General features: G+C 45.1%; 2 protein-coding genes across 2 annotated transcripts; both read left to right on the top strand.

Annotated features, from left to right (window-relative positions):
- Positions 1-22,617: 22,617 nt before the first annotated feature.
- On the top strand, positions 22,618-41,031 carry LOC102452037 (keratin, type I cytoskeletal 20). Its single transcript, XM_006114289.5, has 8 exons — positions 22,618-23,467; positions 31,479-31,561; positions 32,001-32,157; positions 36,586-36,747; positions 36,857-36,982; positions 37,100-37,320; positions 38,019-38,062; positions 39,513-41,031. The coding sequence occupies exons 1-8, from the start codon at positions 23,033-23,035 to the stop codon at positions 39,608-39,610; spliced, it is 1,326 nt and encodes a 441-aa protein (XP_006114351.3). The 5' UTR covers positions 22,618-23,032; the 3' UTR covers positions 39,611-41,031.
- An 8,464-nt stretch (positions 41,032-49,495) lies between these two features.
- LOC102451791 (keratin, type I cytoskeletal 12) lies at positions 49,496-57,590 on the top strand. Its single transcript, XM_006114288.5, has 8 exons — positions 49,496-50,042; positions 50,606-50,688; positions 50,908-51,064; positions 53,433-53,594; positions 53,696-53,821; positions 54,889-55,106; positions 55,836-55,927; positions 56,897-57,590. The coding sequence occupies exons 1-8, from the start codon at positions 49,551-49,553 to the stop codon at positions 56,992-56,994; spliced, it is 1,428 nt and encodes a 475-aa protein (XP_006114350.3). The 5' UTR covers positions 49,496-49,550; the 3' UTR covers positions 56,995-57,590.
- The last annotated feature ends 3,018 nt before the right edge of the window (positions 57,591-60,608 follow it).

Genomic DNA, 60,608 nt, shown 5'->3' with positions numbered 1-60,608 from the left:
TCCATCAGTGTTTCCTCTAAGGTGTGTGCTTGTAGGTGTGTCAAGAATTTGAGGCCCGCCCACCTCCTCAGAAGAGCCGCGCAGTGGCTGCTCAGCTGTTCCGGGCTGAGGCCACGTGGTGGGTGGCAGCCACCACTCAGCCCTAGCTCTAGCTTCAGCCCCTTTCCCAAGGCTGGAGCTGCGGGCAGCTCTGGCTGGGGCCAGAGCTGGAGCCGCATTGTGGGTGGCTGTCGGCTACTCCAGTGGCCCTGGCCAGGGTCAGAGCTGGAGCCACGTCGTGAGTGGGCAGCTCACAGCTGCTCCGGTGGCCCCAACCAGGGCCAGAGCTGAAGCTGCATTACAGGCAGCCAGCAGCTGTTCCAGTGGCCCTAGTCGGGGCCAAAGCCAGAGCTGCGTGGCGAGTGGCTGGCAGCTGCTCCAGTGGCTGGGACCACGTGGTGGCAGGGGAGGGAGGGTTGAGGTTGCACCAGTGGCTGGGGCCAGCTGCAGCCACATGGTGGAAGGGCCGGGGCTGCATGGTGGGGGTAGGGGGCAGGGCTGCTCTAGCAGATGGTGCAGGCTGGGGCCACGTGGCAGGGACACTACTTGGGAGAGTCTCTTGGGGACCAGTGCCACTGGTGGGTGCCCCAGTGGCACACTTCCGGACAAGCACACATGACCTCATTGTTGATGCACAAGACAAAACTCACTCCACTCACAGATGGCAAACCTTAGAGGGAACACTTGTTTCCACCAAAAAGTTCAGTAGAAACTTGATGTCTAACATAGGGAACATCAGTGAAAATGAAGTAGGGACCTGAGACTAAAACAGAGAAAGAACAAATTAAAAACTACTGGCAAATTAGATGTCTTCAAGTCACCAGGTCTGATGAAATATGTCCTAGAAGCTGACTAAAGAGATATCTGAGCCATTAGCAAATATCTTTGAAAAAACATGGAAGACATGAAAGATTCCAGAGAGCTGTAAGAAGGCAAATATAGTGCCAATCTATAAAATGGAGAATAAGGACCACCTGGTGAACTACAGCTTAACTTCAGCCCGTTTTATCATGGAATGTATGGGGAAATATGAAAATGGAACTACTTGTGTGAGTAAAGTCACAAGGAAAATAATGAAAACAGCTATGCAAAAAATGCCTGATTTTTACAGATACTGACTAAAGAAAACCATTATATCTGGTTGAGATAAGTTTATTTACTGTTCTCTTTCTATAAAGTAATTCTGATATTGTAGTCTATGTGAGATGGAAAATGATTATTTCAACCACCTGCAGAATATAAAAGAGGTGATTTTCAAAAGCTACCATCCATCATCACTTAAGTTATCTTAAATCCCTGAGAGGCTTTTGAAAAACATCCCATCAGATCCTTCTTCTAATATGGAAAACAAGTTGGCACAAGAAACTTGAATGCACTGGCTGATGCTACACCTCAAGAGCCATCAGAAAGATGGAAACTGCCACTTACGTTAGCTGCCGGAGGCAGAGAAGAGCAAACAGGAAAATATAATCACTTAGACTTTGAAACTGAAGATTCAAAATAGTCCATAACTTCCTGTAAACAAAATTCTTCATAATTAGCTCAGACTTCCTGCCACTCAGAATAGTCTAAATACAATTAATAAAGACATGAAACCTTTGTAACATTAGGAAATGGGCACTATTACTAAAATAGAACTGGAACACTGAAACTCAGTGCTGTCCACACCCTCAATATACAAAACTCCCTGAAAGTTGGTTGGGAGATGCCCATTCCTGTGAATGAATCATCTGGAAAAGGGAAGGATCTGTCAACAGGAAAACAAGAAGAGGAATTAAAATGGGAAACCTGTACATCCCTAGCACTTGTACTTTCCAAATTATACAGAGGAACCATTTTAATGATTGGCTTCATTTGTAAGCTTGGCTTTTATCCAAAATAATTTAGGATCTGACCTGTTTTTTGCTGCTTACTAACATTTCCTTACTCAATGTAAAATTTAGCAAATGTTTAAAAATTTATTGCGAAATTGGCATGATTTACATATACAAGCTATGCTGCTCTCTCCAGGCTAATTATTATTTGTAAAATGCCACATCAGATGCCAGTATTAATGGATTTATAATTGAGAATGAGGTTCCTTTTAACAGAAAACCAGTGCATAGTTGACAACGTAATACGATAGGGTATGCACTTGCTTTTTATACATGTCCCCATGGGTGATCCACTCTAGGTACTGGTGTGTCCTCACGCCGGTGATCGGAGATCTTTTCTAGCAGTGCCCTGCCGTGCCACGCATGCACAATATTGTGTCCATTAGTTGCACATGTGGCACAGTGCCTCCATTCCTTCTCTACCCTGGATATGCCCCGAAAAAGCTCCAAAGTATGGGAAGAAGGAGAGCAGTGGAATGTGAATTTATCCTTGCTGAAAATTGTGTACCGGAGATCTGCCATCCCCCTTTTTGTCTGGAAATGGGTGACAGGAGCAGGATTACCTGTTGTGTTCCTTCCCTCTAGAAGGCATTGGCCACTGTCGGCAGACAGGATACTGAGCTAGATGGACCACTGGTCTGACCCAGTATGGCAATTCTTATGGTCATCAAAACTGCTGCTCCACCTACACGTTTGCTGGAAGTGATGGCTACAAGAAAGGGTACTTGAATTGATAGATGCAGACACGAACATGTGGTGAGTGGTTCAAAGGGCAGTTTGTGAGACACTTAAGGATGTAGTTGAGGTCACACAAGGGAGTAGGTGGTCTTAATGTGGAGAACGTGTTTTTCAAGCCCTCTAAGAAATGTTTAGTCATAGGATGTGAAAAGAGAGAGTCCCCATCCACCGGTTCATGAAACGCTGCAATTGTCGCTGTGTGGACTTTTATTGAACTAAAAGAGAGACCTGGCTAATGCAATTCAAGGAGGTATTCCAGTATGATTGGTGGGGGAGTTGTGTGTGGTAGGGGAATGTTATGTTTTTCCCGTATCCAAGTAGAGAATCTCTTCCATTTATAGGTATAGGTTTGCCTGGTAGAATTTAATTGACTATTAGGTTATGTCTACACTACAGCGCTAATTCAAACTAACTTAGTTCGAATTAGTTAATTTGAACTAAGGTAATTCGAACTAGCGCATCTAGAACTAAGAACTAGTTCGAATTAGCGTTTTGCTAATTCGAACTAGTGCGTCCACACTGATTGGACGCAGGGGCGCATTTAAGGGTGGCTGAAACCGGTTCCGGCAGGGCATCAGGTCAGTTGTTGCTTTGTGTGGCTGCTGTCTGAGGCTATCTGAGGCTCGTGCTTAAAGGGACCGCCCTGGACAGCCGGTTCTCAGTTTTTCCGCTTGCTTGCCTACCTCGCTGAGGGACAGCAAAGCATTTTTCTCTGCGCCCGTCTGTGTTGGTGCTTCCCTTCGGGGACACCGCCGCAGGTGGCAACATGGAGCCAGAGCTCGCCCTGCACTTTCTGGTGCAGTTTATGGACTTGCTGCTGCAAGCCTGCCAGCAATGGCTGGAGGCTGCCTGGTTCCACCTGGTGCATGTCAGCCCCCTGCCTCTCCGCCTGGCCACCCTGGGGGCCGTGGAGCAGCTGCGGCAGCGCCCGGGTGCCGGCGTGCCCCGCCGCATCTGGCATCTGGACACTAGCAGCGACTGGTGGGACCGCATCGTCCTGGAGCGGTGGGGAGACCAACAGTGGACCCAGAACTCCAGGATGAAGAGGGACAACTTCCTGGAGCTCTGCGAGTGGCTCGCCCCTGCTCTGCGCAGAAGGGACACTTGCATGAGGCCCGCCATCCCCCTCTAGAAGCTCTCCACACCGGACAGCTACCGATCCGTTGGGAACCAGTTCGGCGTGGGGAGATCCACCATCGGAGCAGTGCTCATGCAGGTACGGCACTCGCCGGCCACTGGGCCGGGGGCGAGGGGGGCTGCAAGGAGGGGATGGGCCGCCCCAGGGAAAACAGGGGGTCGGGGGGGAGGAGGCAAAAGTGCCCTGCACTGGAGGGGCCGGTCTCTCCCAGCCGTACTACACGACGCCCGGGAGGGTCGCTCCCGGGAGTGGGGCACAGGGCACTGCCAGGGCACGAGCACTCCCAGCCACCCGGGCGCCCCACTGATTCACGCTTTGCTGTGTCTCTCTCCGCAGGTGGTCAAGGCCATCAACCGGGTGCTGCTCTGCAGGGTGGTCCGCCTCGCCGATCCGGACGCCATCATCTGGGGATTCGGCGCCCTCGGCTTCCCCAACTGCGGGGGGGCCATCAACGGGACGCACATCCCCATCCGTGCCCCGGAACACCAGGCCCCCCAGTACATGACCCACAAGAGGTACTTCTCCGTGATCCTGCAGGCTGTGTGTGACCACTGGGGACAGTTCACGGACATTAATGTGGGCTGGTCCGGCAAGGCACACGATGCCAGGGTGTACCAGAACTCCTCCATGAGCCAGAGGCTGCAGGCCGGGACCTTCTTCCCCGACCGCCACATCAGGGTTGGGGACGTGGACATACCCATCTGCCTGGTGGGGGATGTGGCCTACCCCCTACAGCCCTGGCTCATGAAGCTCTACACGGGGCACCTCAACCCCTCCCGCCAGGCCTTCAATGCGAGGCTGACCAGGGCCTGCATCATCATTGAGGGAGCCTTTGGGTGACTGAAAGCCCGATTTAGGTGCCTCCCCACCCGCCTCGACCTCGCCGAGCACAACATCCCTCCCATGGTGGCAGCATGTTCTGTGCTACACAATTTGTGTGAGTGAAAGGGGGAGGCTTTCCTGCCAGCCTGGATGGCTGAGGCTGACCGCATGGCTGGCCAGTACGCTCAGCTCCGCACCGCCGCCGTCCAGGAAGCCCAGCGGGGGGCCCTCCGGATCCAGGAAGCCCTGCGGGAGAGCTTCCAGGTGGAAGAGGAGGACTGAACTCTCCCTGCATGCCCCACTGGGGCCTTCTTCCACCCTCTCCCCCTTCCCCTTTCCCCTCCCTAACCCCCGCTCCTAAGTAATGTAAAATAAAGATACCTGTTTTGGCAAACAAAACCTCTTTTTAATGTACATAACTGGGGAGGGAGGAGTGAGGGTGGAAGAGGGGAGGGAGAAACCTGGGATGGGGGAGCTGGAAGGGGGTGGAAGGGGAGGAAGGGAAGGGAAAGCTCAGGCTTGGGGGTCCGGCTGGCTCTCCTGTCTCACAACACTGCGGGTGCGGGGACCTCGGGGGGGAGCAGGTGTGGAGGTTGGGGCAGGAGGGACAGGGAGGTGGAGGAAGCGGGAGAGGGAGCAGGAGTGGGAGGGGGAGCAGGGGCAGGGAGAGCAGGGGCAGCAGGGGTGGGAGGAGGAGCGAGAGCTAGGGCAGCTGCAGGAGCTGGAGCAGGAGGAGGCAGGAACCTGTCGACCAGGGTCTGGAGGTGGCCTCTGAGGGCACGGCTCTGCTCCTCCAGCACCTCCAAACTCCGCTGGCACAGCCGAAGGTCCTCCCGGACCCAGTGCTCCTGACTGCGGAGCAGCCACTCCAGGAACCAGAGGTGCTGCCGCTGGTAGTCCTCCTGTTTCCTGGCTCTCCTGCTGGCCTGGGCACGGGTGGCTGTTGCAGGCGGGGTGGTGCGCCCTGCATCCCAGGTGCTGCGGCTGTGGTGAAACAAGAGCAGCGGTCAATTATCCCTAGGCCCAGGTGGGTGAAACCCAGCCCCCCTCTGCAAGACCAGGGCCCCTGCATGGCACCCAGCTGCTGCTCCGAGGTGGGCAAGGCCCAGGCGCACGGTCCCTGGGCTCCCTCTCCCCCCCACCCCCCAATACATATAAGGGGAGCATGATGGTACTCACAGGTGGAGGTCTCCCCAGCCTCGGACGACACAGGAGACATGCTCAGTGGGGTGCCTCGGGGGTCCTGGGTCCTGGGCAGGCTCCTGGCTCTCAGCATCCTCCGGCTCCTCCTCCTCCGGGTCCAGGAGTGGTCCCTCTGCCCCGGGGTCAATCACCACCCGGGGGGCATGGACGGCGTGAGCCCCCAGGATGCGGTCCAGGGCCTGAAAGTGGGGGCATGCCTCCAGGTCGGCCCCTGGCTGGCAGGCCCGGGAGTAGGACTGCCGCAGGTCCTTAATTTTGCAGCGGACCTGCTCCTGGCTGCGCTGGTGGCCTCTGGCGGCCAGGCTGGCAGCCATGCGGCTGTAGATGGCCGCGTTCCTGTGGCTAGTGCGGAGATCGTGGACATTGGAGGCTTCCCCCAAACCTGGATGAGGTCCACGATCTCCACACTTGACCAAGCGGGCACCCGCATCTTGCGTCCCCGGGCAGGCTCCTGGGAGCCACCAGGCTGGTCCTGGGGAGCAGTGGAGGGCTGGGTGGCATCGGGTGGCTGGCTCATTTTGTGGCAGGTGTAGGCTCTGCTGGCTGGGTGCTGGCAGGCTTGCAACTGGCACAAACAGTGTAGCCAGCCCGTGGCCCTTTAAGGGCTCCGGGGCTGGGAGGGGGGCAGTAGAGTTTGCCTGGTGTTGGCCAGAGTGGCCACCAGGGCAAGCTGGGAAGGGCTAGCCTCCCACTAGTTTGAATTAAGTGGCTACACAGCCCTTAATTTGAACTAGCTAATTCGAACTAGGCGTTAGTCCTCGTAAAATGAGGTTTACATAGTTCGAATTAAGCGCTCCGCTAGTTCAAATTAACTTTGTAGTGTAGACATACCCTCAATTAGTATCTGTTTTACCCTGTCAGAGCAGTATGTTTTAGTATCATGGAGCCATGAAGGAGCCAGGCCTTGAGGTGAAGCATGACGGGATCCAGATGGAGGGTCCTGCCATGATGCTGGGATAGAAGTTTGTGGTGTGGTGGAAACGCATGGGGAGCAGAGATCACAAATTTTTTTAGTTATGGAAACCAGGTCTGTCTGGACCACAATCCTGCTACTAATATGACGCGTGCTAGGTCCTGACTGATTTTCATGATTACTCGATATAGCAAGAGAAACAATGGGAACACGTACAGGAGTGGGGCCTCCCATTTGAGGAGAAATGCATCTCCTAGAGATCCCTTTCCCAGGGCTGCCCTGGAGCAAAACTAGTGACATATGTGGCGCTGGTTGGATCAAGTCACAAAAAGGTCTATGTTGGGTTTACATCATTTGGGAACTCTTCTTGGAGGGCTGTTGTGTCCAGTTCCCACCTATGTTGGTCTGAGAACAGGCAGCTAAGATTGTCCACTGTATCATTGCGAGCCCCCAGTAGGTAGGTTGCTGTAGAAGTAATCTAATGCCTTATGCACCAGTTTCAAAGTTTAATCACCTTGGTACAAACGGAGTTGGACTCTTCTCCCTGGCAATTGATATAATACATACATGATGTGTTGTCTATTAGGATGAGCAGGGCTCACCGAACCGCGGCGAGCCCTGCTCGCCAGCTGCGCTGTCCAGCGATCTGCACATGCGCAGATCACACCCAGCTCTTCTGGGTTGCAATCTACTCGCCCCGGGAGAGTACAACATTTTATTTGAGCGGGAGGAATGTTATTCACATCTACCCAATGGTTGTTTCTATAATCAGTGTCCAGATCTTATTTTCTCAATTTTGCACTAAGGAGAAAAATTTACAACAATCTTTCAGATGCATGATTTTAAGTCCCATAAACTGCACAGTACAATACTGGGATGAGGGTTGGTGCGCTGTTGGAGATGCCCTTAAATAAGGTGTTAACAAAGGTCTCTTCTGTTGATCCCTAGTGGTTTTGCTATGTGGAAGTTAAAGGCTACCGTGGCACTTATTAAAAAGCGTAAAGAATGCTAATCCACTAGTAAACATTCATGTTTTCAGAAATTCAACTTCTACCATACACAGTAATATGTAAGCAAAGGTGAAAGTAAAGTGATGGACCCCAGCGCACTGCTCGGTAAGAGCCGGCTGGGGCACGCTACTGCAGATGGAGGCGCCCAGTGCAGCTTGTGGTGCACTCTCTCAGCTGGGCTCCCACCAACTCCCTGAGGGTATGTCTATACTACAAGAGCATTTTGAAATAAGTTGTTTCAGAATAATAACTCCTGAAATAACTTTTTCGAAGTAGCACATCCACGCTACAGGGAAGGCCTGGAAATTAGTCCGAGGCAGGCTGCCGTAATGTGGATGCGTTACCTCAACTCAGAGTCCCAGGAAGCACTGGAGAGTAAATACTTTGAATAGCTCTGGGGAGGAGCTATTTCAAAATAGGTGTTATTCCTCATGAGGGTTTATTATTCCAGTATAAGAAGCTGGTTATTTCAAAATAATTTCAAAATAACGGGCATGCTGTGGGGATGCTCACCTTGTTATTTCGAAAGAACAGATTGACGCATAGTCAATCTGTGGAACTCCTTGCCTGAGGAGGTTGTGAAAGCTAAGACTATAACAGGGTTTAAAAGAGAACTAGATAAATTCATGGAGGTTAAGTCCATCAATAGCTATTAGCCAGGCTGGGTAAGGAATGGTGTCCCTAGCCTCTGTTTTTCAGATGATGGAGATGGATGGCAGGAGAGAGATCATTTGACCATTACCTGTTCAATTCACTCCCTCTGGGACACCTGGCACTGGCCACTGTGGGCAGACAGGGTACTGGGCTGGATGGAACTTTGGTCTGACCCAGTCTGGCCATTCTTATGTTCTTACGTTCTTATGTAACGTGAATTATTTTGAAATATCACTTTAGTGTACACGTGCCCAGGGTTCCTGCTCCAGCCTGCCACTGGCAACCCCATGTGCCATAGTAAGTGGCAGGCAGCTGGGTGAGGTCGGCAGGTTAAAGAGGCTGGCTGAAGGTGCACTGTAGGAGGGGTACATGTTCCCAGCCGGGCTCCTGGTGTGTCTGTGTCTGTCCTACTGCTCCTCTCTTGCTGGATTCTGGGTAGTGCATGTGCAGTTCCTGGCATGCACTGTTGCTGGCGGTCCCTGGGAAGAAGCCAGGGAAAGGGAGCAGCAGGCCAGGGGGGTTTGTTCCACCACTGCTGCTGCCCATTTGCCTGCAGCAATATACCCACACAGCCGGCCCACAGCTCCCTTGGCAGCAAACAGGAGGAGCAGGGATACATTCACCAGTCAGATAAGATAACCCAATCCCAGCCCCCTCCCACGCACACTCCCCCTAAACACACGCTTCCAGGCCCCTGTCCTGAGCCTCCACCCACACACACCCAGACCTCTGCCCTGACTTCTGCATACCCCCAGACCTTCAGCCTTCTGCCTTGAGCCCTGCACAGCAGCTCCCTGCCCTAACTCCTGCATCTCCCCGCACACCCCTAGCGTCCCACCTTGAGGCACCCATTCCACACTTAAATGCCTTATAGGTACTGTTGTATCGTGACCCTCACACTCCGAACTCCCTGGCCTGAGTTATAGTATCTGTGAGAAATGTGAGTTACTTTCACCTCTGAGCATAAGAAATTGCACGCTGCATCATAGCTGATCCTGTTGCTTACAAAAATCAGTGCAATATATTTGTACTTTAAACTCCAGGGCTGCGTCTAGACTGGCATGATCTAGCGGAAATACTTTTAATGGAAAAGTTTTTCCGTTAAAAGTATTTCTGCAAAAGAGTGTCTAGATTGGCACGGATGCTTTTGCACAAAAAGTGCTTTTGCACAAAAGCATCCGTGTCCAGTATAGACGCACTTTTGCGCAAGAAAGCTCCGATGGCCATTTTAGCCATTGGGCTTTCTTGCGCAAAAAAATTAAGGTGCCTCTCTACACTGGCCCTTCTTGCGCAAGAGGGCTTATCCCTGAGTGGGAGCGTCAAAGTATTTGTGCAAAAAGCACTGAATTCTTATATTAGAACATCAGTGCTCTTGCGCAAATTCAAGCGGCCAGTGTAGACAGCTGGCAAGTTTTTGCACAAAAGCGGCCACTTTTGCACAAAATCTTGCCAGTCTAGATGCGCCCTACATGTTTATGTAATATTTGAGATTATGATGGTAAATCCTCGCAGCATTTTAAGTATTTAGATATGAGTCCTTAATCCTTTTGCCTACTAGATAGTGCAAACAGATGTTTAATATGTAAAAAATGTGAGTAATATATATATATATATATATATATATATATATATATAAAAGACTGCTGTGATGAAATACATTTGCTTCAGCTGGAAGCAGCTGCTTTGTTAGCCATGCTCAATTTCCAGCGTGGATTTTTTCCTATGAAATAATATCCTAGTTACACCACAAGTGGCTGATTTAACAAGGCATATGGTGCCCTCTACTGCTGAATATATATATATATATAAAACAAGTGGGTTAGAATGCTTTGTACAAGAAATGCTAAAGGGAAACTATTTGGCTTTAATACCCACCCCTCAAATGTGGCATGGAGAAAACATAGTTCTTGAAAACAACAACAACAACAAAAACCTAATTAAAATGCTTGTGAAGTAGGGATGTAAAATAGCATTTCACGTTTCCTCTCTAATTGCCTACTAATGGTTTTTATCTGCCTCTTTTGACTATCCAGTCTTTAGGTGCTTATAAACTATTTGTTTTTCCTGTTACATTACAGCTCTGCTTTTCCCTTGATATTTTTATATCCACTGACTCTTCTTGTCTGCCCTCCCCCCCCCCCATTTTTTTCTCTCTTCTCCCATATTTATTTTAATTCTGGACATCCAACACTCTCGTCATCTGAAGAAGTGGGCTGTGCCCACGAAAGCTCATGATCCCATCTACATGTTTTGTTAGTCTTCAAAGCGCTACCAGACTACTTGTTGTTTTTTAAGTTTATCCTGTACAGACTAACTCGGGTACCCCCTGAAACTTTTGAGCATTTAACATGTTATCCAGTTAAACGATATATTTAACCCGCTGCAGTTAAACTATGTGTTTGACCCTGTTTACATCCCTATTGTGAACCTCCTTCATTCCCTGACTCAGTCCAGGAATCCTTTCCTTCTAGCTTCATAATCTATATATTTTAGAAATGTGCATCTGTCTGTCCATCTGTCTGTGAGTCCATTTATTCAAGAACTCCTCCTAAATGGCAAGAGCTAGGACCACCAAATTTGGCCCTTGGCTGCAGCACTACAGCAGAGGGAGAGGGATAGAGGGCAGAGCCCACCAGACTGGGGAGAAGGCAGGAAAGCCTGCCCTCTCCCCCATCACTGGTGGGGATGGCCTATACGGCCCACCCCTTATCTCCCAGGACAGGCCCAGAGAGCAGGCCCTGAGTCCTTCCTCAGCCTCCCACCCTGACTCCTGCATCCCCCATACTCCTGTTCTCCTGCCCTGAACCCCCCACAATCCCAAGGCTCTACTCTGACTCCTGCACCTTCTACATGACCAGCCTCCTGCCCTGAAGGTCTCATCTTCTAGTCTTTTAGAAAGAAAAAGCACTGCTTGATATTCCTTTAGAATGGTATTAAATATGATGTTCACTGCTCTTTTTGGAGGAAAAAGAGAAAAGGTTAATTAAGATGGCCTAAGCTGTTACTTGTCACGGAAGTCCAATCCTGTCTCAAAAGAATAGCAAAGTAGAAAATGCAGCCTCTTCTGTCTCTGGTACAGACTTTGGTCTCTGTATCTGGTGATTTCAACCACAAATATTTCCTCCCATTTCTACAATATTTCAGCTCATTGTTATGCCAGTCCATGCCTTTACCCCTTATCACAGTTCTTTTAACTTAAACATTCCATGTATGTTAATCTTTGTCTTTGTCTTTGTCATTCCATTTATGCTAAACGTCTGCTTACTTTTACAAACGAGTAATTTCTTACGATTGAGTTGGACTTTTGTTACCTTGGATAATATAAAGTGCAGAACTCAGGACAACAAATCCAAGTCTATATGTTCAGAAGAAGAGCTGCTCCTACAAACCATTGTTTCCTGCAGTTGTCGCTGAACAGGGGACTTGCTTTTTTCTTAATTTACTTCAACACATGGTACCTCTTGGTCACGTCTCGCAAGAGAAATAATCATTCTGAGCATTAAATACAGACAGTGGCATTTTGAGGATGCGCCATTTGGACTAAACATAGGAAGTGGGAGATGGAGAAGTGTCCCAAACTCTCTTCTCCCCTTGCCTCACAGAACAAATATTTTATTTAAAGCAGATGAAAATCATATGAATTGGTGAGGATTAGAATTGATCATTATCCTTATATTACATTCTAGTCTGCTGTAAAATATATAGGCAATTGCTACACAGCTGGCATTGTTATAGATCTCAGCTGCTCCATTCCATACCATGTCACAGTCTAAAACATCATTATTATTCTTAGAATAATATTAACCAAGTTTCATGTGTCGGGGAACCATGGTATGTCACACCACAGTGTTACAGCAAAAAGCAGATAAAAAAAGATAAAATGGAGCATAAGAAATATCCATTTTCTTGTTATCAGCTATGCTCCATATGAGACACAAATACTAGTTGATATGAAACACATGGTGTTTGATTTCCAATTCAGAGGAAAAACAAATAGCCACTGTGACGTAGTGGGGGTACTTGCTGGGCTGTGGTGACCCCTGCTGTCTGGAGCAAGACCCAGCAGGGAAAACCTCGCTAGGCAGAGGTAATGCCAAACTTGTTGAACCAGTGGCCAGACACCCCCCATGGAGAGGAACAAAGGAAGGTGGAATGCTGCCCTGACTGGGGGGCAGGGCTGCAAGGGAATTTAGTTAGTTACTGTGGGTCTGTGAGGATGGAGGAGACAGCCTAGGGAGAGGAGCTGGAGTTTAGGGGCCCAGTCTCCCCCCAACTCAAGGGGGCCTGAGGCAGCCTAGCCCAGCTCTGGGACCAGATTCCATCTGTGCTATGCTGTATCCTGGAGAGGCAATAAACTTCCTCTATTCCACCGGCTGGTGCAGTCTGTTTGTGCCATTTCGGGATGCAGGAGACGGGGAACCCCCAACGCGCCGTCACACTGGTGTCAGGAGCGGGATGCACTGCACCCCGTGGATGAAGCTCCCAGCGGCAAGCGACAAGGCGCAGTAGAAGCAAGAGCCCTGGAGCCAGGCGTGCTGGAGACAGAGCGAAGCGGTTCCTGGGAATCATGGGGCGCTGCAGCACTAGACTGGTGAGTCTGCACCAAGGGGACCAGCGGGCAGATGGCCTACGCCCGACTCTTGAAGGCAGAGCTGGTGGGGCTGTGCAGAGAGAGGGGCTTGCCTGTGCGGAAAGCAACCAAGGCCCAGCTGATTACCCAGCTGGAAGAGAATGACCGGCGGGGCACCGGCTGCGCCAAGTGCGGATGAGCCCCAAGGTCCCAGGACTGCCAGACGCTTGGAGAGGCTCGTGGTGGCCCAATTGAAGAACATGGGTGACATAGACGGGTTCCTCAGTGCCTTTGAGAGGGCCTGTGGACTGCAACGGGTCCCCCCGGCTGACTGGCTGCAGGAGCTCATCCCCGCACTGAACCAGGAGGCGGCCGGAGTGCTCAGTCAGCTGGAGAACCTACAGCCAGGGGATTGCAACCGAGTCAAGGAGGCCCTGCTGCACAAGTTCGGGCTGACCCCCGAGATGTACAGGAAGAAGTTCCGGGGGGTACAGAAAGGGCCACGGGAGACCTATGTGGATCTGGCCTCCCGCCTGGCGCAATACTGCCGCAAGTGGGTGTCTGGAGTCGGAGCCCAGACCGCAGAGGAGCTGCTCAAGCTGGTCATGATGGAGCAGTTCTATGAAGTGTGCCCACCCAAACTGAGGCTGTGGCTCAAGGACCGGAGACCAGAGAGTCCCCAGGAGGCCGGGAGACTGGCGGACGAGTTCACGGAGAGCCGGTCCGGGTGTGAACGGGAGTCCCGGAGAGAAAGGGAACCGCGCAGAGACCGGATCTCGGCTGAGCGACGGAGGGAGTCAACTACGGGGCGAGACCAAGGAACAGGTCGTCTGCGCCCCAGAGAACCAGCCAGGGCCTGGACAGAGACAGCCCAAAGCCTAACTTGCCAGCGCTGTGGGCAAAAAGGCCACAAGAGGGCTCAGTGCACCAGGTCCCAGGACCGGGGACTTTCCAGGGTTAACTGGCTGGGGCGGGAGGAAGGGCAGGCTGCCCCAGAGGCAGGGGCTGGCAGGCAAACCTCAGCTCAGAGAGAGGGGAAGGATGCTCAGTGCACCTCCCCTGGGAGGTCTGATTCTCAGGAGGCGGATTTCTCCGTGTACCGGGTGGGGGCAGGACGGCCCCTGCGGAGCAAGTGCCTCATACCCCTGGAGGTGGATGGTAGGAAGGTGACGGGCTTCTGGGACACGGGGGCGGAGGTGACTCTGGCCCGATCCGACATAGTGGCCCAGGAGCGGATACTACCCCACGCGCAGCTGACCCTGAAGGGCATAGACGGGTCCCCGTTTAAGGTGCCTGTAGCCAGGGTGCATCTGAAATGGGGGGCGAAGGAAGGCCTCAAGGAAGTGGGGGTGCACCCGCACTTGCCCACCGAGGTGCTGATGGGGAATGACCTAGAGGAGTGGCCCCATGAATCCCAGCGGGCTCTAGTCACTACCCGGAGCCAGAGCCAGCGGGGGGCTGACAAAGTGGGTCCAGGGAAGGACTCCTGGCAGCGTCCTCAGGGTCCCATCCCAGTGGACACGGGGTCCAGCCAGGCTGGGACTCCGGACCTAGGCAGAGGTGGGGGACAGGTCCCGATCCCTGCCTCAGCAGCTGAATTCCAGGCTGAGGTGCAGGCAGACCCCTCCTTGCAGAGGCTGAGGGACCAGGCTGGCCTCCATGCAGCTCAGCCCCGGGGGAGAGGTGGCCAGGAGAGATTCCTGCGGGAGCGTGGGCTCCTGTTCCGTGAGTGGCTCCCCCCCAGGAAGGCGAGGGCATGGGGGGTCCAGCGGCAGCTGGTCGTCCCCCGAAAGTATCGCCTCAAGCTGCTGTATTTGGCCCACGATGTCCCCGTTGGGGGCCACCGGGGGATCCGGAGCACCCGGCTGAAGCTGCTCCAGCACTTCTATTGGCCGGGAATCTTTACAGCCGTGCAGCGGTACTGCCGGTCCTGTGACTCCTGCCAGAGGGGCGGGAAGGCCCAAGACAGGAGGAAAGCGGCTTGGGGGTCTCTACCCCAGATAGACCCTCTGGGCTTGCTGAGAGAGTTATGGGAGGGGAAGACCTCCCTGGATGGAGCTTCGGGGGTGGAAGCCGCCCTGGTTGTCCAGAGAAGGCTCACTGGGCTCATGGCCCCGGCCCGAGAGACCCTGGCCAGAGATCAAGGCCAGCGGAAGGGTGGGTGTGACCCCCGAGGACAGGCCTGCGCCAGTCGCCCTGGAGCGGGGCGGCGAGTGGACAGAGGGAAGCCAGCTCATGTGGGGCCTTGCCACGGCCGGCCTGAGTCAAGGGGAGCACCCAGGTCCCCGGGGCGGGTTCCCACGCAGAGGACCCGAACTTCCCTAGGTCACGAGCGGAGTGACCCTGCTCAGTTCGCTCTCGGAGGGGGGAGAACTGTGACGTAGTGGGGGTACTTGCTGGGCTGTGGTGACCCCTGCTGTCTGGAGCAAGACCCAGCAGGGAAAACCTCGCTAGGCAGAGGTAATGCCAAACTTGTTGAACCAGTGGCCAGACACCCCCCATGGAGAGGAACAAAGGAAGGTGGAATGCTGCCCTGACTGGGGGGCAGGGCTGCAAGGGAATTTAGTTAGTTACTGTGGGTCTGTGAGGATGGAGGAGACAGCCTAGGGAGAGGAGCTGGAGTTTAGGGGCCCAGTCTCCCCCCAACTCAAGGGGGCCTGAGGCAGCCTAGCCCAGCTCTGGGACCAGATTCCATCTGTGCTATGCTGTATCCTGGAGAGGCAATAAACTTCCTCTATTCCACCGGCTGGTGCAGTCTGTTTGTGCCATTTCGGGGTGCAGGATACGGGGAACCCCCAACGCGCCGTCACAGCCACTATGTTGCTATTTCTGCTCAAAGTTTCCTACCCATATTTATGATTTCATCTTCATCATCATTGTCCTTCACACCCATTTGCGTACAGGGCAGCAACAAAGATCCTCCACTTCTGACTGTCTCTGGCCAGCCTCTCAACAGTGCCCCAAGTGTACTTCATGCTCTTCATTTCTATTTCAATGGTCTGGCGCCATGTTGTCTTGGGTCGTCCTCGTTTCTGCTTCCCTTCAGGGGTCCAGCACACAGCAATCTTTATTATGGAGCTTCCAGCTTTCCTGAGCATGTGCCCAATCCATCTCCAGCGTTTCATACATGGTATGTACATTCCAGGATCCAATTTTGGTCTTAATCTTGGAGCTCAGGACTTCCATCTTCATGTCAATAGCTTCATTTCTGCTTTCACCACTGGCAGCCATACAAGTCACTGTAAGTGACTCTGGAAGGCCATCACACACAGTTGAGAAGGAATTCTTTGTTGCTGTTTCTGTAACAAAAGCTTTTTCTAGGTCAGGGTTGTTAGCCCTGAGCCAAACCCCCAATCCGGGAGGACCGGTGTGTATGCGCAGTCTGGCTCCTTTCCCCTTGACCTTTCCAGCTTGGTTGAACCTACCAGGAGCACTAAGCTCCTGCCGGCATAGCTCCTGGGATCATAAGAACATGCAAGCTGCCCCGCCCTGACAAGGCGCATGCACAAGGGGCAGAATTCATTTTAATGGCTCTATAAATAGCCTCTTTTGTTCCACATCATTTCTTATGTGCAAAAACCACCCTAGTAGACAATTAGGCTACGTCTACATTGCAGTTTTTGCTCAAAAACTCTCAAAGTGTCCACACTACAAGTGCGTTTTTGCACAAGAAAAAGTACAGTAGTTCGTCAGAAGACAGGGCTTTTTGCACAAGAGTTATTCCTCTTTCTACAAAGAATAAGCCTTTTTGTGCAAGAACTCTTGCACAAAAAGGTGTGTGTAGACGGACAAGAAAAAAAGCACAAATGGTATGAGAAAAAAGCACAAATGCTTTGATGGCCATTCTGTGAATGGCCATCATAGCTTTCTTGCGCAAGAGCGTCCATGGCAGTGTGGATGCTCTCTTGTGCAAAAGCACATCTCTTGCGCAAAAGCACATGGCTGTGTGGACGCACTCTTGCACAAGAACTTTTTGCGGAAGATTTCTTCCGCAAAAAGTTCCTGCGCAAGAAGCCTGCAGTGTAGACGTAGCACCCAAGAGAGAAATCCTTCTTCCACACTGAGATTTAGGAAGGTGGAAGGCAAATTCTGAAGAAGTATGTTGCAACATTGGAAAAAAGAACCCCTTTTCCCTCAAATGCACATTTACACTGGGGCTATGTCTACACTGCAGGCTTTTTACGCAAGAACAGTTTTGCGGAAGAGTTATTGTGCAAAAAATCTTCCACAAGAGAGCATCCACACTGCCATGTGCTTTGCGCAAGAGATGTGCTTTTGCGCAAGAGCATCCATGGTGGTGTGGACTCTCTCTTGTGCAAGAAAGCTCTGATGGCCATTTTAACCATAAGGGCTTCTTATGCAAGAGATTCATGTTGCCTGTCTACACTGCCCTCTTGTGGAAGAGCTCTTGCACAAGAGGGCTTATTCCTCGTGGGGAGAGGAATAACTCTTCTGGAAGAAGCCCTGTTTTCCAATGCTATACTGTAAATTTACTTGCGCACGAACACACATGCAGTGTAGACAGCCGGCAAGTATTGCGCAAGTAGTGTGTAATGTAGACACAGCCCAGGAGTTTATTCAAGACTGCACCAGTGAAGTTCTTCAGTACTCTACTTATCAAGTCCAACCTAAGACCTGGACTGAGATGAGCAACTCATTTCACACTGACAGGAAGCACAGACCCATAACTTTTGTACACTCTCAACCTGGGCAGCAATCGAAGGCTCAGATGAAAGGTTCTATATTCCATTAGCAATTCCTAAAGTCATTCAGTTTTTGTTTTATCTCTTTTAGATAAAAGCATAGTTTAAACACAAAGATTTGCATGAATACTGAACCGATGAGAGGCGTGTCCCCTTTCTTGCACTTCAGTGTTGGTTAATAAATAGCTGAGTAATACTCGATGGCATGCATGTGTTAGCACGCGCCTGCATGAATCATCCTCATTTGCCTTCTAACGTATATTTAACTTCAGTTACGCAAGTAAAACTTCTGGATATTAAATAATCTGAATGTTTTTTGAGAGCACCTTATTTCTCTAAACACAAACCACTCAGCCTGTGCAGCTCATTTCTCTGAAAGTAGTTGCTGTACATGAATCTGTAACCTGTTTCTTACAGAACATTCAGGAATGACTCTTATTGGGAGGAGAAGAATCTTACTAGTGATTCAAAGGGGCCCAGGGTTTCTAGCCACTGCTGCTGATACTACAGCAGAGGCCGGAGCCCCAGACCCCTTTGAATTGCTGACTAAGGCTACATCTACACTGCAAGCTTCTTGAGCAAGAAGCCTTCTGTACAAGAGTTTTTGCACAGAAACTTCTTGCTCAAGAGCACGTCCACACCTCAAAGCGCATCGCAAAAGCGATGTGCTTTTGTGCAAGAAAGCGTCCACACTGCATGGATGCTTTTGCGCAAGAAAGCTCTGATGGCCATTCACAGGTGCACAGAATGGCCATCAGAGCCCCTGTGCTTTTTCCCATAGGGGTTTCTTGCACAAGAAACCTCTCTGGAGCGTCCACACTTGCCTTTTTGCACGATAGCTGTAGCGCAAAAGGGAGTTATGCCTCGTAGAAGGAGGTTTACATACACCGGCAAAAGCCCTCTGTTCTGCCGTTTTACTGCTGATTTATTTGAGCAAAAGCGCATTTGAGGTGTGGCTGCTCCTCAGGCTTTTGCGCAAAAACCTTGCTGTGTAGACGTAGCCAGAGTGTGGCTTCGAGAGCTGTGAGGAGCATTGCTATGGGTGGCGCCAAGGGCTGATGGCTATAACCCTGCCCCTTCCACCTGAGACGCCACTCCTTCAATGGCTGTTTGAGTCTATAGTGGGCATGGAAGTGGAGGAAGCCTGTGCCACTGTTTCATCAAGGAAAGAGAATGAAAAGGCCCTAGGCACCAGGTCCTCCTGGCCCTCTGGTTCCCACATGCCCCATCCTCGTTGGAGTACCGGCTGAGAGTCTGTGAGCTGCATGCATTCTGCTTGGGGCATAGATGTGGGTCCTGTAACCACTAGAACCATTCCCAAGCCTGCAGTGGTGTCTCGTCTAGTGTGGATGCTGTCACTATATGTGATGCCAAGGCAGCGGAAGGAGGACCTTGAGGCATTGATGCTACTGAAGCAGCCCAAGAGCCCTTCTCTGTAGCGGGGTGATAAGCCCAAGGAGTCCAAAAGAGCCACTGTGAAACCGCTTGCTATTGCGATGGCCAAGCTGGCAGGCCCTGCGAGTCATGGCATTGTGCATGATACTGAGAATAGTGCCGGGAACAGGATCCGTCGCTGCTCATGCCCGATGTGGATGACTCCCCCATGGATGCAGACCAGGGTGGTGCAGAGTCTACTGGTGCTGGGTATCGATGACGGTGACCATCGCAACATTGATAGTTGCTTCCTTCAGTGCTGGACTGGAGGTGCTGTTGTGGGGTGGTGCCAATGGGGTGCCTGCTTTTGCCATATTTACCACTGGCATTGGTGCCAAAACCAATTCCGAAGCTGGTACCGAGGGCTGCGCTATTAGCTCCGCCTGCACCAGCACAGTATCTCTGCACGTGGGGATTGCATGGTCAGCTCAATGCGGTCACGCAGGGCCTCAAATGTGTCATAAGAACATAAGAATGGCCATACTGGGTCAGACCAAAGGTCCATCTAGCCCAGTATCCTGTCTGCCAACAGTGGCCAATGCCAGGTGCCCCAGAGGGGGTGGACCGAAGACAATGATCAAGTGATTTGTCTCCTGCCATCTCTCTCCAGCCTTCGACAAACAGAGGCCAGGGGCACCATGGCTATTAGCCTTTTATGGACCTAACCTCCATGAAATTATCTAGCTCTTTTTTAAACTCTGTTATAGTCTTAGCCTTCACAGCCTCCTCTGGCAAGGAGTTCCACAGGTCGATTGTGCGCTGTGTGAAGAACTTTCTTTTATTAGTTTTAAACCTCCTACCCATTAATTTCATTTGGTATCCTCTAGTTCTTATATTATGGGAACAAGTAAATAACTTTTCCTTATTCACCCTCTCCACACCACTCGTGATTTTATAGACCTCTATCATATCCCCCCTCAGTCTCCTCTTTTCTATACTGAAAAGTCCCAGTCTCTTTAGCTTCTCCTCATATGGGACCCGTTCCAACCCCTAATCATTTTAGTTGCCCTTTTCTGAACCTTTTCTAATGCCAAAATATTTTTTTTGAGGTGAGGAGACTTTTTTGAGATGTCCAGTGTGGAGGGGTTGATGCCCTTCTCCCAAACACTTCAAACAGGAATCATGTGGATTACTTCTGGGCAGAGACTTTCTATAAATATTCATCATTCGTTTACATGTATCGGCCACACCCACAGAGGACTGAAGTCCAAAGACAATTCACATTGATGAGGGTAGGGCATCAATAAAAAGTTAACATGAGATAACATTTTAAAGGTTGTTCAGATTGGTTTGGAAAACTTTCATACTTTGAAAATTGCACTTTATGTGATTTTCAGGAAGTGTGAAGGAAGTGCAAATTCTCAAAATATACCTAAACTGTTTAAATCTATGGCCAATCTGTGTTGTGCCAAATTGGAAGGAAGCCATCAGAAACCTAGGGTATTGCTTCCAGATTCTCTGCCTCACTCTACATCATAGAATTACAGAATATTAGAGTTGAAAGGAATCTCAGGAGTCCTACTCCCTGCTCAAAACATGACCAATCCTAATGAAATCATTCTAAAAAACAACAAATAGTCTAGCGGTGTGGGAGCCAGGCTCTGGACAGAAGACACTTACCCGGGTGACTCCAGGCCAGCAGCCCAGCAGGTTCCCTGCCTTCCCTGCCTTGGCAGGCCACTCAGAACAGCCGTCTGTAGGGCCATGTGCACCTGTGAGCTGTGAGCCCAAGGGGAAGGGTACTTCGTGCACTGCCTGTTCTTCAAACAGGCAGCTCTCATTGGCTGGAAACCAGCCAATGGGAGCTACAAGATTGTGCTGCAGGTGGGGACAGTGCATGAAGCTTTTCCTCTCTTCCCCAGGCCTTGCAGCTGTTTAAAGACAAGTAGGGCACCACAGGCAGCTTTCCTGAGTGCAACGCAGGGGTGGGGCAGGCAGGAAGGCTGACTGAGGTGCCTGCTGTGCCCACATGACAGATTCAGTGTTTGTCCAGCCCTGATATAATATCTGCTCTCTGCTGTGAAACTGATTTATCATGACCGGGGCCTTAGATGTCCCCACATCACCCTGCCCCTACCCAGTGGCAGCATAAAGAGTGGAACAAGTACAACCATCCCTCTGTTCCTTCACCAATACAGAATCCCAGAGGAGTAGGTCTCTGCTGAAGCAGGGAAGGAGTGCAAGTTGTGGAATCCTTGTGGACAACACATGTCAAAGACGCAGTTACTGTACAGTAAATGTTCTCTCTCATAAGTATTTGTTGCACTGTCGTTAGCATATTCTCTGCCCGAGGCTTTTTGCGCAAGGGGTTTTTGTGCAAAAACAAGCAGCATAGACAGATCTGTTTCGTGCAAAAACTCCCTTTTGCGCAAGATCCGTATACCTCCTTTTTTGACAGTGCAAAAAATGCTAATGAGTGCTTCATTAGCATACTCCCTGCCCTCAAGTGTAGACGTAGCCTCATGGACACACAACCTATTCTGTTTATCAGATATCTGTAACAAAGAAAATGAAAGAGTGCATATGATGCCAGACTCCTAAGTAATTTGTGAACTCTAACCTACCTTTTTATTGCTCCTGAATGACTCAGAGATATATCTTTCTTCAAGGTTAATTGTTTCTTTGAGTTATAACAATTCTGTGTAGAAGGGAAATGTGATATCACTGACATTTGGAAAGGAAACTATTCTGTGAAATGTCAGGGGTCCAGTGTGCGTGTGTGTGTGTGCGTGTGCATGGGTGAACTAGAGCAAAGAAATGTCTATGTTTTTTAAGAAATTATTTTGAAAATGTTTTTGAATAAAGGAAACACGTGCACTGGAACAGCTGAATGGTTTTGACTACATATCTGCTTAATGTTAATCATTAACACACAGAGTACAACCTATTGTAGTTGCCAAAATGCAGCTCAAATTAATACATCTATTTTTATCTTATGAGGGTATATAACATGAAAAGAATATTTAATGAAAGGTTATTGGTTTCACTTTAACTTCAGCCACACAAGAGTACTCAAGACAAACTAAATTGGGTAGGTAAGTATATTTACAGAGAAATTAAGTTGGCTAAATGTAATGCCTGGTTTAGCGCCATTGATTCAGTTGCTGCTGTGGAAATGGAGATGAGCAATGAGATTTCAAATGCTCTTGCCCATTATGTTGCATTTACATATATCTTATGACAAAGTAATATTTGTTTTATTTTCAAGTGTACTAAAGTTTTTTTATTTTAAATTATAGTACTGATTTCTTGTTTAAAACCAGAATTGTGTTTATATGTAAAATGCCTGACCATTGCTAATGTTACAAATGCTTAATGTCTGTTTTAAATATGGATGCTTTTGTGCATTTATTATCAAATAAATGAACATGGTAAACACAAATGTAATTTTTCTAATCATTGACCTAATTAGATTTTTCCCCTCAAACATACTAACCATCTCTCAGGCAGTGACTTTATTATCTGTAGTAATACATTATTGACTCTAACCAAGTTTTATGTCACTGATAACATCTCTCTTCTTTTTATACAATAATCTACAAATAGAGAGTAAATGTACCTCCTTTGTTATTTTTTCAGAAGGGATATAGAGACTGTGGTAATAGGTATAATGCAATAAATCTTGTTATAGCTTAAATGTGTTTTATCTTTTATATAAAAAAAATCACAAAGAGGGCCCCCGCTACCTAGGGGCACAGTGGAACACCACAAACAGATTAACGTTTTGTTACTTCACCCAGGTAATGTGAGCAAGATGCTGAGAGTTGGTGACATTGACCCCAATATAACTGTGTGTCAGCAGAGGTGGAGTTTACATCTGTCATGCCTCTTTTTCAGATAAAGTATAAAGGTTCAAGAAGCAGACAGTCCTCTCCATTCTAGCTGCTCTAAGGCTTGTGGTGCTTTAACTATTAAATTAAAACAAATACCACCAATGGAATTCTCTAGTCAAAGCTACCGTACCAGTACAAGCTCCAATTTCCAGCCTACTGCACCCAGCATAGGTGGTTCAACCTACAAGAAAGCAATTATACGAAAATATCAGGCACCAAGTGTCTATGGGGGAGCTGGTGGCTATGGCACCCGCATTTCCACCGGCACTAACTATGCAGGAGGCTTGGGTAGCGGCTTTGGCAGTGGATTTAAGCTTAGAACCAGCGGTAGTGACATCCTGCTTGCTGGAAATGGGAAACTGACCATGCAAAATTTGAATGAACGTTTGGCTTCCTATCTGGAGAAAGTACATTTTCTAGAAAAGACTAACATCGAGCTTGAAAAGAAGATCAGGGAGTGGTATGCGAATAGCTCCTCAGTTATAAGGCATGACCACAGTCCATATTTTAAAACCATTAAAGACCTCCAAAACCAGGTAAGAAATAAAAAATTATCCATTATTTTGCAACTTGATATGCTTCTGTACTCCAATTATTACTGAATGAGGACAGTCAGCTAGCTATAGAACATATATTTTTCAATTCTCTGCAGTCTAACTGTAGATACATTCGACAAGGAGTCCTGTAGCAACCTCATAGACTAACAGATGTATTGGAGCATAAGCTTTCGTGGGCAAAGACCCACTTCGTCAGATGCATGTCAATGTAGGTACATTGACCATTCAAACCTTAGCAAACTGCAGGTTAAACTGTGATGTGACAAACTGACTTTGCATATTTTATATTGCTATACCAGTTCAAAATCCATCATAAAGATTGAATTAATTCTTCTATAATTACATAATATAGAGTCTTTCAGCTATAGATTTCAAAGTAGGGCTTTCCAGAGAAGACATAATTATCCCTATTTTACAGCTGAGGAAACTGAGGTCACTGGCCAAGGTCGTAAAACTGATAGAGGATAGAACTCATGTCTCATGCCTATCATTATAGTGCCCTATTTAATTAATCACACTCACAAGTGGAGTGTGGGAATATAAAACTTTAATTCTTTCCTCAGTGTTGTTACAAGTCAGACACTAAGTTAAACCACTTACCTTCATCTTAATGTAAATTATTTCCAAAATTCTAAGTATACATTCCCAGAGAAGGCTTTAAAGGTTTTGAAAATACTATTACAGTTTGTCATAATGTGCATATCATTGACAAGTACTATCTCAATATTATTAAATCAAAAAAGTTCAGGATAAAGTGAAATTATGGATCAGTTTTACACCTACAAAGGGAGGAAATGTAGTGTAAATGGTAACATTCCTTTCTTAGCTCATCTTTATTTGACTCTTTAAAAGATCTCCCAGTATCCATCAATTTTATTTATTTACTACGGGGAGTCTTAAGATAGCATTTTGGTTTTCTTAATGGATTGACTTGTATTTGTGGGCTTTGTGTCAGACTTTCAGACTGTTTAACTTTCTGTGTGTGTGCGTGTGCGTGTGTGTGTGCGTGCATGCACAGGTGTGGGTGCTTAATCTAATCTCTTCTCTTATACCTGGACAACAGTAAATAAACAGACTCTTGTTACCTGGGAGGGGCTGTTTTTTGAGGAAATCTAAAAATCCAAAGTACTCCTTGCTGTCTCATAATTCACCAAAATTCCCAAGTAATTTCAGTAACCATTTTTATGTAAATATTTTGTTTTAAGTATTAATTTTTGCATAAATAGCTATCTTTTCAACTGGCAAAGCAGCAGTAAAGGAAAATGACTCATAATTTCACATATTGGCCCCCATGTTGCTAGCATTACAAATCTTACATTGCCAAGAGATGGTCTCTAAAATCGAGATGTTCAGCAATGTGGATTAAGGTGTTGAACCTGATTTGAAAATCCAGTTCATTGTAGATATAGAAGGAATTCACTTTCTGACTGCTGAGCAAACTAAGTGCAGCTTTTTCATTTACTGTAAACTAGTCATTAAGCTATGTTCTCCATATGACAGTGTTATCTTATTCTCTTATCTATCTGTTATATAGAAACTCAAATTTGCCTCTCTCACGGTCAAACAAAAGGTATTACATCACCCAACTTGTCTCTCCTACATAGGCAAGCACAGCACATTTCATTAGGGTGATATGGAATTTTTTTTAAGGCGAACATTTATTGAATACTCAATCATAAAGGACATTATTTTTATTCATCAAACAAACTAAAGAAACTAAAACTTAACTAAACTTAATTTTTTAAAAATTAACTACTAAACTTTACTTAAAAGAGCTTCTCATGCGATTAAATTAAAACGCAAAGCCTTTTTTTTTTTGAGACATTAGGGTGTGCTTGGGCACACCCAGCACACCCCCCGCGCACACCTATGCTCTCCTATATTTGACCTATAGCAGTGGCAGGTAATCTGTGGACTCTGGGCAAGGCCCATTGGGGTTCTATGCGTGGCCTGTGACACATTTTGTTTACCATTGCCCGTATGCAGGATTGCCAGATTCCGCTGGTTCCCATCCACATCATTTTTTCCCGACTGGTATTACTAAAGTGACACGCACATAAAGCAAGGCCACGTGAAGTGATGGGCGTGCTGATTGCACACAACATTGACTCCCTCTGCATCCAGTCAAAGTGCTATGGTGACCCCAGAACGCCCCACAAATTCTATGTATGCAAATGCAGTTAGCAAAACTACTGGATCCCAGGAGACCATCTCGGATACGACAATCTTGCAGCCCACTGTGATGAAGGAGGGCCACACATGCCGTCCACTCACTAGCCTACATTGCCCATCGCTGATCAATAGGTATTCTTCATGAGGTTCCATTTGTACACCTGCCAAAGATCTCCCATGTCAAAATATCATAAGAACATAAGAATGGCCATCAGACCAAAGGTCCATCTTGCCCAGTAGCCTGTCTACCGACAGTGGCCAGCACCAGGTGCCCCAGAGGGGGTGGACCGAAGACAATGATCAAGCGATTTGTCTCGTGCCATCCATCTCCAGCTTCTGACAAACAGAGGCTAGGGACACCATTAACAGAAAGCATATCACCATTAACAGAAAGCATGCTATTAAGGTTATGACATGAGGGAGGAAAATATGGAAAGAATCAATTACATATATTACACTACACTTAATTTGCATCATGGCTTTTTATATTCCTGAAGCTTTAAAAAAAAATTCAAAAAGTGGCATTAAACTCTCTTCTTAATTTTAATAAAATGGCTCTCTATTCCATTTCATTTTTTTCTGTTGCAAATATGAACCTTGAGATTTTGATAAGCCTCTCCTCAACATTGCCCATGGTTTGTATTTTAATTTTTGGTGGACTTGTGATTTTTCTTTTTTTACAGCTGAGTGATATCTTTTGGCCAGCTTACAAGTTACATTTTATAATTTTTCCTAAATTCTTTGTGGCACAGTCCAAGATATTCTGTTCCAGGAATTTTTACAAAAAAGATCTGCTCTATTTTGTACCAGACCTGGTGCAATCTGATGTATCCCAAAGGAGGTGAAAAAAGAATCGATCTTCAGATGTAGCTAAGAATAAAAATAAACCATGTCAGGAATGCTTTAGCTAAAGATGGAAATGAAATCTACCAGAAACAGGGGAATGTGTGCACCTGCTCACACAAATGGAAACACAATGTATGTTTGGGTACATGCACTAACATTACTTACATTTTCCTTCTTAATTCTCCTCCCTAATGTAACATTATTTACATTTTCCTTTGTCTTAATTTTCTTCCTTGGTCTTTCAAAGTCTGTAGGTTTTTTCTTGTTTTGGAAATGATAAGCTTGAAATAATGGCAAAATGTCAACAATATCACTTATCTTTTTTTTGTAGAAACAGGATTAAAGTTTGTAATAACATAAATCAATCTTTAAGTTAATACTGGGACATAAATAAAAAAAACTAGAAGTACAGTGTTTAGGATATCTCTTTTTTCACAATTTTATCTGTATTTCAGTGTGGTTTCCTTTTATTTTCATTTGCTTTGTATTCTTTATGAAAATGTCAACAATAAGAAAGTTATACTTCATGGAAAATATATAGACAGAGCTGAATGAAATAGAGCAGTGTTTCTTAAACTTTTTAAGACCGAGGAACACCAAACAATAATTATTTTTATGAGGAACACCAAGGATTTTTTGTTAAGGAAAAAAAGGTTGGGTGGAGGGGGGGGAAGGGTCAGGGGAAAGTTATTGAGAAAAAAAAGGGTTGGGGGAAGTTATTGAGGAAAAAAAAAGGTTGCCTGCCCTTTAAGGGCAGCCATTTTGAATTCTGTTGTTCTCCATGGCACATGGCACACCTCTGATTGCCTCGCGGCACACGGGTATACCAAGGAGCACAATTTAAGAAATACTGAAATAGAGCTTTGTCAGTGCTCACTGGACTCCTCCTGCTCTATGAATATTAAGGAACACCTGAATTTTTGGTTTCAGAGCAGGCACAAAGATCCTATGATCACATTACAAAGACTTTATTTATGTTATATGAAAAGGCTGATATTAAATTGGCATCAGATTTTCAAAAATGCACTTGAAGAAATGTGTATGTCAGAGCTATTTAACACATGGCCCACGGGCTGCCTTTGCAGCCTGCGGTGCAGTTTGGGTTTACACGGGGCTCAACACGTGGCCCGCAGGTGGGATCCTTTGAACATGGCCTCCACTGGGAAAATGCTCCACAATAGTGAGGCATCTCCCAGGCGGGTTGAGCACTGAAAGATGCAAGCGGACAGGCTGGCTAGAATATAGGGTGTCGGCATTTCTAGCCCCCAGGGAGGAGATGCCAGAAGCACCGGGGCATTGTGGGAAGTGCTGGCTGCTTAGCCTAGTGGGCAGAACCTGAGAGGTGCTGACTGGTTCACACCTCCCACGTTTGGGTCTGGTGCCGTGGCTTAATCTTTGTATTCTGCCCGTCAGTGTGAAAGAAGCTATTTGCATATATTTGTATATATATTTGCATGTCTATGCAACCACACTTAATTTGGGGCCCTCAGCATATGCAATGAATATCATTGTGGCCCCCGGGGCTTCCAAAGTTGAAGAGTCCTGGTGTATACGTATTCTTGAATTGAGTGAACAGAATTCCACTGACCACCCAAATACTAATTTGCATGCATGCACAGCTACTGCAGGTGTGCAGTGGTATCAAGCTTGTGAAGGTGCAGAAGAGATTAAGCTTGTGTAGGTCAGGCTTGCACTAATGTTTATTGGGTTTTTTAAGCAGTCAAAGCATTCTTCCCTCCATCTGGCATCTGTTCATGTTATACAGTACCTAGTTTTCACTGCCAATTCTGACTTGCCTGCATTCTTAATCAGCGTTTTGATCCACACTAGCTGTGGTTAGGATTGCCAGATAGTTTCACAAAAAATACCGAACATGGTGGGAAAAAATGGTTGAGCAAAAAAACCCATGGGGACCAAAGTTGTTGAGGAAAAAAACTCCAGTGCACAAAAAAAAAAGGTCATGGCAGGGGCAGGGGAAAAATGTCCCAAGTGGCCTTCCATCCGAGAAAAACAGAAAATACCAGACATTTTACATGTCTGTTATTTTCTATGTTTTTTTATAGGACAAAAGCCGCAATTACCGGGCTGTCCAAGCAACCCTAGATGTGGTCCATATACGCTTCAGGTCTTTTGTGAAAATGCCTTGCCTCAAGGGCACCATTTATGAAATGTTTTGTGCAGGGGTCAGTAGCCCACCCCCCTAAAATTTGAACCCCTGGATTGGATTTCATTGGATTAAGTCTGTTTAAAGCACATGTTCTAACTCCAGAGGCAGCTCTTAGCTGCAACAGATTTTGTGTTGCTCCTAACTATGCCTTTGGAGCAGGGAGTGCAGAGTGATTAAGATAACAAAAGGCTTGTCATTCAAATAATTGAAGGATAGTTAGATCATCATGAAAACATTGCCAAGTACAGGCAGTCCCCGAGTTACGCGGATCCGACTTATGTCGGATCCGCAGTTACGAACGGGGCCATTCCTCTCCCTGGTCTCCAGCAGACCAGGGAGAGGAAGCAAAGCGGCGGAACACGTGGGCAGCGGACAGGGCTGTCCGCTGCCCACGCGCTCCGAGGCTTGGCTCTGCTTTGGCCCCCCCCCCCCCGCCCGTCCCCCTGGTCTGCAGACCAGGGGGACCGGGGGGGGGCAAAGCAGAGCCAAGCCACGGAGCGCCCGGCCAGCTGACAGCCCAGACGCGTCTGGGCTGTCAGCTGGCCGGGCGCTCCGTGGCTTGGCTCTGCTTTGCCCCCCCCCCCGGTCCCCCTGGTCTGCAGACCAGGGGGACGGGCGGGGGACGGGGGGAGCAAAGCAGAGCCAAGCAGAGCCAAGCCGTGGAGCGCGCGGTCAGTTGGCAGCGCGCTCCGCGGCTTGGCTCTGCTTTGCCCCCTCCCTCCCCCTGGTCTGCAGACCAGGGGGACGGAGGGGACGGGGGGGGCAAAGCAGAGCCAAGCCGCGGAGCGCGCGGTCAGCTGACAGCTGGCCGCGGCCTCCGCAGCTTGGCTCTGCTTTGGCCCCCCCCATCCCCATGGTCTGCAGACCAGGGGGACGGGGGGGCAAAGCAGAGCAAAGCGGCAGAGCACGCGGGCAGCGGACAGCCCAGACGCGTCTGGGCTGTCCGCTGCCCGCGTGTTCCGCCGCTTTGCTCCCCGTCCCCCTGGTCTGCAGACCAGGGGGACGGGGAGCAAAGCAGAGCAAAGCCACGGAGCCCGAGGGCAGCAGGACAGCCACGGCGCGTCTGGGCTGTCCCGCTGCCCCCGTGCGCCGTGGCTTTGCTCCGGACACCTGTGGTACAGCAGCTGGGGCGCTGCCAGTTGGTCCCGTAGCGCCGCTCTGGGCGCTACTGGACCAACCGGGCAGCACCCCAGCTGTTCTGCCCCAGGCGTCCTGATTCAGCCACTGCTGGTCAGATTCAGCAGCGGCTGAATCAGGACGCCTGGGGCAGAGCAGCTTGGGTGCTGCTGGGTTGGTCCAGTAGCGCCGAGGAGCGGCGGCGCTACTGGACCAACCCAGCAGCACCCCAGCTGCTCTGCCCCAGGCGTCCCCAAGTCAGCCGCTGCTGAAACTGACCAGTGGCTGACTACAGGAAGCCCCTGCCCCGGGCTTCCTGGAATCAGCCGCTGATCAGTTTCAGTAGCAGCTGACTTGGGGATGCCTGGGGTTCTTAAGTTGAATCTGTATGTAAGTCAGAACTGGCGTCCAGATTCAGCCGCTGTTGAAACTGATCAGTTTCAGCAGCGGCTGAATCTGGACGCCAGTTCCGACTTACATACAGATTCAACTTAAGAACAAACCTACAGTCCCTATCTTGTACGTAACCCGGGGACTGCCTGTACAGTACTCTGCTTGAAAGATCTGCATTTGGAACACTACTCATCTGTGGAAGTGGGTTTTCCCCATGAAAGCTCATGAATGATTATTTGTTGCTTGAAAAAGGCATAAACAATGAGGTAGCAACATTTGTAGATGATACAAAATTACTCAAAATAGTTAAGACCAAATCTCACAAAACTGGATGAATGGGCAATACAAGGGCAGATGGAATTCAGTGTTGATACATGCAAAGTAATGCACATGGAAAAATATAATCCCAGCTATACATATATAAAAATGATGGGGTCTAAAATAGCTGTTACCACTCAAGAAAGAGCTCTTGGAATCATTGTGAAAAGTTCTCTGAAAACATCTGTTCAATGTGCAGTAGCAGTCTAACAAGCTAACAGAATATTGGGAGTCATTAGCAAAGGAATAGATCATAAGACACAAAATATCATATTGCCTCTATGTAAAGTCATGGTATGCCTACATCTTGAATACTGCATGCAGACCTGGGCACCCCATCTAAAAAAAGATACACTGGATTTGGAAAAGGTACGGAAAGGGCAACAAATATTATTACAGGTAAGGAACAAAGTTTACATATGAGGAGAGATTAACAAGATTGGGACTTTTCAGCGTGGAAAAGAAAGGATACCTGGAGCTGTCTCTGTCTCAGACATGAGTCCATGACAGGCTCATGTTAGGGGGAGCACAGGCAGAGGCTGCTCCAACTGGATTGGAAGAGCCTAGGCAGGGGTGGGGGAGAGAGGAGACAGGAGAGGCTGCCGTGGGGGGTCCCAACATCCTGTGGACAGGAGCTACTGCTGGAGAAGCCTATGTCTGTGGCCATCCCAGGCTACCTCAGTCAGAGGCTGCTTCAGGGCAGCCTCCCACCCCATCCCCACTGCAGCAGCCTTTGTCTGGAGGGAGCTCAGACCCCCCCATGGATGGTCTCAGAGTAAAAGGTCTCTGAAGTGTACAGGTAACTGTAGATTGGCTTCCCTAACACCATAAGTTTAGAGAGGAATGTATACGCCTCTATATCAAAACAATCTGATTTCATATTCTAAAATGTCACCCAAAGCTATTTTCATAATATTTACATATTGGTTTGGTGTGTGAACTCCAGATCACTTGATAATCTATCATCCTCTTTTCTAGATCGGTACTGCACATCAGGAAAATGCCCGGCTCATCCTGGAGATTGATAATACCAGGCTGGCATGTGATGACTTTAAAATAAAGTAAGTTTTACGATCAATTAATATGATCTCTTCCCCACTGATACTCAGGTGATCTCTTTGAATGCCAGTGGGTCTTCTGGCAATTGTGTGTTTTAGGAGGGAACTGAATCTGTTCAGACCACTAAAATTGAACAGTAATACAAAATGGACACATTAGTAAAAACCCATCTGCCATATTCCCATTGAGAAACCCTACATATACACTTGTATATCTTGTCTTGATAATAAAGTTAGAGGAGTTAAAATTGAGAATCAAATTGTTCGTCTCTAGAGTTAGTAAAAAGGCAACCTGCAGACTGAGTCTCTAGTTTGTAATAGTGATTCTCTGAGATAGGCCTGCAGTCCCACCTTATTACAATAAAGCATATCAGTAATTACATATTAATTGTGCATTAGCAATTACATACTAATGATGCTGTAATGAATACTTCTTTTCCAGGTATGAGAATGAGCTAGCAATCAAGCAAAATGTGGAAAATGACCTTGCTGGACTACTTAGAGTCCTTGACGACATGACCTTGTCAAGGGCAGATTTAGAGCTACAGATTGAAGGTGTGAATGAAGAGCTGGCTTTCCTCAAGAAAAACCACGAAGAGGTGAGAGCAGGGGTAGCCAACCCATGGCTTGTGAGCCACATGTGGCTCTTCACTGCAGAAAGTGTGGCTTGTGGCGCCGTTCCTGTGCCCCCTGTGCTCACCGAATGCAGGGGAGCCGTCTGGCGCGGCAAGGCAAAATGGCACGGCATCTTTTTTTTTTCAAAAAAATTTTCCCCTCAGCTCTTTGTGCTATGTCCACCACTATTTTGGCTCTTTGCCTGTAATGGGGTGGCCATCCGTGGGTGAGAGATTCAGAGAAACTCGTTCAGAATTCCCACAGAATTCCCTTACTGCAGAAAGTTTAACAGGTAGTTCGAACTAGGTCTTTATTTCAAATGCCCGTTTCGCTGCCGCATGTAGACACGGGCAGTTAGTCCGGGCTTGTAAATTTCAAAAATGGTGACCGTCCGGGAAAATGCAAATCAAGCACGGTATATTTAAATCCTGGGCTTGATTTGTGATTCTGAATGCCTACATTAGCCTCCCTAGTTCGAACTAGGGGGCTAGTGTAGACATAACCCATGATCTTGAGGAACTCATTTAACTTAATCATAGAATCCCAGAATTGGAAGGGACTTCAAAAGGTCATCAAGTCCAGTCCCCTGCCCTCATGGCAGGACCAAGCACCATCTAGATCAGGGTGGGCAATAATTTTTGACGGGGGCCACTCCAAGATTTTGGAAAGTGGTCAAGGGCCGCACTCCTCCAGGATATTAATGGAGGAATTCGAGTCTGGGATGGAGGTTGGGTGCAGAAGGGGTCTTGGGAAAAGGGACTGGGGTGCAGGAGGGAGAATGGGGTCTGGGAGGGAGTTTGGGTGAAGGAGGCAGTTGTGACCTATGTCAGGGGACTAGTATGCAGGATTTTGGGATGTGACCTGGGGTAGGAGGGGATTGGGATCTGGGGCAGGGAATTGGGGTGCCAGATTTGGGAGGGGGTCTGGGTGTAGGAGGAGGCAGAGGGTATGGGTATGTAGAGGGGGGCAGAAGGTTGGAGAAGGGAGAGGCTGGGATGCTGGAGGCAGGCTCTGGCTGGGAGGCGCTTACCAGCAGAAACCTGAGGCAGCTGCTCGCTCCACATGGCTCCACTCCAGGCATGAGAGGGAGGGGGAAGGGGTCAAGGAGGAAGGGAGAAGGCTTCCTACACTGCTCCTGCTGCCAGGAAAAATTCTCAGCTCCTACTGGACAGAAACTGAGAGATTAGCCAATGGGAACTAAGGGTATGTCTACACTACCCCGCTAGTTTGAACTAGGGGGGTAATGTAGGCATACCACACTTGCAAATGAAGCCCGGGATTTGAATTTCCCGGGCTTCATTTGCATAAGCGGGGAGCCGCCATTTTTAAAACCCCGCTGGTTCGAACCCCGTGCAGCGCGGCTACACGGGGCTCGAACTAGGTAGTTCGGACTAGGCTTCCTATTCCAAACTACCGGTACACCTAACCTGCTCTTAAATATCTCTAATGATGGAGATTCCACAACCTCCCTAGGCAGTTTATTCCAGTGCTTAACCACCCAGACAGGAAGTTTTTCCTAATGTCTAACCTAAACTTCTCATGCTGCAATTTAAGTCCATTGCTTCTTGTCCTATTCTCAGAGGCCAAGGAGAACAGTTATTCCCCCTCCTCCTTGTAACTTCCTTTTAGATACTTGAAAACCGCTATCATGTTCCCCCATCAGTCTTCTCCTTTCCAATCTAAACAAATCCAGTTCTTTCAGTCTTTCGTCATAGATCATGTTTTCTAGCCCTTTAAATCATTGTTGCTGTTCTCTGTATCTTCTCAAATTTCTCAACATCTTTCAAAAAATGTGGTGCCCAGAACTGGACACAATTCTCCAGATGAGGACTAATCAGGGCAGAGTAGAGCAGAAGAATTACTTCTCATGTCTTGCTCACAATAGTCCTGTTAATGCAACAGAGTGTGTCTAGACTACACGGATTTGTCGACAAAGTGGACTTTTGTCAACAAAACTATACCTGCGTCTACACTACCGCCGAGTTCTGTCAACATAACATCGACAGAACGCGGCAGTTTTGTTGACGGCAGTAAACCTCATTCTACAAGAAATAATGCCTTCTATTGACAGAGTTCTGTCGACAGAAGGCGTTATTGCATCTACACTGTCCTTTGTGTCTACACTGTCATGTCAACAAAGCGGCTTGCTTTGTTGACAGAACTGGATGCAGTATAGATGCTCTTTGTCGACAGAGGCTTTGTCAACAGTATCTGACAAAAGCCTGTAGTCTAGACGTACACAGAATGATGTTTGGTTTTTTTGCAACAGTGTCACACTGTTGACTCATTTTTAGCTTGTGGTCCACTAAGATCCCTTTCTGTAGTATTCCTTCCTAGACAGTCGCTTCCCATTTTGTATGCGTGGAGTACTCTGCGTTTATCCTTACTGAACTTCATCCTGTTTATATCATCCAATTTCTCATTTGTCCAGATCATTTTAAATTCTAATCCTATCCTCCAAAGTACTTGTAACCCCTTTCAGCTTGGCATCATCCACAAACTTTACAAGTGTACTCTCTATGCCATTATCTAAATTGTTGATGAAGATATTGAACAGACCTGGTCCCAAAACTGATCCCTGCATGATCCTATTTATTATGCCCTTCCCACATGACTGTAGACCAGTGATCCCCAACACGGTGCCCGCAAGCGCCATGGCACCCGCGGGGCCATTTGTGTGTGCCTGCCAAGTGCTCGGGGCTGGCCTGGCCCCGGGCACGTGGTGCATGCATCGTGCCGGAGCCGGCCCAGGCGCATGGTAAGCGCCGGCCCCCGGGAGCGCCGCAAATTGGCCGCTCGTGCCCATGGCGCGCGGCGCTTGGGGAGGAGGGGCGCTGGCCCCAGGTGCACGGCGCTTAGGAGGCGCGCCAGCCTGGGCGCGCAGCGCTTGAGGGAGGTGGGGGCGCCGGCCTCGGGCGCGTGGCATTTGGAGGGGGCAGCGGCCCCCGGCGCGCGGCGCTTGCAGGCGGGGACTGGCTTTATAATGTCTTTGTTAAGCCCAGGGAAACAGAGTCAAATCTGTAGATGAATACCAATTTGTAGATGTCAAGTATCAGAGGGGTAGCTGTGTTAGTCTGAATCTTGCAAAAGCGGTGAGGAGTCCTGTGGCACCTTATAGACTAACAGAAGTGTTGGAGCATAAGCTTTCGTGGGCAAAGACCCACTTCGTCATCTGACATGCATCTGACGAAGTGGGTCTTTGCCCACGAAAGCTTATGCTCCAACACTTCGGTTAGTCTATAAGGTGCCACAGAACTCCTCGTCAAATTTGTAGATGAATACTAATTGCACAATATCACTCTGTATTTGGCTGGTGACATTCCTTTGTAGAATGGCTACTTTTAAGCCCATGATGGAGTGATCAAACAGGTTAAAATGTTCCCCTACAGGTTTATGTGTGTTACCATTTCTGATGTCTGAGTTGTGTTCATTTATTCTTTGTCATAGAGACTGTCCAGTTTGGCCAATATACATGGCATTGGGGCATTGCTGGCACGTAATGGCATATGGTTATCCAACCAATTATGCACCCACCTTATAATAGCCCCATCCAGGTTGTATTTCCCTAGTTTATCTATAAGGCAGTGTCTAAACTACATGCCTCTGTCGGCAGAGGCATATAGATTAGACACATAGGCAAAGGCAAATGAAGCCGCGATTTAAATGATCACGGCTTCATTTACTTTTACATGGCTGCCGCACTGAGCCGACAAACAGCTGATCAGCTGTTTGTCGGCTCACTCGCTAGTCTGGACGCTCCCCTGCCCACATCAAAGCCCTTTGTCGGCAGCCCCGTTATTCCTTGTGGAATGAGGTTTACCGGGGCTGCCGACAAAGGGCTTTGATGTCGACAGGGGGAACGTCCAGACTAGCGCGCAAGCCGACAAACAGCTGATCAGCTGTTTGTTGGCTCAGCATGGCAGCCATGTAAATGTAAATGAAGCCGCAATCATTTAAATCGCGGCTTCATTTGCCTTTGCCAAAACAACAAATCTACATGGCTCCGTTGATGGAGCCATGTAGTCTAGACGTACCCTAAGAGGGCCATGTGAGACTGTATCAAATGTTTTACTAAAGTTTTACTCCTAAGGCTTGTTATCCTATCAAAGAAAGCTATCAGGTTGGTTTGACATAATTTTGTTCTTTACAAATCAGTCCTGACTGTTATTTATCACCTTATTATCACCTTATTATTTCTCCTCTGTGTATCTCAGTTTTCCTTGCCATAAAATGGGGAAAACAGTGCACCAGAGGAGTGTTGTGAGGCTTTAATTATATTTGAAAAGTGACTGAGATTCTCGGAAGATAGCTCTGCTATTGCTATGCATTTTGAATGTGTTTCTCTTCCTATTTAAAAGCTTCACTGCTGTTCATAAATACAGATCTATAATTATATAATTAATGGTTTGTAGGAAGTCGGTCAACTGCGTAAACTGCTAGGTGGCACAGTTAATGTAGAAGTGGATGCTGCTCCAAGAATTGATCTTGCCAAGATTATGGACAACATGAGAGAGCAATATGAAAGCATGGCAGAAAAGAATCGTCAAGAGGCCAAAGACCGCTTTGATAAACTGGTAAAGTCTCACAGATCACATAGCAGCAGCACCTCACAAGGAATTCAGGGAAGATTGAAAATTGAGCTTCACTTCCTATACACCTTCTTTTTCATTCTGTATATTTCAGACAGAAGAAGTGAACCAGGAAGTCGCTATTAACATTGAACAAGTGCAAAACCAAAAAACGGAGATCACAGATCTGAGACGCAACTTCCAAGGCCTGGAGATAGAACTTCAGTCCCAGCTTAGTATGGTAAAGCATATATAAAATGTAACATTGAGAACATCTTTACCAGGCAATTCTTTAGATTAGCACAGAGACTTGAATAATACAAATCCATAAAGTCCTCTATTATTTCACCTTCTGCAGAAAAAGGCTTTAGAAGACACCCTGGCTCAAACTGAAGAACTTTATGGTTCACGACTTGCCCAAATACAGGCTTCCATTGGCAATGCTGAGGCACAGCTGATGCAGCTTCGAGCTGATATGGAAAGCCAGAGTAGTGAGTACAATATTCTCCTGGACATAAAGACCCGGCTGGAAACGGAGATTGCCACATACCGACGCTTACTGGAGGGAGATGATAGTGGGTAAGGAATTGAGTATCAGTGAAGGTCGTTATTTAGTTGTTTTATATCAAGTCAGAAATCATTGTAATTACTCTTTATAAAGGCTGGCTATGGGTAAAAAGAGGACAGATGTTGAATTACACTTGCATTTAATAAAAGGAAGAAATAAAGGATCCTTCTGCATATTAAAATCTTCCTGACAATGTTCCTGACAATGCTGGATACTCTCCTGGTGGTGTTTAGTCTGGCCAACACTAGACAAACAAGCAAACTGAGAAGGAAATAATGCTCTAAAATCTTAACCACTCTTCCTTCTACTTCCTTTACTCCTCATGAAATGAGGGTTAACAGGAGTTGGAGTAAGAAGTCTGCCATCTCGAAATTATTTCATAATAACAGCTTGCTATGTAGATGTGCACTTTGTTATTTAGAAATAACACCAGTTATTCCGAAATAACACTGCTGTGTAGACGTACGCATAGTTACCTGACACAAAGCTCACTTGCTTAGGCTTTGTTCCATTCCGCCCTTGGAAATAACTTCTTTTAGAACCGAGTGAGATTAATCCAAGGAATTTAACAAGAAAAATAGTGTTTAGCACATGTTAAGTACCCTGCTGTACTGGGGTTTATGTGAACAAATTAAATGTACCAAGATCAGTGATCTCTATATTCCTTGATACTTAATTATAAAGTATGTTTTATTCATATATTTAACAGACATTCCCAAACAGAGATATCTGAGATAGAAGAGACCCAGAGAGGTATGTAACTTAAATTTTTGTTTCCATATTTTTATATTTGGTTGCTACTAATTTGGCTGAATTAAAATTAATTAAACTGATATACAATATTGAGGCACTATACGTTTTTCAGATATAAATACATATTAAATCAGTGAATTCTTATGGCAAAATTGCCAATATATTTGTCTGAGTATAAAATTTTCAATTAAATGTTTCTATTACAAGCATCTTAGAACGATACAATTTGCAGAAAACTCAAGCATCAAAATATGCTCAGGAGGAATAAAGGACTCATTCAGAACAAGGCTCTGTAAAAGTTCAGGGTGACGTTCAGGACATGCAGTAGGTAGGGAAACCGTATTCTGTACACCAAGAAAGAAAGTTTCCTATAAAAAAATGTCTGCTAGTACTGGCGCCTCCTTGTGTTAAACAGTATATTCTTCAAGCGATCACTTGCATTATTCTTGATACTTCCTTTTCACATAGATATTTTCCACACCTTCGCCCTTGATCTGGCTCAGCCCATACCTGAATTGGACCTGCCTGGTGTGGCAACCTCAGGACCTGACCAGTCCCAAATGAGAGAATTTGCTGCACCAGGGAAGGTCCCCTGCATCAACCCTCCATCTGCTGCTGGCTTGCTACTGCTCCAGCAGGCACTCTGCCTCTGACATTCTCCTCCTCCTTCCCCTGCTAGCCTGGCCAGGCTGCTCACACAGATGCTGCTCCAGCCCTAGCCCCAGCACTGGCAAGGGCTGCCGTGGGGCTTCAGCCCTGGCTCTGCTTGCCACGGGGGTGCCATAGGGTTCTGGTCCCAGCCTCACTTGCTGAGGGCTGTTGTGGAGCTCTGACTCTGCCCCCAGCTGGTCTGCCAGCCCTGCTGCCCCTAGCCCCAGTTGGCCCTCCAGTCATTAGGCTCCAAGCTTCTCTGTCATAGGATCATCTGTGGTCCTGATGGATCATAGATTTTGCCAGACCAGAAAGGGCTGGTTTTCGGAGCTGTGACCTGTACTTTGTTTATTCTTTTCCGTAATGAGGAATTTTGTCCAACACCTGGACATGAATCTTTCCATTTCTCCCGGCTATGACCAGAAGGTTCTCTACTAATATGACACTTGATTACTTAGAATTTTTATTTCAGACTGAAATTAGCATGCCATTTACACTGCAGAAGAAGCTCAGTATCTATTTTACAATAAATTGAACATTCATTCATAAAGCCCCTTTTAATTTGGAAAGCAAAATCATACATACTCAGTAATTTAACTTTTCTTTTTCATATTGATTCCAATTTTCTGTGTGCCACTTGATTATGCTAATGGGGCATTAAGCGACTCCTTCCAAATGTGTTTGCTCAGCAAGCTCAAAAACAAAAAGTATAGCACTGTTTACTAAAGTAAGCATAAAAATGCATTCCACTTTTAATATAAATGTTCTTAATTAAAACTCTTTGTCAATTTACTTCCAGAAATAAATAAAATTAGGAAGATCAAGACAGTTGTTGAGGAGGTGGTTGATGGCAAAGTTGTCTCTTCCGAAATCAAAGAGATTGAAGAGAAAATATGAGCAGCGTCAGCAAGGAGATGCCTCAAAGCTTTTTATGTTGGTGGAAAAAAGTACTTGATTAAACTTCAACAGGAGTTGGATTGGACTGTTTGTGGCTATGTCTACACTGCAGAGTTTTATCACCAAATGTTATACTGCTGTAATTAAACCTCTGTTGCATGTTCACAGTATGCTCCTCGTGTCAGCAGAGTAAATCCATACTAGATAGCCATTCCATTGTGCAAATGAGCATAGGGCGTTTTGGAAAGGATTTGCAATGCCTCGTGAGGTAGGTACATACATTGTTGCAGGTTTCTCGATTCCATCGATCCATGGGCATCCTACTAGATTTTGCTAGCTGCTTTTCAACTAAAGTGTTGGTTGGAGTAGGGACAACATGTGACAAAAAGGGTATGTAGGTGAGGGAGAGCGAGAGACAGAGCGTGTTGCGGGATTGTACGTGTTAAGGGAGAGCGAGTGTGTTAGCCAGCTGTCTCTAAGTTCAGAAAGCAATAAGGCCTGGAGCAGGGGAGGGGGGACATGCCTGACATCAGCCTCTGCCTCCCGCCCTGGCTCTGCACGGCACAGAAATCTCTCAAGCACATGCACATCCAGCTCTGCCTGCCTGCCTCTATTTTCCTAATGCTGTCAGGACATCCCCAGAGCTGTAAAAGGGGAGGGATGCATGTCTGAAGGGCTGCTGAGTTCCAAATGGTGAATAGTGGTCCAGGCAGGCATTATGGGATACTGGAGTCAATATGGCAATATAGCAATCTTCATCTTCTACATTGATGTACTGTTGCATTAAGTTTGCCACAAAAAGATTTATGCCTCTCATCAAGGTGGTTTCATTTTGCTGCCAAAACTGAAAAGTTTTGTCAGCAAAAATGGAATTTTAATGTATGCACCTCCACAGTTTCATTACCAAAAGCTGCCTTTTTGGCACCAAAACTCTATATTGTAGAAACCTCCACATAAGTCCAATGGTAGACTTTCTATTTACTTCAATGGTACTTGAATCAAGCTGAAAGATAATCTGGGAGTTTTCGACTGGGAAACAACGTGCTTTATCCTCATTTTTGACCATTAATCAAAATTGCTTTGCATCATTAAATTACAAGACACAAATATCTTTAAAAGCTCTTTACTTACATGGTGGGTTGATTACAAAATGAGGGCCATTCAGTGAGAGAATATTGTATGTAGACAAAGTGAATGCCGTTCTATTATAAATCCATAATTATTTCTATATATCTTAACTATGGTACCTATAATTATAGCAATTACTATGGATTTCCTAAGAATAATTAAAAAATAATGTTCAGTAATATGCAATTACGATGTAGTTCTAAGTTTATGAAAAAGCTTAATTATGGTGATCATACAAGTAAGTACAAAAGATTTAGCATGATATCTGTGCCGTGTACTTTAATGTTATTGAAACTTAAATTATCAATATTACTTCCATTGTACTTCTGGTAATAAACTTTACATGTAACATATGGTATCTGTGCATCTGGTGTTACAGTAGACAGCCTACTGGTGTCTGCTTTTCTTGAGTGTGAAGATTAATGTGGTCCTAGTAATTCCAACAATTTGCCAAACTTTTCTCAAAATATGTTAATCCTAGGGTTGCCAGAGTGTTTCGACAAAAATACCGGAGGAGGTTGGGGGAAGCAGGGCTGGTGGGGTAGATGGGGGGAACCAGCCGGTGTGGAGCAGGGCTGGTCGGAAGGATGTTGGTGGGGAGTGGGACTGGCCAGGGGACATCCGGGGGGGGGGAGGAACCAAACCAGCCAGTGGGGAACAGGGCTGGCTGGGAGGAGGTCAGAGGGAGTGGGGCTGGTGGGAGAGATTGGGGGGAACTGGCTGGTGAGGAGCAGGGCTTGTCAGGAAGAGGTTGGGGGGAGCGGGGTTGGCCAGAGGAGATCGGGGGGGAAACGGCCGGCAGGGAGCAGGGCTGGCCAGGAAGAGGTCGGGGGGTGGGGAGCTGGACAGGAGGGAGTCAGGGGGAGCAGGGCTGGCTGGGGAAGTAGAGCGGGGGGTGAGGGGAAACCAGCCAGCAGGGAGCATGGCTGGCCCTGGCGCATGCACATCCCAGGGCATTGCCCATCCCACGCATGGTCCCAGAAGAGCTCACGGGTGAGAGTCTAGCCCTAGGGTTTCTATCCCACTTCCCCTCCCCCCCTACTGCATAGTTGCGTACTGCCTGGCTGGCATAACCATTCATGCTGCGTGAGCGTGTCTTCCAGCCAGGAAGTATGCAACTATGTATTGATACTCATGATAATAATAAAACTTATTTAATTAGAAAATACTGGACATTTATATGTCCGGTATTTTCTCAATTTGTTTCCCGGACAGAAAGCTCAAATACTGAACTATCTGGTTCAAAATCGGACACCTGGTAACCCTAGTTAATCCAAGTTGAAAAGGTTAATTTTCACCTTTAATTAACCTTCTCTGCATAAAATGCATGACACCTATGTTTATCCCTCAAATATTCTCAACAATACTCAAATGTACACATAAAATAATAGACACACAGACAGGTCAAACATTTTATCGAAATCTGGACTGACCAGGACAGAGTTTTCTTTACCTCGTTGAAATCTGTCTGACAAGTTGTCATCTACATTGTTTGCTGAGTTGTCTTTTTGCACACCTCTGGTATAAGCAGACACAATGTCACTGAAACCATTTACAAATCAGCAATAATAGTTAGCCAAGCTTATGAAAGATTGGTTTTGCTTTTTAGTCTTGGCTATTGGTCAGTTAACATTGGAGGGGTAAGGTGCAGGAGTGGAGAGCCTTGAGGGGAAGGAGGATGCAGGAGTAGGCTGGGAGTGTGGAGTCTGGATGGGGAGGGGGAATCTGGGAAGGGGCAGAGATTTGGGGTGCCTACCTCAGGGGGGTCACAGGTGGCTCCATGCCACCCTACACTCGCAGGCAATGCCCTCTTCCCCACTGCTCCTATTGGCCACGATTCCTGGCCAATGGGAGTGATGGGGATGGAGCCTACATGTGAACTCAGGAACAGAGCTTCCCTGAACTAGCTTTTCTGTGCTACCCCTTCCCCAGCTGGGAGTGGAGGGGGAGTGGCAGCATACAAAGCCACTCCCTCCCCTTGCCAGGCAGAGCCCACGAGCCAGATGAAGCCGGCAGCTTGCTTTGATCTGGCCAGCAAGGCTCCAGGCACCCACCTACCTGCAGCAGGGAGCCAGCACTGATGCTCCAGCCAAGTGGGGTGGTACTGAGGCCCAGAGGCATGCCATGGGGCTGAAGCACCCCTGCCAACTCACCCCATTGCAGAGAAGGGGAGGAAGCCTAAGCCTCATGCTAAATGCACCATGCAGACAATAGGTTCCCCATCCCTGAATTAACCAGAAAAGTAACACTTTGAACTAAAAAAGTCCTAAATAAGTAATGAAAGTGGCTTTTGTCTGTGCGTTGCTGTCCAATGGGATTTACCAATAAATACCCTTTGTTAGTTCTAGAGAGCTTATTGTCATTGACTGGAACACAGAGGTGGCCTGATCTAGCAGTGAGAGCAGCAGTTGGGAGGCAGGAAGCAAGCCAGATCTGGATACGCGTGGACCAGAATTTCAGATAGGTCAAATGGCAGAGCAAGAATCAAGTTCACAGGATAGCAGAGTTCCAAGATGAGCCAGAAGGCAGACCAAGCCAAATGTCAGGAAGACTTGGGTTGTCAGAGTCTGGGACAGGGCAGATCAGGAGTCAGGGTCAAGAAGAGAGGCAAAGTGACAATACCAGGAAGTCAGTCAGGCAGCAGGAACAAGATTACAAATCACTCAATATTTGAATGCAGGAGCAATGAAATGGAATCCTCTATAAGCCAAGTACAAGTAAAAGGAAGCAGAACTGTACTTACTTAACATGCCCTGACTAAAGGAGTCACCCAAACTGAACCTCACTTGCTAGGCAAGAGGTAGGAATGCCAAATCCCCGTGAAGATGAGGCTGGGTGGGGACAGTTTTTCCCAGTGGTGTTGTGACTGCTGCCTAGTTCTAGACACCATTTAGCCTACCTTCCTCAGCTGCATGACAGAGCTGATTAGACTCAATTAAGAGTTCTGTTTCTAGCTGGTGAGTCCAAGAGCTACTCTGGTTGCTGAGCAAGTCTAAGGGGTAAGCCTAAGAATATGTCCTCATTTTATCATGGGTGCAGCAGCGCTGCCACTCAGCACTATGACATTGGCAATGTAGTCATGTTTTATTGCCAGGGAAGAGCTCTCCCAGCAACTAAAAAACATCCCTAATGAGGAGTGGTAGTTAGACGGCTAGGAGCATGGCTCCTGGTGATAAAGCAGCATTTCTTAAACTGTTCCGTGGCACACCGGTATGCCGCGAAGCAGTTGGAGGTGTGCCGGGGAGAACAACAGAATTCAAAATGGCCACCCTTAAAGGGGCAGGCAACATTTTTTTTTTTTTTTTTTGCTTAACAAAAAATGCTTGGTGTTCCTCGGTCTTCAAAAGTTTAAGAAACACTGTGATAAAGAGTTGTCTATACTGCGACTCTTTAGCACTAAAACTTTTGCTGCTCAGGAAAGTGCTTTCACACGCCTGGATGATTAAAGTTTTACTGCTAAAGTAGCTGTGTAGACACAGCCTTAGATTTTGTGTAGTAACAGACAAAGGTAACCCAGAAACTGCCCTAGCAGTGCGATTCCTCACTATCTGCTGATATCTCTGAGAGCTGCATAAATGATAGAACTTCAGAATGTGATGACAGAGCAGAAAGAGGCAGCGGGATAGCAGCCTGTGGTGGCAGAGGGCCAGCAGCAGCAGAGGTGTTGCCCAAGGCTATCCGTCCTGCCCATGAACACACTTCTGAACTTTTGCTAACCAAAGACTCCCGATGGTGAGTAGGGTGCCATTTAGGGAAAAGGGAAAGTGTGTTAAGGGACATTTGTTTTTGTACTTTCATGCTGCTAGATGAAAAATAGAGGCAAGTGCTTACTTATGGTCATGTGCTTTTGAATTATGGTTTCAATGTTTTCCCAAATTAATGTTGGGTCCCCTTTTTGCTTTTAATAAGTTTGATTTTGTTGTAGGCTGAGGCTATATCTACACTGCAGAACTTTTCCGGGATACCTGAGGTATCCCAGAAAAGTTATGCTGTATCTAAGGAATGCATCTGCTTTTTCGGAACAGTTTCTGAAAAAGCGGACATGTTCTTTCAGCATCCCTGTATTCCTCATTGTATGAGGAAGAAGGGATGTTCCAAAAGAGGAGTAGATGGGCCAAATTTAGGAAAAGCCTCTTCCAAAAAAAAGCAGAAAAAGATACGCAAATTGCATTCACAATTTGTGTATCTTTTTTCGACGTTTCTTTGCAGTCTAGACAGAGCCTAACTCTGCATATGTCTAAACTACATGGCTCTGTAGATGGAGCCATGTAGTTTAGATGTACCCAGAGTTAGGCTATGTGTAGACTGCAAAGAAACTTAGTGCAGTGGTGTGCAACCTTTTTTGATATGCGACCCCCGCGCTGCGGAGGCCTCCAACTGCTGGGCCCAGGCCCCAGCTGGCCAGATCTAAGCACCGCACCATGGGGGCCACCAACTGCCGGGCCCAGCAACCAGCCAGCTGGAGCTAAGCCCCGCGCCCCCCTGGGAAGACATCCACGACCCCCTTTGGGGTCGCAACCCACTGGTTGCACACCACTGAGGTAGTGCATCGCTCTATTCTACTGGGTATCCGTAAGTCATGTGTGGCTGCATCTGCTCCATACCAGTGCACAATATGCAGCTACTAAATATACTAGATGTTCATGACACTGATGCACTCCAAGTTGCATCTGCAAGTTTCTAGGCTGCATTGGCTCTTATTTTTATCATTGCAAGTAGAAAAAAGCAAATAACTGATAGGGTAATATTACATGCCTGTCACTTAACCTCTTGGTTACATACATTCTCAGCATAAATATTAGAGTTCCATTGAGCACTTCAACTAAATGGTTTGTCTCTGAGTGATATGGGGCAGATGTTTTACCCCACACATCTACCATAATTCACCATAACTGGGACATGAAATTTGACACTCACTCTGAGAAGATCTCTGGAAAATCTACTTAGCTGAATACAGTGAACAGAGCCCTAGCCAGTGTTTTAGTCTCTGTATTAGAATAGGCAACGGCCTCAGAGTAACTAATGGTATAGTCTGCTACTACCAATATGCATCTCTTTCCTGTTTGGTTGGCCATGACACTATAACCTGCTTATTTGAGTATTCAATCAGAATGTGAAAGACCCACATGCCAGTCCCCCTGCTTGAATGAGTTTTTAATTATTTATATTATCTGCACTGCCACGGCCTCCATAGGAGAGACTGAAGCATCTGCCACATTAGAACATGCCATGTACCAATGGTTACATAGAGATGGCAGATTATTGTTTAAATCCCTTTTCACATCACATCGAGAGAGGACTTGAACTGGGTGTCACTAACATCCTAGGAGAGTATCTGAATCACTGGGCTAAAAGTTATTAAGAAAAATTGTACAAACACCTTTTTCAAGCAGTAAATGCAAACTGCATATCGTCTTTCACACAGAGTATTAGTTTAGTAAGTACACATTATCCTCTTGACAAAACAAACACAAAAAATCTTTTTCCTTTTGAAAAGTCACCTGCTCATTCTATTATGAGCTGTATTACACTCAGCTGTCAAAGATTATACTTTTTATCTTTCACAACCATGAATCAGACACCATCCGGCTGGTTCTTTTCTAAACAAAAAATGCTTTTAATGAAACCTGACTTTTCCTTTGTTCTCTGGCACTAATACAACTGAGACCAAAATTCTGTCAAATACATACCCATGCTGCAGGATGTGGATAAATTAAAAAGTTAGAAACTCACAGTGACACAAGTATATAATCAAGTTATGACAAAGAAAGTTTTCTGCTTACTGAAAATATGTCTTGACTTAAAGCATTCCCATATTTAAACCTATAACTTATATTTGATCTTTAGATACAAGTCAGAAAATAATATTGCACTATCAGCTTTCAGTCCAATAGCTATTTTTAAAGATCTACACACATCTACACCTGAAAATGAGATTTTTATAGCCAAGAAATTTGTGTAAGGATTTTAACTTAATTGTTCGCCCAATAAATGTATAAGATTGTCTCCCCTTTCCCTTTTTCCTTGAGGATTATTACAGATGAAATCATTTTGCCTGCCCCATGTTATATATGCCTCCCATGATTCAAATTAGTGTTGACATAAAGCATCCTGCTAGCTAGCATAGCACAGTGCAGTGCTGGCAGTGTAGTGCAAGGTGTTTTCAGACTCTGCTTCCTGCTCTTCCACCTCAAAAAACCACACTCACAGGAGAGCACAAATTCCACATTCCACAGTTTAATCTAATATATAAAGGAGAACGTTTGTCTGTTTGTGTTCTAATAACTTGGACACTATAAGAACTACCGCAACCAAACTTTGCATGGGATAACCTTTCCTCCAGGAGAAGGTTTTAAGGGACTGCAGGAGGGAAGAGATGAGAGACTGATGCCTTTCCCCAGGACTGCATGGAGCTTGTCAGTGCGGGAAGAAGCGGCTTCCCGGGGGAAGCGGCAGGGACAGTCATTCACTAGACCAGAGAAGGAACAAGGAAGCGGAGGGCGGGCTCGGGCGCCGGCAGCAGGCACACGGCTCCCTTCTCACTCCCTCCCCTCAGGCTCCTCACCTCAGTTATATCAACTTTCCCGAACAATGCCAGATAACTCCAGCTAGTAAGGAATAAATAATATGGTGATGAGCACTACTATGAGAACCTACTTATAAATAAAATTGCCATTTTCTGAGTCTCCTGAACAGTAGTACAATTCACACCTAAAGATGATACAGTTTTTGATACTGGGAAAAAAGAAAAGAAATATGTAATGGTAGGAGATTATAAATCATCTTGTAAAACACTGTAGTATTTCACACAAAAAACTGTGTTAAAAGCCCATTAAGGTTGCATGGTTAAAAACCCAAACATCAAAAATTGCCAAAGATGCATGGGCAATCTACCAGTTTGTGTATTGTCATATGATACAATTTTACTTAAGATTCTCCAGTGAACTTTACGAGTTGTGTAGCAGGGAAAGAGATATTTTTCAGATAACCCACTAAACTTTCTGATTTTCACAATTAATCTCATATGGAACAGGAATGGCTAGAAAAGAGAGAGCACTATCTAATAATTGCCCACATTGCAAATGGGCTGATAAGTCATTATTAATTAAAAATCTAAAGGTACTAAAGTCCCCAAACAACTGTACCTAGGAGGTTATCCCTCTCTTCTTGAGTCAACTATCGTAAGTACAGCTGGGAAAATAATGAATTTTGCTTCAGTGGCAATAAAAATATTATATGGATTATTAATTAGTATTAATTAGCATTGTTGCTATTATTTCAGGACAAACCAAGAAGTAAGTTTGCTGACATTTTCAGTTAACTATTTTTATTTTTTTGACATTTTTGATGGAAACAATTAGGCAAAATTAATGTTAATTCACAAAATGTTTAGGTGTCTCTCAATCTTCATTTCTCATCAAAAAGTTTCAGTCTAAAAGTTTCACTACGCTCTAGTCATAACAGAAGACAACCATCATCCACCCAAGAGACTAGTACCCCTACTTTGGGATATTAGCAAATTATATAAAAAACAATGGTGACTTCAGTTTGACAATAAAAAGTCTTTGTGTATTTTATGTATATTACCTCTTATTGAACTTTCTATATGATTTTTATATATAATTTTTTCCTAACTTTAAAAGTTGGTTAGAGAAGGGTACAATCCTTTAGTCCAGATTTACATGTGTAACAGAAACTTTCCAAGAACTAAATTCCTTTGAAAACATAAAATTGATATGGTAGCACATTATATATCCAATTACAAATATATTAAAAAGTTTCAGGTGTACCAACTCAACTCCCTCCCTTTCCCTTTTTCTTCCCATCACTACACAATTTTACTACATAAGTTGTCTGTGAAGGAAACACAGTTCAAAGGAACACAAAACAAAATGGATATGCCAGTCTATGGACAGTCTGAGTTCAATAGGGAAAATAGTATTAATATAGCTGAATAATAAAATTAGTGCTCAGAAAAAGTGACTCTTGGACCTAATATTTCCTTCTTTACTCATAGATACATAACTTTGGGATGGTAGTGCAAGGGAGACTCAAATACAAATCCTGGTAGATATCCATGTTTTATTTATGCTGTAAACCCCCTTCTCATTGGGACAAAGTACAAAGACAGTACAGTCTTGAATCATTTCAAACAAATTAGAGAAACATGGCAAAACCTTTAAAAAGTCCAATATAAAATGGCTGTATGATATGTCAGAAATAAATCTCTGTAAACTCTTCTCCATACATACTCATTATTTGCATCAAAGTGCTGGTATGGCTTTCTGCTCAATCTTTAGTGATTTTCTCTAGAAAATATTTTTTTTTTCCTTCTCTTACATGATAACTGAAAGAAAATATAATGAGATTAAAGGAATCTTTCCACAAGGTTCTCTCACTCCTCTAGGAACAGTCACAAATAATAAATAAGATAAATATTAAAATGGGAAAAATAATGTACGAGCAATTGAAAAGATGACTTTTTTGTGCTGAGTTGCACATGATTAAACATGATAATGAAAGCTTAGTTCTACCTCCACCCATATCCCCTATTAGTAGAACAAATATCTGGAGGGTGATGTATTTTCACATGAATGGACAATAAAGATTTGCACATATCATTTAGTCTGATCAGGAGATGTTGATCTGACAAATAAAAAAAAAGAAAAGAAAGTGACTGAAGTGTTTTGTTTGAGGAGGTGTGGACTATAGAGCTGAAACACCCATTTCTTTCTGTATATAAAACTGCTTTCTGAGCTACCCTATTCTATTTCATCTACTTGTTACACTAGATCAGAGCAAACAGAACACCATGGCTTTTTCTATTCGTACAGGGGGAGGATCACGGCAATTTTCATCCCGGAGTGGTCTTAGTGGGGGATCTGTAAGAGTATCTAGTTCCAGTGGTGGAGGAAGCTTTGGTGGGGGATCTGGTGGAGGCTTTGGTGTTGCTTCTCTGCTTGGTTCTAGTTCTGGATTTGGTGGAGGTCTTGGCAACAGCATGGGGGGAGGCTTTGGAGGTGGCTTTGGTAGCAGCTTAGGAGCTGGTTTTGGAGGTGGCTTTGGTGCTGGTAGTGGTGGTGATGGTGGCCTTCTTTCTGGCACGGAAAAGGAAACCATGCAAAACCTGAATGACCGTCTGGCTGTCTACTTGAACAAAGTACATTCTCTGGAGGAGGCCAATACTGAACTAGAGTGTAAAATCCGTGAATGGTATGAAAAAAATGGTCCTGGTGCTAGTGGCCCTGGAGCTGGCCATGATTATGGTAAATATTACCTAATAATTGAAGACCTCAGGAATAAGGTAAAAAAATCACCGAACTGTTCCATTTTTTTACAATCTAAACTCACCGAATATTGTCCTAGGCAAAAATTACAATAGTTTTGAGAAACTAAAAGCAAATTTTCTCTAAGATACTGTTATTTGTAACGGTCTTCTATCACATGAATATTTTTGTTGTAATGCAGATGAAACAAATGTATTGAAATTGTGTAGCTATTAATGATGTGAACTCACCTGACCTCATTTGAATTAAAGAGAAGGTAGAGATAAAATTAACTAATGTTAACTTAGATAATTATTTTTCTTCAAAAAAATTTTTAAAAGGTTTTCGTGTTCATACTGCTTGCACCTCAATTCAATTTCTGCAATAAAGAGATTAACTGAAATTCTAATGCTAATTTATATTCACTGATATAAACTGGTGTTGCTTACTTACAATAACAGAGAGTCTGGTCCTAAATATTTTAGTTATATATTGTACAAGAGTCTAATGAATGTCTCTTACATTATTATATTACTAATGTTGAACAGTAAGGCCATCAGGTTACAGAATCACTATCCGGGCATCCTGCTTGTCTTTCCAGATAATTAATGCCACTATTGACAATGCCAGGATCGTTTTGCAGATTGATAATGCCAGACTGGCTGCTGATGACTTCAGACTGAAGTAGGTAGCAAGTACTATTATGCAATCTATTATGAATCCTATTACTAAGCTTTTATTTAAAAATGCCAAATAAATCCAGAACATTTTAGATATTTTTCTTAGAAAATGTATATGAAGTATAACTGTTCAACTGAATAGCAGTCATAGTCATAATACATTGTTTTTGAATTAGTAGTACATGATGCAACTGTTTAAAAGCCGGTATATGATTTTCTAAAGGTATGAGAATGAAGCAGCTCTTCGGCAGAGTGTGGAGGCTGATATCAATGGTCTCCGTAGAGTTCTGGATGAGCTGACTTTGACCAGAACTGATCTAGAGATGCAAATAGAAGGCCTGAATGAGGAACTGGCTTACCTCAAGAAGAACCATGAGGAGGTAGACAGAGTGTTTGCTTCTGGACTGCAGTGTTTTCATAAAAAGACTCATAGTAAAACACAATATATACTACAAAAAAAGATGAGATGTGCAATGTCAGTCATTTTTCTGATTTTTTCAGCATGGTAATGAGTCCTTTTTGCTGTTGGGTTTGTTTTCAGTTTAATCAAGGAATTGGGGGATAAAGGGACACAGAAAAAATCAAAAATACAAGCTGTTTGCTCTTAATGGTGCTAGTATTACAGGATTTCTCAGATTCACAGCAATTGTCCCAAGAATATATGCTTTGTGTAAGGCCCCTGTGGGAAGGTACAATAGAAAGGCCAAGATGGGTGTGGTGAAGAAACAACAGACTACTTTATTGAAAAAGGATTAAATAGGCTTGGATCTGCCAATGTAATAATGGGGGAAACTTCAGACTTCACCTTTTAAAGCAAGAGAGCGTTAAGATACACTAGCATGTTACATTCTGTTCAGGTTTTGGTTTTGCAAAGTTCAATTATTAACCTTTAGACTTTGGGTAAGCAGCAACATGTTTTCTTTCTAGCTGCTTGAGAATTTCTGGGTTTGTTCTGAAAATGTACAGGGCTCTGAATTGTCAGCATATTTGCTTTTGTTAGCGTGCAGTACATTTTAAACTCTTGCTATCACTTCATCACAACAGCTCTTAGTTTTTTGTCAGTCTATTCAGTGATGAATGAAATGAAACTGGGTCGCAAGACCTTTTCATAGGTTTTTTTTTCAAAATATCATGAAAATCAACCAAATGTGTTATTCTGATGCAATTGATGTTTACATGTATTTTCAACAGATGTAGCAAAACTGGATAACTTAGATAGGGCCACAATAAGGTGGGTGCATAATTGGCTGGATAACCGTAGTCAGAGAGTTGTTGTTAACGGTTCTAAATCCTGCTGGAAAGGGATAACAAGTGGAGTTCCTCAAGGGTCTGTTTTGGGACCCGTACTGTTCAATATCTTCATCAATGATGTAGATATTGGGACAGAGAGTACGCTTATTAAGTTTGCAGATGATACCAAACTGGGTGGGGTTGCAACTTCTTTGGAGGATAGGGACATAATTCAAAATGACCTTAGCAAGTTAGAGAAATGGTCAGAGGTAAACAGGATGAGGTTTAACAAAGAGAAATGCAAAGTGCTCCACTTAGGAAGGAACAATCAGTTCCATACATACAAGATGGGAAGCGACTGTCTAGGAAGGAGCATGGCGGAAAGGGATCTAGGGGTCATAGTGGACCACAAGTTGAATATGAGTCAACAGTGTGATGCTGTTGCAAAAAAAGCAAATATGATTCTAGGTTGTATCAACAGGTGTGTTGTAAGCAAAACTTGTGAAGTCATTCTGCCGCTCTACTCTGCACTAGTTAGGACTCAGCTGGAGTACTGTGTCCAGTTCTGGGCGCCACATTTCAAGAAAGATGTGGAGAAATTGGAAAGGGTACAGAGAAGAGCGACAAGAATGATTAAAGGTTTAGAGAACATGACCTATGAAGCCAAGCTTCATGAACTGGGCTTGTTTAGTTTGGAAAAAAGAAGATTAAGGGGGGACATGATAGCGGTTTTCAAATATCTAAAAGGGTGTCACAAGGAGGAAGGAGAAAATTTGTTCCTCTTGGTTTCTGAGGACAGGACAAGGAGTAATGGGCTTAAAGTGCAGCAGGGGAGGTTTAGATTGGACATTAGGAAAAAATTCCTGTCAGGGTGGTCAAATATTGGAATAAATTGCCAAGGGAGGTGGTGGAATCTCCCTCTCTGGAGATATTTAAGAACAGGTTAGATAGACATCTGTCAGGGATGGTGTAGACGGAGCTTGGTCCTGCCTTGAGGGCGGGGGGCTGGACTCGATGACCTCTTGAGGTCCCTTCCAGTCCTATTATTCTATGACTCTATGGATCAAATATTTTAAAATGTATGACAAATATTTTTCTACTAAGGATAAATTTTCTCTCAAGTTGAAAGCTAATACAGAAATGAACCAGAGGAACCTGTGAAGTCAATGAAACCAGTACTCTATATTTCTTTCCCTTTAATGATTTTTTTTCCTAATAGCCTAGGGCACTGGGTGGGGAAGAAATGACTTCTGAGTATTTCTGATCTATCTAAAGTGTTGCAAAAACTGAAATGGCAAGATTGTTGATATGCATTGCATGGGTTGCTGTGATACAACGAAAAGATATTCATATTTAAAACAGGGTAAATGTAACAGTACAGATAGTAGCAGATAGGATTGCACTAGGAAGATTTAATATTGAAGGGACCTTGAATTATACACTTTTCTTTATAATAATTTAGAGCTAATCATTTTGTTCATTATTATACTGAAATACCTTTACTTCCGTTTATTCTAGGAGCTTCAAAGTTTCCAAGGTAATGCCACCGGCCAAGTTAGTGTTGAAATGGATGCTGCTCCAGGAATTGATCTGACCAAGATTCTGAATGATATGAGAGGACAGTATGAAGTCATTGCTGAACAGAACCGTAAAGAGGCTGAAGCATGGTTCAGTGAAAAAGTAAACATCTTCAAGATAATCAATTCAGCCAAACACATTTAAATATAGGAAAAAATATTTGTTGTCGCTGATTTACATTTTATTTTTCCTTGACATTTCAGAGCATGGAACTCAAAAGGGAAATTTCCACCAACACTGAACAGCTTCAGTCAGGTAAAAGTGAAATCACAGATTTAAGACGCATTCTCCAGGGCCTGGAAATTGAACTACAGTCTCAACTTTCCATGGTATGCTGATAGAATAACAATCATAAACTACACAGTACCTTTTCCAATTTCAGATATACTACTGTTTAAAATTAACATTTAATTATTCCAGGTATTCTTTTTAGTCCATAAACTGCAATAATAGCTGGAATACCTGCATGGCAAATACATCGTTATGATTGGGAACTGCAAAAAACAGGATTATATCTACTATATATTTTGAAGAGTTTGTGTATTTGTTTGTACAAAATAAATTCATACTTCGTGATTACCTACAAATAACAATATTTGCATAAACCTGCCACTTAAATTAGCTGAATGCACTACTTTTTCACTGGAATATTCTGGGTGAAAGGTTTAAAACAGTGTTTCTCAAACTGTGAACTGCAGCCAGTGAAAGCTACGAGGTTCCATGGCTGCAAAGCCTGTAAGTAAACAAACCAGAGCATCCAGTAGCAGCTTTCTCAGAGTGGGTCCACGGACCACTTTGAGAAACACTGGTTTAAATATTTATTTTTGTTTTTCATTGGAAAAAAGTCATGACTATTATAATTAGAGTTCATAAAATATTTACTAACAAAATTAAAACAGGATCACCTATTCAACTGTCATTTTAGTGCAAAGAACATTTTTACTATTACAAATCACAAAATAATTCAAATTAGTTACAGAAAGAATAAATGAAGTTTCTGATTCAAATGTACTATGTATGGTAATTATTCAGCTAAATGAATAATGTTTGAAGTTGAAATCCTACACATTTAAAACTGCTGTTTTACTTCCCTTTTGCAAGCACATTAATAAAAAATTCTATTACATATATTTAATTTTTTAAACTTTCCTATAAGTGTAATCTATGCAAAATGGTTTTGCCTGGAAAATGATGGGCCTCAGCTGATAATATTTAATACGAAACAAAAGGCAAGAATTTCATTATAAGAAGAAATTTTTAAATGTGTTGTTACATATATAGAGAAATAGTACCACTTCTTTCCAACATTTTAGCCCACTTTTTTCTTAATTCATTAATGGGTTTCTTCTCTCTAGTCATAGATTGTATTTACTTAATAATATATCTTTTTATGTAGAAAAAATCCCTTGAAGACACACTGGCAGAAACAGAAGCAAGTTACTGTGCTCAACTCTCCCAAATTCAACTTCAGATTGGGAATTTGGAGAGCCAACTTTTCCAGGTCAGGGCTGATATGGAGCGCCAGAATGCAGAGTATCAGCAGCTCTTGAACATCAAGACACGGCTGGAAATGGAGATTGAGACCTACCGCCGCCTGCTAGATGGAGAGTTTGGGTAAGCAAAGATCTGAACATGAAAATTCCCATTTTACTCATTCCCATGGTGAATCCAAAGTGATTTCCCCCAATATTTCAATGCAAATTCAAAGGAAAAAAAATTGGTAGAGACTGGTAGTCCACAACAGAAAGTAAGGCCTATGACACACACAGATTTCAAAAGTACATTTGTTGATTGTAAAGACAGTCTACATCTGTGTGATAGCCTGAATTAGAGACACATGCAATTTCAGGACTTAACGAAGGTATGACAGAATTAAACTTGTAAAAGTAATGAGACTGTTTACACAAAATTTCATTCAAATATTGTTATTTGGTTTTGGACCATTTTATGCCAGAAACTGATATTTTTCACATAATTCCTGTAAATTTACCAAACTAATGACTTTTTGGAAAATTTTAAAGAAAATTCTGAAGTAGATGTAGTCATATATGTTTTTTAGGTTACATAATTTGGCCTTTTCAATGAATATGTATTGTGACTTGGTAAGAATTGATCTGGCAATTGTACTGACTAATCAAAGAAGGATAATATAACAACTTTTCTTTAAGTAAAGTTCTCACCCATGATGCTTATGATTTCAGTATTTTAAAACAAGAAGAAATAAGATTATTTCTTATCGTTCCTGATTCATGCAGGATTAAAAAAACAAACAACATTTACTGTTCTATACTCCTGATCCTGACAACTATTATGTAACATTGTATATGTGTGATTTCTTTGCAGAAGTGCATTTACTGGGGGACAAGGAGGTTCATTTGAAAGTTCATCATTGACAAGTTCCAAATCACAAACACAATCGCTGGATTCTTCTAATGGTGGGTTGAATCTCCTGAGATAACATTTATTGTTAAAAGTTTTTTTCAGAGGAGCAAATATCAATTAAAATGATTTTATAAAACAAATGCTATAGCTAAATTAATAAATGTCATTCTGTTCTACTACTCTGTAAAGTTCATCATGGCAAGAAACTTTAATCTTTAATTTTAAAGGATTAAGGGCATAACAAGTTATCCTGTGTAGATTGTCTTGCTTTAGAACTTTAATTGATGAAATCTCATGTCAATGTTAACATATGAAGATTCAGCAAACATGTATATGGGAGGTCAGACAAATGTAGGACACAAACACAGTTATATGTGGGACAGAAAAGATTGTTCTTGATTGCAGGCTGCTGTATCTTTGTTTTGTGATGACTGTGTTTTCACAAAAGCTGTTAATGTGCCTTGCTTCGAAATGGTAAATGGTTAACATGACAAATTTTCCTCTCTCTTGCTCTGTCATAGGCTATTGCTTCCTAGTTGCTGGGATCAACCCAACATTTCAAGTTTGATTTCAGTGTGCCTTTATATTGTTTGTTCTGGCTACTATGAAAACAAGTGACTTGCTTTAGCTGTCTATAACATATGGCCTTGGATTTTCTCAAGTTTACCATGTGAACGAGTTCAAAGCTGAAACGAACCTTTGAATGCCAGACATCCAACAATGATTAAGGAATTTAATGTTAGGAATCCTGTCACACAATCTGACCCTGCAAACAGACCAAAGACAGAGAATATGTAACTGATCAAGTTTTTTAATGTGGTGACAATATGGTGTCTATGTCTCACAAGCATACAAAAGCACTGTAAGCACAACTGCACAGAAGACATTTATCTTAGTGCTTATTTTGACATCCTTCGCATTTCTTAGGCAGCATTCCAATTTCCATTCTGAATTTGGAGGTTTTTAAAATAATCTTAATACTTTCATAAATTAATTGTTTTTTTGTTTTTATTAATTTTTAGATCCAACCAAAACCAGAAAGATCAAAACAATCATTGAAGAGGTGGTGGATGGTAAAATTGTCTCATCCCAAGTACAGGAAGTTGAAGAGAAGATATAAGCAACAGCATGTGCATTATATTGTTTCTTTGACAAGCATCCCAATAAAGAGATATAACTTTGAGAGAGCATATTCTTTTGTCAGAAGTGATGAATACAATTTGCCTTCTTTTTCTTTTGATTTCTTTTACACAAAACAAAAATACATTTATGATCCTCTAAAGTTTGATAATGAAATAAATATTCTGTTTCAAATTATACTTGCCTTTATTGCTTTCAAAATATAGTCACAATTCAAATCCAGCTATTGTAGTACTGTAGTGTTAAAAGATAACTGAAAAAAACAGATTTCTAGTGTCCAAGTTAAATTTTCAGTTTTTTATTATACCATAGGCTTTTTATCTGTAATTTTGAGAAGTGAAAAATCAATATAAATTACTCTTCTATTCTTAATTCCATATACAGTTTTTAGCCAATAAAAAAGGAATAAACAAACCTTTAAAATGAGTACTCTTTGAGAGGTGCTATCAAAACTTTAGAACTGTCATTATCAAACAATTTTTTTCTGTTCAGTACCTTGCTTAATCATACAATTTATATGTGAATGTCAGTAATTTTAATGCTCATTTAAGGAAGTGTTTGCCGCGCGGCACGGGGTCCGACCTAGCCGGCATTTAAAAATGGCGCCGGCGGACTTTATGCAAATGAAGCCCGGGAAATTCAAATCCCAGGCTTCATTTGCAACTCCATATGACTACATTACCCCCCCTAGTTCAAACTAGGGGGATAGTGTAGACATACCCATTAGAATTAGCGCATCTAGACTTAAAAACTAGTTCGAATTAGCATTTTGCTAATTCGAACTAGCATGTCCACACTGAGTGTACCCTGAACCGAGGTTAAGGATGGCCGGAAGCAGTGCCAGCAGGGCATCAGATTAGGACTTAGAGCATGGAGCTGCTGTCTCAGGCTAGCCGAGGGCTGTGCTTAAAGGGACCGGACCCCCACCCCGGACAGACAGTTCCCACACTCGGCACATCACAGCACTCGGCCATCAGCCCGGCTGCACTTGCCGCAGGCTGCCATCCGGAGGGAGGGTCAATCAAGGGGCTTCAGGAGAGCTTCCACCCCGAGGAGCCCGCAGAGCCAGCCCAGTCCTCCCCATCGGGGGCTCGTACCCCATTCCTCCCTCACCTCCTTCCACTTACCTCTCCCTAGCCCCCCTTCCTGATGTACAAAATAAAGGACAATTGTGTTCAAAAATAGAATCTCTCTTTATTGAACAAAACTCGGGGAGACTGGGAAAAGGAGGTGGGAGAGGGGAGGGCAACTAAAATGATGAGGGGTTTGGAACAGGTCCCATATGAAGAGAGGCTAAAGAGACTGGGACTTTTCAGCTTAGAAAAGAGCAGACTGAGGGGGGATATGATAGAGGTCTATAAAAGCATGAGTGGTGTGGAGAGGGTGCATAAAGAAAAGTTCTTCATTAGTTCCCATAAGGACTAAAGGACACCGAATGAAATGAATGGGTAGCAGGCTTCAAACTAACAACAGAAAGTTCTTCTTCACAAAGCAAATAGTCAACCTGTGGAACTCCTTGCTGCAGGAGGCTGTGAAGGCTAGAACTAGAACAGAGTTTAAAGAGAAGTGGGATAAAGTCATGGTGGTTGGGTCCATGGAGTGGTATTAGCCAGGGGGTAGAAATGGTGTCCCTGGCCTCTGTTTGTGGAAGGCTGGAGATGGATGGCACGAGACAAATGGCTTGGAGGGCTGGGTGGCAGCAGGTGGATGGCTCGAGCCGTGCCAGGTGCTGGGTGCTGGCAGGCTTGCACCTGGCACGGGCACCATAGCCAGCCCGTGCCCCTTTAAAGGCTCCAGGGCTGGGAGGGGGGCAGAATAGTTTCCCTGGTGGTACCCAGAGTGGCCACCAGGGAAAGCTGGGGAGGGCTAACCTCCCACTAGTTCGAATTAAGTGGCTACACAGCCCTTAATTCGAACTAGTTAATTCGAACTAGGCATTAGTCCTCGTGGAATGAGGTTTACCTAGTTCGAATTAAGCGCTCCGCTAGTTTGACTTAAGTTCGAACTAGCGGTTTGCCTGTGTAGCGCCTATCAAAGATAATTCGAACTAACGTCTATTAGTTCGAATTAACTTTGTAGTGTAGACATACCCTAGCAGACTCATTAATCTCCAAGTGGTCTCAGTTACTAGAAGGGACAAAGCATCACACCCAGGAGGTGCGTGGGTTACACTTGCAACCTGTTCGAGATCTCCTTGTGAACTTTGAGCATGGAATTCTGGCATATTGAACATCCAGGAGACTGGCCCTTTTCAAACCACTTCGGATGATCAAAGTGGTTGTCCAACATTGGGAAGACAGCCGTGCATGAAGGACATCTCTTGAATCCTGGCTTTATTTTTATTTTTTTGGTGCCCTCTCACAACTAGTACCATGCTAAATAAAGAACAGTTACTTACCTTGTAATTGTTGTTCTTCGAGATGTGTTGCTTTTGTGGCCCAGGTGCCCATCCTGGACATCTGCAGGGCCGCCATGTGGTCTTCAGTTTATGCCTTTGCTGACCATTATGCTCTGGTGCACCAAGTAAGGGAGGACACTGCCGTGGGTAGGCCTGTCCTTCATTCCATTGAATGTTAGAACTCTGATCCCTCCTCCAGGGGGTGCTGCTTTGGAGTCGCCCCCATGGAATGGACAGGAGCAAGCACTCGAAGAAGAACTAACTTTGCTTATCTCTAAACTATGAATTATTCTCACGACACTCAGCCAGTGAGGACTAAGCAACCAGCAGGCTAAGTGATCTAAAATCAACATTTAATTACACATTAGAGAAGTAATGAAATGGTAAATCCTTATAGGTAGTTATTGTAAATAGTTACCAAAGCCAAGTAAGTAGATTCAATCCTTTGAAATGTAAGTTTTATTGTCAGAGACTTAGAAGTAAATATTTTTTCTGTGTTTACTGATATGTTAGAAGCTTCGCAATATGTTCTCATTAGTTCATAGATTAGAAATCTCTATAGCAGTGGTCTACAACCTTTTTAAGCATGAGATCACTTTTTGAATTTAAGTGCAATTCAAGATCTACCACAAACCCAAAACCCCTGACCCCACCTCCTTTGTGCCCCTTCTCTGAGGTCCCACCCCTGCTCACTCCATAATCCCTCCCTCCCACATCCTCCCTCCCTTTCACCAGGCTGGGGCAGAGGGTCGGGGTGCAGGTTCTAGTCTTGGATTGAGGGATCTGGATTGTGAGAGAGGCTCTGAGCTGAGCTTGAGGCAGGCAGTTGGGGTACCGGAGGGAGTTCTAGGTGCAGGCTCTGGGAGGGCATTTGGATGCAGGGGTACTCGGAGCTAGGGCAGGAGCTTGAGGTGCAGAGGGGGTTCATGACTGGGGTAGGGTTTTGCGATATAGGCTCTAGCTGGGTACTGCTAACCTCAGGTGGCCCCTGGGTGGCGGTGCTGTGGGGCTAAGGCGGGCTCCCCCCTGTCCTGGCCCTGCACCACTTCCAAAAGCTGCTAACAAATTTCATCCCAAATTCTGTTGTGCCCCCTCTCTGCTCTGTGGAGACAGGATACAGAGTAGGAGGGGGGGGCACCTTGACTTCAGCACCCCTCCTATCTCTTCCTTGCCCTGCACAGTGAGCAGGAGGCTCC

The sequence above is a fragment of the Pelodiscus sinensis genome, chromosome 29, assembly GCF_052426305.1.
Source record: "Pelodiscus sinensis isolate ZL-2025 chromosome 29, ASM5242630v1, whole genome shotgun sequence".
Classification (NCBI taxonomy): domain Eukaryota; kingdom Metazoa; phylum Chordata; order Testudines; family Trionychidae; genus Pelodiscus; species Pelodiscus sinensis.
This window is presented reverse-complemented; position numbering and strand designations above follow the sequence as displayed.

What these genes read in the sequence shown, in the direction of transcription:
- LOC102451791 (XM_006114288.5), top strand. Translation starts at nt 49,551, where the DNA reads ATGGCTTTTTCTATTCGTACAGGGGGAGGATCACGGCAATTTTCATCC. An exon ending in GCTGATGACTTCAGACTGAA is followed by an intron (nt 50,689 to 50,907) that starts GTAGGTAGCAAG and finishes GATTTTCTAAAG; the next exon opens with GTATGAGAATGAAGCAGCTC. An exon ending in CTGCTAGATGGAGAGTTTGG is followed by an intron (nt 55,107 to 55,835) that starts GTAAGCAAAGAT and finishes ATTTCTTTGCAG; the next exon opens with AAGTGCATTTACTGGGGGAC.
- LOC102452037 (XM_006114289.5), top strand. Translation starts at nt 23,033, where the DNA reads ATGGAATTCTCTAGTCAAAGCTACCGTACCAGTACAAGCTCCAATTTC. An exon ending in TTCAGTCCCAGCTTAGTATG is followed by an intron (nt 36,983 to 37,099) that starts GTAAAGCATATA and finishes CACCTTCTGCAG; the next exon opens with AAAAAGGCTTTAGAAGACAC. An exon ending in GATAGAAGAGACCCAGAGAG is followed by an intron (nt 38,063 to 39,512) that starts GTATGTAACTTA and finishes ATTTACTTCCAG; the next exon opens with AAATAAATAAAATTAGGAAG.